The sequence below is a fragment of the Anomaloglossus baeobatrachus genome, chromosome 2 (assembly GCF_048569485.1).
Source record: "Anomaloglossus baeobatrachus isolate aAnoBae1 chromosome 2, aAnoBae1.hap1, whole genome shotgun sequence".
Classification (NCBI taxonomy): domain Eukaryota; kingdom Metazoa; phylum Chordata; class Amphibia; order Anura; family Aromobatidae; genus Anomaloglossus; species Anomaloglossus baeobatrachus.
The window spans coordinates 199898755-199970843 of NC_134354.1; positions in this window are offsets into that span (position 1 = coordinate 199898755).

Sequence of the window (72089 nt, forward strand, 5' to 3'; positions counted from 1 at the left end):
AGCACTCTCAAAAATACGTGTGCCTTTCCCATCCCCTGGCTGACACAGGGGAATAAAAGTCCTCTGAGAGCCATGACTTGTTCATCTTGGTTCTTTTAGAAACACAGCGCGGGGACTCCAACCACAGTCTCCCTCATTTCCACTAACTGGGCCACACACACCCCACTTGCCTGGCATCGGTTGAGCCCCCTTTTGAAAAAGAAAAAGATGCTTTGCATGAAGCACTCTCAAAAATACGCGTGCCTTTCCCATCCCCTGGCTGACCCAGGGGAAGAAAAGTCCTCTGAGAGCCATGACTTGTTCATCTTGGTTCTTTTAGAAACACAGCGAGGGGACTCCAACCACAGTCTCCCTCGTTTCCACTAACTGGGCCACACACACCCCACTTGCCTGGGATCGGTTGAGCCCCATTTTGAAAAAGAAAAAGATGCTTTGCATGAAGCACTCTCAAAAATACGCGTGCCTTTCCCGTCCCCTGGCTGACACAGGGGAAGAAAAGTCCTCTGAGAGCCATGACTTGTTCATCTTGGTTCTTTTAGAAACACAGCGCGGGGACTCCAACCACAGTCTCCCTCGTTTCCACTAACTGGGCCACACACACCCCACTTGCCTGGCATCGGTTGAGCCCCCTTTTGAAAAAGAAAAAGATGCTTTGCATGAAGCACTCTCAAAAATACGCGTGCCTTTCCCGTCCCCTGGCTGACACAGGGGAAGAAAAGTCCTCTGAGAGCCATGTCCACATTGTCAGTGGACAGACACGTGTGCTTATCTGCCAGCAGACCCCCAGCAGCACTGAAGACAGGTTCCGAGAGAACGCTGGCTGCAGGACACGACAAGATCCCCAAGGCGTACGTGGCGAGCTCAGGAAATTTATCAAGATTGGAAGCCTAAAATGAGCAGGGTTTAAGTTGCATAATAATGGAATCGATGTTTCCTTGCATATACTCATATATCTGTGTGTCCTCCTCTTTTTCCTTGTCCAGCTGTTTTGTTTTCGCATGAGTATATGTCCTTGTCACTTTCCCATGTGTTTGAGTTGTTTGTCACCTTTTGGACACCTTTGAGGGTGTTTTCTAGGTGTTTTTCTGTGTTTGTGATTGCCTGCCATTGTTTCCTATGCAGTTCGAGTTCGGTTCGTCGAACGTTCGACGAGCCGAACTCGAACGGGACCTCTGTTCGGCGAACCGACCTCGAGCCGAACCGGGACCGGTTCGCTCATCTCTAATGGAGAGAAGGTATGCACACCAATGACTATGCAAGGGGAATACATGTAATAGCAGAAACTGCTAAATAAGAGAAAACCGTGAAGAGGTTTGGGGGCTCTGTTGCGTTGATCAATTCAATAGCTAAATTTCTCTTTATTCATATTTCATGGCAGTAATGCAGATTCCACTCTCATTTTTTCATTTTTGCATATAGCTATTGTATTTTTCAGGCCAGTATTCACACATTAGTTTCTGCTATTACATGTATTCCCCTTGCATAGTCACTGGTGTGCATACCTTCTCTACATACAATGGACCAATTGGACCAAATATTAGAAACAACTTCAGGCTTGAGTAGTATCCTGGTCAATTCTTTATACCTTTTTAGTTTTTCATCATGTTAAGTTTAGCTAAAAATATTCAATTTAGAGAATTTTTTGAGTTTTACGTTTATCAACATCAAACTTCATATGTTGCCGCTTATTGAGCCAATTAGAAGAGTTAAGGTATTCTCTGAAAAAGTGTAAAATACCCAATTTTTTCATAATGTACAACCAGATTAAAGGGAATCTACCAGCAGGTTTTTGCTACCTCATTTGAGGACAGCATGATGAAGACAAAGAGACCCTGAATTCAACGTTTGAGTATACCACAAAAGTGAGTACACACTTCACTGTTTTTTAAATTTTTTATTATATCTTTTTATGGGACAACAGTGCAAATATAACACTTTGATACAACGCAAAGTAGTCAGTGTAAAGCTTGTATACCAGTGTAAATTTAGTATTCCCTCTAAATAACTCAATACACATGGAATAAAGTAAAAACTGCTCGCAACGAAAGTGAGTACACCGCTAAGTGAAAATGGCCAATTGTGCTAAATTATTAATTTTCCCTCCCCAATGTCATGTGATGCATTAGTATTACAAAGTCTCAGCTGTGAATGTGCAGCAGGTGTGTTAAATTTGGTGTTAGTGGTCACATAATGGTCACTGGAAGCTCAACATGACACCTAATGGCAAAAAATTCTCTGAGGATCTGAAAAAAAAATTGTTATTCTACATAAAGATAGCTGCCTAAGCTATAAGAAGATTGCAAACATGCTAAAAATGAGTTGTGAAGACAATACAGCAGTTTTAATAAGACAGGTTCCACTCACCACAGTTGACCAATGAAGTTGAGTGCACATGATTAGCTTCATATTCAGAAGTTAACTGTTCAAAATAGACATATATTAGTCCTCCCAGCATTGCCATAGAGGTTAAAGGGATGGGGGGGTCAGCCTGTCAGTGCTCAGATGATATGCCGCATACTGCATCAAATTTTTCTGCATAACTTATGTCCTGGAATTGAGCTTCTTCTAAAGGTGATGCACAAGAAAGTCTGCAAACAGTTTGCTGAAGACAAACAGACTAATCACATGGTTACTAGAACCATGTCCTGTGGTCTGATGAGACCAAGATAAACTTATTTGGTTATATTATTATTATTATTATTATTATTATTATTATTAATAATAATACTATTTATTTATAAAGCACCACATTGATTCCATGGTTCTGAACATGAGAAGGTGTTACATACAGAATACATATACAAGTTATAATAGAAAAACTGGTATAGAGGGAAGAGGACCCTGCCCTTGCGGCTTACATTCTATTGGATATTGGGGAGGAGACAGTAGGTGGGGTGTTGGTCAGGCGGCAGTTCTGGTACAGTGGCGAGGCGGCAGCTTGGGTGGTGGTGAGGCAGAAGCTCGGGTGGTGGTGAAGCGGCGGCTTGGGTGGTGGTAAGGTGGTGAGGTCATTGGAGATTATAGTCATTTCTGAACAAATGAGTTTTCAAGTTCCGTTTGAAGCTTGCAAGTGTGGTGAATAGTCTGACATGTTAAGGCAGTGAATTCCAGGAGACTGGGGATGCTCGGGAGAAGTCTTGGAGGCAGTCGCATGAGGAGCGAATGAATGAGGAGGAGAAGGAGGTCTTGGGAGGACCGGAGATTACGTGTTGGAGTGTAGCGGGAGATTAGTTTGGAGATATACGGAGGAGACAGATTATGGACAGCTTTGTAGGTCAGTGTTAGTAGTTTGAATTGGATACAGTGGAGGATTGGGAGCCTATGGAGGGATTTGCAGAGGGGAGAAGTGGGGTGGTGTTGAGGAGAGAGGTGGATAAGTCGGGCAGCAGAGTTAAGGATGGACTGGAGAGATGCGAGAATTTTGGCAGGGAGGCCACAGAGGAGGATGTTGCAGTAGTCGAGATGGGAGATTATGAGGGCATGCACTAGCATTTTTGTAGAATGAGAATTGAGGAAAGGACGGATTCTGGAAATATTTTTGAGCTGAAGATGGCAGGAGGTGGTGAGGGATTTGATGTGTGGTGTGAAGGACAAGGCAGAGTCGAATGTTACTCTGAGGCAATGAATTTTGGATACTGAGGAGAGCGTGATGTTATTTATTGTAATAGATAGATCAGGTAGAGAGTGTAGGTGAAATGGAGGAAATATGATTAGTTCAGTTTTGGCCACATTGAGTTTTAGGAAATGAGAGGAGAAGAAGGAGGATATGGCCAATAGACACTCTGGAATTCTGGACAGCAGAGATGTGACATCTGGGCCAGAGAGGTAGATCTGATTGTCATCTGGATTTACGTGGTACTGGAAGCCATGGGACTTTATGAGTTGCCCCAGGCCGAATGTATATATGGAAAAAAGTAAGGGTCCCAGGACAGAGCCTTGAGGGACTCCAACAGAGAGAGGGGTAGATGAAGAGGTCGTTTGGGAGTGGGAGACACTAAAGCGGGGCTTACACGCTGCGACATCGTTAGCATCGGCTAGCGATGTCAAGCGCGATAGCACCCGCCTCTGTCATATGTGTGATATTGTGTGATTGCTGCTGTAGCGAACATTATCGCTACGGCAGCATCACACGCACATACCTGGTCAGCGATGTTGCTCTGGCCGCAGATCCGCCTTCTTTCTAAGGGGGCGGGTCGTGCGGTGTCACAGCAACGTCACACGGCAGTCGTCCAATAGCAGAGGAGGGGCAGAGATGAGCGGCCGGAACATGCTGCCCACCTCCTTCCTTCCTCATTGCCGGTGGACGGAGGTAAGGAGATGTTCGTCGCTGCTGAAGTGTCACACACAGCGATGTGTGATGCCGCAGGAACGAGGAACAACATCGCTAATAAACAGGCAACGATATTTGGTTTTAGGGCGACCTCTCCAAAACCAACAATTTTTGCCTGTTTTGCGATCATTTAAGATCGCTCGTACGTGTCACATGCTGCGATGTCGCTAAGGATGACGGATGTGTGTCACTAACGACAAGTTTGGAATTCGTAACAGTACCAATTTCCCGGCCGGCCGGTTATGGGAGACTTTAGCATGTGCACACGTATCACAAGCAGACACAAACACGGCGACATTAGAGGACATGGAGGGCCACAAAAATAACCTAGCAATAGCTCTCTGGGTGGCTGAGATACCTGGATGACCACTAAACGTGGAGTCATGGAATTTTTGGAGAACTTGTAACCTAAATTTAGCAGGAACAAAGAGCTTAGTATCAGGCAATGAAGGAGGGGCAAGTGACTGGGCATCGTGAATCTTCGTCTCCAATTCGGAGGATAACCCAGCAACAATTATGAGATAAAGCATCAGCTTTAACATTCTTGGAACCGGGTCTAAAAGTGATGGAGAAATGGAAACGTGAAAAAAAAGTGACCACCTAGCCTGTCTGGGAGTTAAACATTTAGCGGACTCAATATAAGACAGGTTTTTATGGTCTGTAATCACCATAATCCGATGAACAGCCCCCTCCAAAAAGTGCCTTTATTCTTCAAAAGCCAATTTTATGGCCAACAACTCCCGATTTCCCACATCATAATTCCTCTCCGCCGAGAAAAACGTTTTGGAGAAAAATGTACATGGTCTCAGATTGGTTAGTAAAGCGGGTCCCTGAGACAGCACTGCACCCACTCCCACCTCTGAAGTGTCCACCTCTATAGTGAACAGTTACGAGAGATCAGGCTGAACAACAACAGGAGCGGTCATAAACATATTTTTAGCTTTCCAAATGCTTCAACTGCCAGAGACGACGATACTTAACATCAGCCCCCTTACGGGTGAGATCAGTGAGTGGCTTGACTACTTGAGAGAACCACTTAATACATTTTCTGTAATAATTGGTGAAGCCAAGAAAATGCTGGAGGCCCTTGAGGTCCCTGGGTTGTACCCAATTAACAATAGCTTGTACCTTTCCGAGATCCATTAGAAACCCGATAGAATAAATCCTAGAAAAGAAAGTTCTTGAACACAAAAGGTACATTCCTCGGGTTTCACAAACAGGGAATTGTCCCGTAACCTAGTCTTTGTCGGATGAAAAATGAGAATATCATCCAAATACACAACCGCAAAACGTCCAATGAAATCAGAAAATACGTCGTTCATGAAATTCTGAAATACAGCAGGACATGACTAAATTCTAAAACAAGCCCGCAGAGGTGAGAAATGCCATTTTCCACTCATCCCCCTCCTGGATGTGAACAAGGTTATAGGCTCCCCTGAGGTCCACCTTAGAGAACCCTTTTGCACCAGATAACTGATTATACAGATCTGGGATGGCTGGAAGTGAATAGGCATTTCTGACTGTAATTTTATTGATATTAAAATATGACGTATAGTCAGGGAATTTATATGAGTAGAATTCAAGAGAATTATTCCCAAAGTGCAAAATTTTTATTAAATATAAAAGGTGCTGAACACAGCAATAGACAACCCAAGGTGATCTCTTTAGATCTTCTAAATATGGGATAATCTCTCCATCTGCTCCTGGATACCAGGGGCAGACCGGAGGATCCTAGATACGATCCATAGCATATATAAATCACACAGGTAATGGTTTGATACAAACAATTCTATACATAGAACTCAATAATAAGCCAATACTCAAAGGTATTTCAATAGACAATCAGAGTCCTTTATCAGAGAACCATTCCACTTCTGTGGATACATGAAATTGCTGTTGGCAATGATATAGTAGTCCTCAGTTTGTTGTATACACCGTTGTATATGGATGGTAAGCCTGGTGATTTTACCTTGACACGTTTCCCCATAAACAATGGTTCTTCAGGAGGCTATGAATATAAATATAGTCCATCAGAAATCCCTCCATTGTAAAGCAAAAAAACATGAAACACAAAAGATACACAGTTTGTATATACTTGCCCAAAGTAAAAGATGAGAGATGAATAATCCAAATCAGAGATGCTGTTTCATGGTAAGCTGATCCTAGATAGTCCTGCCTTGGGCACAGTCAATGCTGTAGAGATTCCACCTTCAGCAGTCAGGGAGGCACCATGGAAGTGCATGGCCGAGTGGGCTTTAAATACCTACACCCAATTACACCTGTATCACGTTAGGCATCAATAAACAATCAAGCAGTAACGTGTGATGTCACAGTAATACCATTGTGCATGCGCGGGCCGCCTAGCAACAAAGGCATCATAATTGACCGCATAGTGATGTTTACATACGCCGCGCGCATGCGCGGACCGGTTACGGAGTGCCACAATGATCAAATAGTGGGCCGTTCAATACCAGGTCCCGCGCATGCGTACAGCAGGTACCATTAACGTTGCAGGTCACATGGCCAGATCAGGTCAGCGCCGGAACAATAACCATGCCCAGCGCCTGCCTCTCACGTCACATGATCGAAAGAAGCGTCCAATAAGTAACGGACACGTCACTGCTTATTCTAGGATAACATAGCTACTCTATCCGTATTCCACTGTAATGGAGTGCAAACCAGTGGAGGCAGGATAAACAGATGCACAGGTGGGTATATATATTTAGGTACCAACTAACATGGCAAATATACAAGTGTACATATCATACGGATAATCATTACAAATACAATTATAGTATGCACACTTAAGTACCAGCGAACATGACAGATACATAATATACATATCATACGGATTATCAACCCAAATACAATTATAATATAACCATATGGAATTCATTACAAAATAGGGCAGTATATTAGGATATTAAGATAAATATAGTCTGTCAAAACAGACAATCCCCAAATAGGGAATTTATTTCTCACTTGAGTATGGATTGCAGGATCACAAAATCAAATAAAAGACAATCAAGCAGCTATGAGGGGAGAAAGCACATAAATGACAGTTGTTCATTTAGTCCCTTTGGGGTCATTGACCCCATCCTAAAAATCCAAGCTGCCTCCTTTTGTAAAAGTACCCTATCAAAATTTCCTCCTCTCACATTTGGTTTGACCAGTTCCATCATTGCAAAACTAATATGTCCCAAATAACCCCCATGCACCGTGTTCATATGTCTCTCAATGGGGGTGTCTCTCCCATTGTGGATATCAGATAAGTGCTCCCCTATTCGCTTTTTAATTTCCCAGAATGTCTTCCCCACATAATCCAGAGGACAAGAACATGTGGCTCTATAAATAACCCCAGACATACTGCAGTTCCCAAAATCTCTTAGAAAAAATCTCCTACCATTAGCTGAGCTGTAGAAGGATTTGCATTGGTCAATAGATTTACAAATATTACAATTGCCACATCTAAAAAAACCTGCAAATACACCTATCAAGCCACGTACCTTCCGGACGCGGGCCCTGATACATACTATGAACCAAACTGTCACCTATAGTGCGTCCACGCCTTTAGGTGATTCTGGCCTATTGTCCCGGCACTGACCTGATCTGGCCATGTGACCTGCAACATTAATGGTACCTGCTATACGCATGCGCGGGACCTGGTATTGAACGGCCCACTATTTGATCATTGTGGCACTCCGTAGCCAGTCCGCGGCATGTACGCATGTGCGCGGCATTTGTAAACATCACTATGTGGTCGATTATGACGCCTTAGTTGCTAGGCGGCCCATGCATGCGTGATGGAATTGCTGTGATGTCACACGTCACTGCTTGATTGTTTATTGATGCCCAACGTGATACAGGTATAATTGGGTGTAGGTATTTAAACCGCACTCAGACATGTACTTCCATGGTGCCTCCCTGACTGCGGAAGGTGGAATCTCTACAGCATTGACTGTGCCCAAGGCAGGACTATCTAGGATCGGCTTACCATGGAACTGCATCTCTAATTTGTATTATTCATCTCTCCTCTTTTACTTTGGGCAAGTATATACAAACTGTGTATCTTTTGTGTTTCATGTATTTTGCTTTACAATGGAGGGATCTCTGATGGACTATATTTATATTCATAGTCTCCTGAAGAACCATTGTTTATGGGGAAATTCGTCGAGGCAAAATCACCAGGCTTACCATCCATATACAACGGTGTATACAACATACTGAGGACTGCTATATCATTGCCAACAGCAATTTCATCTATCCACAGAAGTGGAATGGTTCTCTGATAAAGGACCCTGATTGTCTATTGAAATACTGCTGAGTATTGGCTTATCATTGAGGTCTATGTATATATATATATATATATATATATAATTGTTTGTAATTTTATTGAGTTCCCAAAAATCGAGACATGGGTATAAGCCACCATCTTTTTTTAAGAAAAAAAGAACCCAGCAGCCACCGCAGGCGAGACAGAGGAACTGATGTGACCTTTATGTAAACTATCGGAAATATACTTTTCATGGCAGCGCGTTCCTACTCCAAAAATAGGCCCTAGTGATTTTGGGGGGGCAAAAACAATATGACAGTGTGTTATTTTTGGAAGCACAAGGTAGTAGCGGCACCATGGTGGTAGGGGCACTGGCATTTGCAGCTCAGTATTGTGAGTCAGGGCATATCTGGGAATGGGAATCACCTGCTTAAATGGGAAAACCTAGCTGGTCATCAATATTAGAAAAACTAAAGCTATCCTCCTACTACTAATCATCTTTATGATAATCAGGCTGAATTATCAAGTAGTGTCTGACCAATGTCATCACTATCATCTATTGCTTCCAATACTTTTCCTTTTCTTCCTCTATTGCACCATCATTGGCCAGAATCATGTGTCCAGTCATCTGTGTGGAAACTAGAAAAATTGTAAACAATAAACAAGTACTGGATAGTCCCTTTAAACTATTACATTTTCTGTTTAGTGTTTTGCCTCTGTTTTCTCTCTTATCAACAATTCATGCATAAATTTTATCTCAGAAACAGTCATCGAGTGATTAAGATGACCATAAAAATGATCATAAAAATTACAGATTATCTCTTCAACACTGAGATACATTATGATGAGTATTTTTTTTCAATGCGCTTAAAAATATAGCAATACTAACAAAGATTCAGAATATTATTCCTGAACTCTTCTTGCTTGACTGCAACAAGCAAAATTAAGCTTTTTGCACATAATGCATACCGCATGAGAAGTATTTTCTAATTTCTTTTTGTTTGCCCAAGCAATACAAGAAAAAAAAGTAAAATTATTAAATGATACTATAATAATATGTTATATTTTAATCATTACAATATTAATATAATATAACTTTAAATTTTGTTTGACAGATATATTTCTTTTACTAATAGATGATTGATCAAGGAATAATTGTATGTTAAAATTTAGGATGTAAATAAACACTAAGTTTTATTTTCTTACATGACATATTCTAATAAATATTTCAGAGGTTAAATAAGTAAATACCTAAAATATAGAGACCGGCAGGGAACCAGGCAGTGTCAATTTCGAAATAGCAGGGCATCTCTGAAGTAAGGATGGCTTGTTTAATTTTTCTAACCAATAAGAGTATTTAGGTAACCATTTCTAGAAATATTTAAAAATTATTCATCAACATTATTACTAACATTTAAAAAAAATATTCCAACTTTCTTAAGCATGTATAATTATTGTTTCTGATTTGATATATTTCAATATAAAGTATTACATTTTTAATCAGTTTATTATAATTGTTTTGCATTCATAGGATAGGTGATACCTTGCTAATCATTGATTCCAAGAAATACTGCAGTGCCCCATTAGAATGGAGCTGTGGCTATGCAAGTACCCAGCTATGTAGTCCTTTGAACAATGAGTAGAGCGGTGGTGAACATTCATAGTAGCTGAACTAAGTTGCTATGAAAATAGAAACAACCCTTTATGTCTTCTACTTAAATCTTAAAAATGAGACAAACACCCCAACTTGCCATATTGAAAATTTTCACTGGTATTCCCATAGTGATGAAAACCAACAGTATGGCAAAAAACTCCAAAGTACACAAAGAACAACGGGAGAAACAGCAGTATATTGTGCCAAATACAGAAATAATTTTATTTAAAGAGAACCTTTCACCACTTTTGGTGACTATAAGCTTAGGCCACCACCAGTGGGCTCTTATATACAACATTCTACCATGCTGTGTATAAGAGCCCAGGCCACTGTGTAGAACGAAAATATGACTTTATAATAAATACCTAAATGGTTAGTGCGGTGCAGACGGGTCAAATTAGTGGCTCTGTTCTCCGGGTGCAGCGCCTCTTCTTTCGACCATCTTTGTCCTCCTTCTTCTGAAGCTGGGGTGCATGACGCATCCTACGTCATGCACATGCGGTGGCATTGAGGTCCTGCGCAGGCGCACTTAGGATGTCTCAGTTTTTTTTGTGAACATTTGATTTGCAAAAATAAAAGAACATGCAAAAAAGTGTATTCATTTTAATAAGTCTGTGATCTAGTCTTCTATCCATAAATATAATGGATGGTACATGTATAAAAAATGTGTTAAAGGGCCCCTAGGCTGTCACTTTTGACTATTTTTTATACTTATTCACACAGCCTACTATTAGAATAAATTTGACATTAGCATCAAAACATAACAAATGGCACATGGCTTTCAATAATGGGTAAAGGAACAAAACATTCAGCAATGATTTTTCTAGCAGAAAATAATCTCACAATTATGTATCTTCTATTTGTGTCACTGATAAAATACAAAGGTCGTAGTTGGATTTTTCTGTCCATAAACAACATTTTGATATGGAGAACACAGTGCATAGTTGTCATTGTGACCTGTCATTGTGATCTCAAGAAACGTTTTTTTTTATAACTTTTAAAACTTTTTTTTAGATTTAGCCAAAACTGTAATACATGGTATTATAAAAAGTTAGACAATTTTCAATTTACTTTCCAAATTAAATCCTTACTATTTGAAATATCTTTGCTTGCAGTCATTTAGCTGGAACCCTCATCATTTTCTATCAGGAGATGAAAACATTTACTAATCATGTGATGATCACAGAGATACATATCTTGTTATCAGACACAACACTTTAATGGTGAGAACGTAGAAAACACTGATTCAATGTTTTAAAAATCTAACCCTGGTTTTACCTTAAAGGGTTTGTCCACTACTTGAACATTAATGACCTATCCTTAAAATAAGTCATCAATGTCTGATCTGCCAGAGCCAACAAATAGCACCCCCGCCAATCAGCTGTTGTCAGTGCCAGTGGTGGTACTAGGTGGCCGGAAATGCTCAGTTCCAAAGCTGTTCAATCTAGTTTTAGTGGCCATGACAGGCTACTGCACACCCTTCTCATATTGATTTGAATAAGAGGCGGATGTGCGGCCAATATCAGAAGATGGAGCAACTCTGGAACTGAATATTTCTGGCTACCTGCTACCTCCACCAGCATTGAGAACAGTTTATCGGCGGGGTGTCAGGTGTCTACCCCAAAGCCAATCAGACATTGATGACTTAGGCGGGCTTTGCACGTTGCGACATCGGTAACAATGTGTTACCGATGCTGCAGCGATAGTCCCGCCCCCGTCGCATGTGCGATATCTAGTGAAAGCTGCCGTAGCGATTATTATCGCTACAGCAGCTTCACACGCACATACCTGCCGTGCGACGTCCCTCTGGCCGGCGACCCGCCTCCTTCCTTAGGGGGGCGGGTCGTGCGGCGTCACAGCGACGTCACACGGCAAGCGGCCAATTGAAGCGAAGGGGCGGAGATGAGCAGGATGTAAACATCCCACCCACCTCCGTCCTTCTCATTGCAGCCGGCGGCAGGTAAGGTGATGTTCCTCGCTCCTGCGGCTTCACACACAGCGATGTGTGCTGCCGCTGGAGCGAGGAACAACATCGTACCAGTCGCACCATCGGCATTATGGAAATGTCGGAGGCTGCAGCGATGATACGATAACGACGCTTTTGCGCTCGTTCATCGTATCAAAAAGGTTTTACACGTTGCGATATCGACTGCAACGCTGGATGTGCGTCACTTTCGATTTGACCCCATCAACATCGCACGTGCAATGTCGCAACGTGCAAAGCCGCCCTTATCCTAAGGATAGGCCATCAATGTTTCAATAGTGGGTAACTTCTTTAACCCCTTCATGACTAAGGATGTACTGGTACATCCTTGGCCATATCTGACTCATTTTGCTGCCATGATGTTTTTTCTGTGAATGTCTGCAGAGCATCAGCACTCATAGTAACACAGCATTTCTTCTGATCAGAGCAATGATGAAGGATAGCACTGATCAGGAGAAGCGATTAGACAGTGTAGCCATAAAGTCCCCACTTGTAGACTGAATAAAAAAATGTTAAAAAATGTAAAAAAAAGTCTGAAAAAATAAATAAATAACAGTTTAAATCACCCAATTTTTTTCTAACTTGAAAATAAAAAAAATAATAATAAAAAATACACACAATTGGGATTGCCACTTTTAGAAGTGCCCAATCTGTCAAAATATAAAATCAATTAAAGTGATCAGGACATGGCGTAGCGAGAAAAAATGTTCAAACTCCAAAATTGTGGGTTTTTGGTTGCTGCAACATTGCATTAAAATGCAATAACAAGTAATCAAAGCCTCACACCAATGAAAAAATGGTATAATTAAAAATGTCAGCTCAACATGCAAAAAGTAACTCATCATTGAGTCCCAGATCCCGAAAAAAGAGAATTTTATGGATCTCGGAAAATGGAGACCAAAATACATTTCTTTTTTTAACAAACTTCTGAATTTTGTTCTACCACTTGGATAAAAGTAAAACTATAAATTTTTGGTATCTACAAAGTCATACTGATCTGGGTAATCATATTGCTAGGTCAGTTTTTCAAAGTAGTGAACAAGCTAACGAAATTTCCTTCCCCCCCAAAAAAATGAGCAATTGCACTTTTTTTCACAATTTCACCGCACTTGGAATATTTTTCCCATTTTCCTATGCAATATGGAGCAGAATGAAAGGTATCATTCAAACGTGCAACTCGTCCCGCAAAAAACAAGCTCTCATATGGCTATAGTAACGGAAAAAATAAAAGGTTATGGCTCTTGGAAGAAAAGGAGAAAATAACGAAAGCGAAAAATTGAAAATCACCTGGGGTGAAGGGGTTAAAGAAAATGTATATGTCTTTCATAGTAGGATTTTCCCTGGAATTTGTCTGAAAAAAATGCTAAAAAAAAACCTGAGAAGAATGAACATAGTTATAGGAATATAAAAATGACTTGCGGTTCATATGTTCTGTCGTTTACAGCTTCTTTCCTTTCAGGCTTCTAATGACGCAAAACAATTAAAGATGTGACTGGCCCATTGTTCTGGCAGCTTCTCTTTGGAAGCCACTTGGTATTAATGTAAGGAATTGTAAGTGCTGCCTATATCCCCTTTAAAGAAAATGTGATGTTATACATACACTCTCTGATAGAAGTTCTGTAGCTTATCCACGTTATGTAAATAAAAGCTTATAACCTGACTTTAAATTCATCCATTGGTTTTATAAATTACTCTTTTGAAAGCTGAAACCCTCCCAAATTTGATTTAGAATATGAAAATAAGGTTGCTGCAAAGCTGAAATATTGATCATTTAATGAACACAGACAGGTCAGATTTTGGCAAGACAAAAGTTTAAATTCTAATACAAAGATATGTTGCATAACATTGGTAAATGAAGTTGTGGTGCTATTAGAGTCACATTTAATATTTTGTGTGACTTCCATGATCTTGAAGGACTGCATCCATGCGGTTCAACAATGATTCATACCATTTATTGATGAAGTCATCAGGAATAGCAAAGAATGCAGTCTTACATGCCTCCCAGAGTTCATCTAGATTCTTTGGTTTTGTCTTCCAAGCTTCCTCTTTCATCCTACCCCAAATATGCTCAATGATGTTCATGTCTGGTGACTGCCTGGCCAGTCCTTGAGCACCTTGATCTTCTTTGCCAGGAGGAAGTTTGTTGTATAGATGGATGTATGAGATGGAGCACTATCCTGCTGCAGAATTTGACCCCTTTTATGATTGGGAATGTAGGAGGTAGCTAATACTTCTTGATATTTTAGGCTAGTGATATTGCCTTCCACCTTGCAAATGTTTTGCACACCCCCATACTGAATGTAACCCCAGACCATGATCTTTCCACCACCAAACTTAACTGCTTTCTGGATCCATACAGGCTCCAGTAGGTCTCCTGCAGTATTTGCGGTGGCTGTGCTGTAATTCAACTGAAGATTCAACAGAGAAATCCACCTTCTTCCACTGTTCCAGCGTCCATCGGTTTAGCAGGCTGTGGGACTTGGCAAATGCCACACGTTTTTTTAATTGCCTTTTGTTTAGTGCTGGCTTCTGGGCACTGATTCGACCATGGAGGCCATTTTGAGATAGAATCCTACAAACTGTTCTAGTTCACACAAGAACTTGAGGTGACCAGGCCTGTTGGATCTCTGCTTCAGTGGAAGAGGGGCTGGCTTTGGATTTTCTAACCAACAAACGTTCCTACTGAGCAGTTTTCTTGCGGGGTCTGCCGGACCTGGGCTTGTCAAAAACATCTCCAGTCTCTTCAAATCTTTTTTTAATTATTTTTATTTGATGCATTAAAGATGCCAGCCACCTCTGCAGTGGATCTGGTCTTCAGCCTCTTGATAATCAAGGCTTTGGTCGCAGGGTGAGTTTTTGGCATGTTGTCAGAGGAGAAGTTGCAGTTCAAGTGAAGGTCTGGGGTGCTTGGTTTCTTTTTATACACACCCACTAATTAACCTATCATTTAGTGAGCACAGGTGAGGATGTAAACTAGGATTGGGTGCATTATATGACAAGGCGACAAAACTTTTGTCTTGCCAAAATCTGACCTTTCTGTGTTCATTAAATGATCAATATTTCAGGAACTTTATTTTCATAACATAAACCAAATTTGGGAGGGTTTCAGCTTTCAAAAGAGTGATTTATGAAACCAATGGATGAATTTAAATTCAGGTTATAAGCTTTTATTTACAATAACATGGATAAGCAACAGAACTTCTGTCAGGGAGTGTATATATGCAGCGCACTGTTTTAAATGTGGTTATACAGTATGTGTATGGTAAATTACATGCACATGGTCGGGCACATTTTGGATTAACAGTAGAGATTAGCTCAGGAGGACAGGAGCTATGTGAAGATGAACAAGGGAGACTAAAGTTCAACAATAAACTTCTATTTACTACACAGTCCTTTGATATAACTACAGTATGTACATCAGATAATAGGTGCAATGCTTCACGTGAGTTCCACTTGCATTAAGCAGGCATGGGCACGTCTCTGTTACCTTTAATGACACTTCATTTTGTTTCTACTTCATACTCTTGAATCTCATGACAATAATTCATAAAATTATTTAAAGCAATATATATACCTGTCTTTAAAGTCACCACTAAAGATGTAAAAAAAGTTAGCAAAATAGACGCTTCCGGAAGAAGACTGCCAGCATTTTTTTTTGCAGGAAAACCTTAATCGGATAGGCTGGCATCTAAATACGTCATGTGCATATACCCTTTATGTGTCATAAAAAACCTTGGACAAATGCTGAGCATGCATAGGGAGCGGGCAGAGGTTAGGAGTTCGCTCACGTCTATGTATGCAAAATCGGTTTGATTTTTATCCAGAAAAGTTGGACGAATAATATCTGTTTAGTTCTCCATGTGTCCTAGAATCCATATACAATGCATTTTTGTGCTCTGAAACTATTATTGTATAATAAATTACAGGACCATTTACAGTGTTATATGCTACAGAATGGTAATACTGTATATCGATGTCATACAGATGGTCCGTGTGCCTTTTTTTTAATTGCAGTTATAGACTTGCATTGGCGAGTCTCGGCTATTTTACATGATCATACACAATGTGCAGTGATTTTTTTTCCTCAGGCCGAAAACAGCTGAGGTAAGAATTGCAGATTCTGCAGTGCCTTATTGTTTAATATTGGAACAAGTTCCAGTGTTACACTTACTGTTAGCAAAGCCTTACAAATGGTCCGCGTTCTTTCTGTAGGCTGGGTTCATTTGTTTGTCCATGTGTCAGTTTTGGAATACTTCTTGCAATTGTTTTTCTAGTATGAAAACAAAAATTCTTCGCTTTCATTACCGATTGAATATGGAGAGCACATCAATGACACCTGTGTACTTTTGTTTTATTTATCATAGAGCCATTGACAAGTTTAATCTACTGCAGAGATCAAACTAGGACATCTCTCCAATTTTTTGTGGACAATAGTACCCCAAAATTTTAGAACATTTGAAAAAGCACATTCATTGTAAAAATAAAGGATGGCAATTGTAGCAGAAAAAATCCAACTGATATGTGAAAGAGCCCTTAGGCTGAGACAAGACGGTGACTTTAGATGTGGAACAGGTCATGCGGCAAAAGATTGGTTTGTGCCTCTGCTAAACTGAATTGTCACCCCTAAACTATCATGACAAGGAAATCACAAAAACTTCCAACTGGACTTGACTTTTTGTGAAATCTTTGATGTGGTCGAGGTACTTTCAGCATCACAATTTGAACCCATTCACCTGCATTATGCGGTAATGTAGCAGTGGGACATAGCAATCTCTGGCCAAGCGACGTTTGATGCAGCCAAAGTTGCCATTAGCTCAAGTCTAAACTTGTGTGTACATCACATTTTAACACCTTAAAACAAAAAGTAGCAGCTTACAGTCAAAGATTGCACATATAGTTGCATAAAGTTCACAAGACCTTTATGTTAAATAAATATTAGAATATATAAGACATTGATTATTATAAAGTTTTTAGTGAAACTGTAAACTCATTTTAATATACTGTATAACATATCCAATGCGAAGAAGAGCCAAGTTGTTTCGAAAGATATTGGATTGGCCGTGCAGGTCTTCGTACTCAGGCATGACGTCACCTGCTTCCTTCCTGCATACTCTGTGTCCAGTACCTTGCCGTGTTGCTTGGGATGCCATCGGCCAAAGCGTTCTAGCAGCAGTATCGCACCTAGTAGATCAGGACTCTCACTGATAGACGCCTGACATCACGAACCCAAGGGCTTGATGCCAAGTGACATTACACATCTGGTATTAACCCCATATATTACCCCGTTTGCCACCGCACCAGGGCAACGGGATGAGCTGGGGCAAAGCACCAGGATTGGCGCATCTAATGGATGCCCCACTTCTGGGGCAGCTGCGGCCTGCTATTTTTAGGCTGGGGAGAGTCCAATAACCATGGACCTCCCTAGTCTGAAAATATCAGACCCCAGCTGTTCACTTTACCTTGGCTGGTGATCCAATTTTGGGGGGACACCCACGTTTTTTTTAATTATTTATTTAATTTAAAATGACAGCGTGGGGTGCCCTCAGTTTTGGATTACCAGCCAAGGTGAAGCTGCCAGCTGTGGTCTGCAGACTGCAGCTGTCTGCTTTACCCTAGCTGGCTATCAAAAATAGGGGGAACCCCACGTCTTTTTTTTTTTTTAAAATTTATTTATTTTTTTGGCTAAATACAAGGCTAAGCACCCCTTAGTGCCACATGAAAGGCACCAAAGCGTGCAAAATTACAAAATGCAGGAAAGTGGGACATTATGTGTCTTTCTGCCATTATAATGACAGAAAAGACTGTTATGAAGTGTAAAAGCACAAGAAAATCCCCAGAGCGCTCTACGCTGTGAAAAATACTAGAAAATGGCACTGGAGTGAACATGTGACCGCCTCATGTAGGTTGAAGCTATGGATCCTGGGTAAATTTATGAATTTTCCCTCCTTCAGTTTTTTTGCAGTACGCAAAAAAACGGAAGGCACACGGATGACAAACGGATGACATACGGACCGTATACGGAACAGAAACAGATGCCACATGGATGCATCCATGAAAAAAATGGAACTTTTTTTGCGGACCGCAAAAACGGATCGGTCGTGTGAATGTAGCCTTATTCTGATCTGCCGTTTATAAACAGCAGGCAGAAATAAGTGAATAGCGCCCCCAAGCGTCAGAAAATTTCCGGGGTTTCAGGGGGTAGCTGAGACCCTGGAGATCATGATTCAGGCCGTTTTTTTCCGGTCCCCGCTCACGTGATCACCAGTATACACCGTATACTGATGATCACGTTACAGTAAATGACAGCGCCGGTAAAACATTATTTATCTCTCATCTGGCATGAACAAACATGTCAGATGGGAGATAAATCTCTCCCCAGTCCCCCGGTGTCGCCAAAAATCCCCCCCCCTGACCACCTCCCGAAATCCAAGATGGCCGCGCACAGCAGCACACTGGCCTCATTCACCCTACTCCTCTGATTTCTGTCGCATGTGCCATGACACATGCGACAGAAAACTCCTCCCCAGGCCCTGCCAGGTCACCCCCTATAACACCAACGGTGTTCCCCGGTGTCCCACGGTACCTGTGCAGCGTTGATCCCCCGCTGCCCCCTCCTTCACAATAGATGCTGCCACATGCGCAGAGTGGCTGTCAGCTCAGCTTCCTGTGTTCAGACACAGTGAGTGGCGGTAACCATGCAGCTGTAAGCTACTGCAATGCCCTGCTCATGAGGTAAGGAACATAGTTGATCAGGAGAGCTATACTACATTTCCAAATGGAGGTATTTGATTTTATAGTTGCACTGCTGAACGACTCCCAAACATGAGAGTCCGTTATACGCCACAAGAAAACATGTCTAAATATCGAGCTCTGTTGTTTAGTATTCATTCAGCTGGATAACTGGACTTAAAGGGGTATCTTATCTCCAAGATCTTATCCCCAATATATAGTAGGTGGAACAGCAATAATATCAGTAAATACCAATATTTGGAAATGTAGAATAGTTCTCCTGATTAGGCATGCCCTTACCTCATGAGCAGGGCATTGCAGCTTTGATAGCAACAGTTACGACACGGCCTCTGCTGCTGTGGACCCTGGGAGAGTGGGTGCATATTCATTGTACCCACACTCCTCACATGGAGGGTCGGCACACATAGAAAATGGGGGATACATTCCCTGAGCATTTCACCCGATATTCTAGATGGTCCAGAGTCGTCGTGGGACCCCCTTATTTTTTTTTCCTTACAATATATTAGTGAAAGAGGGAATGTTTTGAGTGAGTGTTTTTTCAAATAATTTTTTTTTTGTCTATTTTTTTTGTTAGTACTGACAGTTTGTGATGTCGGGTATCTGCTAGATGCCATGACATCACAAACTGCTGGGCTTGATGTCAGGTGACCTTACAGCTAGTATCAACCCCATTTATTACCCAGTTTGCCACTGCACCAGGGCACGGGATGAGCTGGGGTAAAGCGCCAGGATTGGTGCATCTAGTGGATGCGCCACTTCTGGCATGCCTGCGGCCTTTTATTTTTAGGCTGTGAAGGGCCAATAACTGTGGACCTTCCCACCCTGAGAATACCAGACCACAGCTGTCCGCTTTACCTTTGCTGGTGATCCAATTTGGGGGGACCCTACTTTGTTTTGTAATTATTATTATTTATTAAATAATTATAAAAAAGAGCCTGGGGTGACCTCCACATTGGATCACCAACCACGGTAAAGCTGCCAGCTGTGGTTTTCAGGCTACAGCCGTCTGCTTTACCCTAGCTGGCTATCAAAAATGGGGGGGGGGCACGTCATTTTTTTTTAACTATTTTTTTTAAATAAAAAAAAGGAATGGGCTTCCCTGTATTTTGATTGCCAGCCAAGGTAACGCCAGACAGATGGGGGAGGCAATCCATAGCTGTCTGCTTTATCTGCGCTGAGAATCAAAAATACCGCGGAGCGCTACGTCATTTTTTTTAATGATTTATTTTTTTCAGTACTGTGACGTCATCGCTGACAGACGGGGTTACCATAGCAACGGTGCTCCGATCACATGATTCCAAGTGTCGCTATTTACCGGCTGTGACAGCTAGTCCTTGCATGTGGGCTGACTCAGTAAAGAGCGCCGACATGCATGGACGGGGAAGCCCATCATGTGCCAGAGCATCTCGCCTGTAAAAGGACATGCTCAAACGAGCATCGCTTACCGGAGAGATGCACTGACAGGACCTAGCCAATGATATAATAGACATGTGACTGGTCACATGGCTATTTTGACGTCACTTAAGGTCCTATCATCAGTGCTGGTTACCGGGAGGATGCAGCGATTATCGGAAGGAAAAGCAGCAGGAGACAGAGTGAAGGACGCGTCGCGGGGACCGGTAAGTGTAATGGCAATGTTTATTAACTGTATGTGTACATTTATAATGTGTTTTTATGTGTTTGTGATTGCCTCCCATTGTTTTCAATGGGGTTTGAGAGGTTCGTCAAATGGCTCTCCGAACCGAACTCGAACGCGGCCTCCGTTCGACGAACCGAACCGAACTCAAGCCTCTAGAGGCTTGCTCATCTCTAATCATAAGTGTACAAAATAATGGCTCAAGGGACAATTGAACACAGAGCACAAGGATTAATGTACAAAGGGAAACACACATTGAAACATTAAAAACATTTAAAACAAGTGCCCAAATAGGGTATAGTTACTGAACAAGCTAACCCCAACATGAATGTTAACACCGTTATGTGTCAAATAGCAGTTTTCTCATATATCATTGATAAGGCCCCACTGCGGATTTTGCATTCAATATCCTCTTTTAAAGCCCGCTTTACGCACTACAATATATCTTACGATGTGTCGGCGGGGTCACGTCGTAAGTGACGCACATCCGGCATCGTAAGGTACATTGTAGTGTGTAACAGCTACGTGCGATTGCGAATGAACGAAAATCCGTTCACCGCATACATGTCGTTCATTCCTCATGAATTGAACATGCGGTTGTGCAATGTTTCTGAGGCAGCGCACATCGCAGTGTGTGACACCCCGGGATCATTGAACGACAGCTTACCTCCGTCCGCGGCTCCCACCGACAATGCGTAAGGAAGGAGGTGGGCGGGATGTTTACGTCCCGCTCATTTCCGCCCCTCCGCTTCTATTGGCCGTCTGCCGCGTGACGTCGCTGTGACGCCGAACGTCCCTCCCACTCCAGGAAGTGGATGTTCACCGCCCACATCGAGGTTGTATGGACGGGTAAGTACGTGTGACGGGCGTTAATCGTTTGTGCGACACATTCAACAAATTGAACGTGCCACACATACGATGGGGGCGGGTACGATCGCATACGATATCGTATGCTAGATCGTAGGGTGTAAAGCAGGCTTTACATGCATTATCCTGTACTGGTCACTGTAAAGAAAAGCCATGGACCCCATAGGAGGGAGGGGCGACATGACCGGAGGGAAGGGGAAAGTGAGGGGATTAACAAAGTTAAAGTAAAGTGCATTATGGGCCATTATAGGGGATTGGTGCAAAAGGGTCCCTGTAGGGTGGGGGGGACTATATAAGCAGTAGGGGAGGGGTCTTACCTCCCTTGTGACTCTGGACGGCGAAGGATTCTGAGCGGACCCAGGACCAGGACCAGGACCGAGTAGCCAGCAGCGGAGAACATGGCGGACCTCCAAGAACTGGATCGTATTATCCGAGCGGTGGTGTCGGTGCACGGGGCCCATGCAGTGCAGTCCCACTTCAGGGCTGCCTGGGATTCCCCGTCGGCACCTGCCCCTTGCTCCCCCCTAGCCATGGGCGGCGTTCCAGGCCCCCCCGTCAGGTACTCTCCAGGTTCAGGGGGAACGAGGAGGCCCAGTGAGAGCCCCCCTCGGGACCCTCCTAGGCGGGGCGGGCAGCGGCAGCTCCCTGCATCCGCTCCGGCCACCGGGAGGAATCTTCGGCGAGGCCGCGGTGGACGAGAAAGGGGCGTGGCCAGCCCGGGGCCTTCTTCCGGCCTCGGGCCTCGGGCTGGAGTTTGGAGCCCAGCGGCGTCTCCCGGCCGGGAGCGAGCCCGGCGACGAACTGAGGCCAGCGGCGGCCTGGATGGAGGTGGGTCCAGCCTGGAGCCTTCTTCCGGTCCCAGGCCTCGGGCTCAATTTGGCAGGACAGTGGCAGCCCGGGATCCGGGGCATGCCCAGCAAGGAATGGAGGCACGGAGAGGGGGCGTGTCCAACTTGGGGCCTGCTCTGGATGCCGGGCCCCCAGCGGTGAGGCACGTCCCGGTGGCAGCTTCTGCACAGAAGCAGGCCCGGCTGTTGAAGGAGGCCAGCAGTACCCTCCGAGGACGGTGGGGGGGCCGGGTGCAGGCAGCAAGAAGGGGGACCGGTGTGGGCAGGTGCCGCCCAGATACCTATGAGGCTGCGGAGAGCAGGAGGGACGGCGGAAGCCCTGAGGTGACTGCCAGGTCCCTCAGGTCAGCAGCACTGCGCCCGGCGGCCACGGTCACCGTGGGAGGACCCAGCGGGAGGTCCCATTTGGAGGCCCTGGAGGGCAGGAAACAACTTTGGGGAGCCCCTGACCTCGGGGAGAGGCTCCTCCAGGAAGAGGACTCGGTCGGCGGCAGCCCAGGGGACAGGACGGTTTTGTGGGCTGTCGCCGCACAGAAAGCAGAGGACGCCGGCTGCCAGTGCCCACGCGGCGGCCCAGGAGGGCGTCCGTGGTGGAGGGGACGCATTGGCTGCGTCCTCTGGAGCTGGGACGGTGGAGGACGGCTACATTGAGGAAGAAGAGGGAGCCCTCAGGTTGGGGGACGAATCAGAGGAGCAGATGGCAGAGGACGTCGCAGTACCAATTTCCATCTCTGCGTCACGGTCGGGTGAGATAGGCGTGGATTTGGCATGGCTTACGGCGCGGGGTGCTGGTGTTGGGGAGGTGGCTGCGGGCACGGCAGCGCCAGAGGGGTCAGCTTTGCTTAGTCAGTTGCTGGAGCTTTTGCAGGGATTAGCGCGAGCGCCGGCGGCAGCGGCGGCCTGGACGGGGTCGGCGGCGGATGGCGCAGCGGCGGCCAACAGCAAGAAGGTGCCGGTGGGGGCGGGTGCAGTTAGCGGAGCAGTGGAGCCCGTGGGCGACAAAGCAGAAGAAAAGGAGAAGGAAAAGGAGGATGAGGTGGAGCGGCTGGATGACAGGGCTAAGAGCGAGGTGTATGTGTGCTTTGAGGGACCGCTAGGGGCGCACCTCAAAAAAGAGGTAAGGGAAAAAATTTGGAAAGGGAAGTATGTGGAGATATTTTCCCTACTACCCCTGGTAAAATTTAACATAGACAAGGTGAAGCCGAGCAACTCCAAGAAGGAAAAGGAGGAGGAAGAAAAACGCCGTTATAGGCTCATTCATCGTTCCTTTTCCAATTGGTTGCAGGCGTTCACGATTTTGGCTAGTGTGATAGGGGAAAAGGAGCCAGAGCACTGCTCGGCTCTTTTCGGCTATATGGATGCAATCGGGGAGGCGTATTGCACGTACGGGGGCTTGGCATGGCTGCGGTATGATGAGCAGTTTAGGCAGTGGAAGGCGTTGCGGCCCTGCATGCGGTGGGACCATAAGGACATTTTCTTATGGATGCGATTAATGGCGGCCCCAAGCCAGCCTTTTTGTGGCGGCGCCGGGGGAACGAGAGCCGGGCCCTCGGGGACCCAGAAAAAGGGACTGTGCTGGCAATTTAACAAAGGCCAGTGCAAATTTGTTGCAGCGTGTAGGTTCATGCATGAGTGCTCCGGCTGCGGGGGGGGGGGACTAGTTTGTCCAAATGTTTTAAGAAAGGGAGAGGCAAGGCCGGGGGCAGGTCTGGTAAAAGGGAGGATGCCAGTGAAAATAGAGGCGATGGCGCCATTTTTAAATAGGTATCCGGACGTCCGCAGCGGCGCCGCTTTTGCGGTTTGGTTTCTTGTACGGTTTTAAGATTCAGTAAGTGGTTGAGGCATTGCCTCCGGTTTGTCGTAATTTACGGTTGGCAAGGGACCACCCTTTGGTTGTGGGTGAGAAGTTGGGTAAAGAGGTTGAGCTGGGCAGGATGGAGGGCCCATTTGAGAGCCCGCCGTGCAGTAATCTGGTGGTGTCCCAGCTGGGGGTGGTGCCAAAGAAGGAGCTGAAAAAATTTCGGCTCAATCATCATCTCTCATTTCCGGAAGGGTCGTCCGTGAATGATGGCATTGCACCGGAATTGTCGGCGGTGTACTAAGTCTCGTTTGACAAAGCGCTGGACTTGGTACGGGCGGCGGGATGCAGTGCATTGATGGCAAAGGCGGATGTAGAATCGGTGTTTCGTTTGTTGCCCGTGCATCCGGAGAGTCAGCACCTTTTGGGTTGCTGGTGGGGTGGGAAGTTTAATTTGATCGTTGTTTGCCTATGGGTCGTTCAATTTCTTGTTCGTATTTTGAGGTGTTTAGTTCCTTTGTTGAGTGGGTGGTGCGAGACGTGTCCGGCTTGTCCTCCATTATCCATTATCTAGATGATTTTCTTTGTGTTCGTCCGGCGGGATCCATGGTTTGTGCTGGTTTGTTGTTCACCTTACAGAGAGTGGCGGATCGTTTTGGGATCCCTTTGGTGCGAGAGAAGATGGAGGGGCCGGCGCCGGTTATGCGGTTCCTGGGGATTGAAATCGACTCTTTGGCTATGGAATGCAGGTTGCCAGAGGAGAAGATTGCGGATTTGCGGAGCGCGGTAGCAGCAATGATAGCAGCAAAGAAAGTGCGGCTTAAGGTGGTACAGTCTTTGCTCAGGAAGTTGAATTTTGCGTGCAGGATTATGCCGATGGGGTGTGTGTTCGCCAGGAGGTTGGCTACAGCTACGGCAGGCGTACGGTCCCCGGCGCACTTTGTGCGGGTCACGCGGGAGATCAAGGAAGATTTGTTGGTTTGGGATGTCTTCTTGCGGCGTTTTAACGGCCGAGCTTTGTGGTTGAAGAAGGTGGTGCCCAATGGTGCGCTGGAACTGTATATGGATGCGGCCGGGTCGGCGGGTTTCGGCGACATTTTTCAGGGACATTGGTGCGTTGGTAGGTGGCCTGAGGAATGGCGGCAGGGTGGCCTGGTAAAAAATCCGGCCCTGCTGGAGTTGTTTCCAATCATGGTGGCGGTGGAGTTGTAGGGGTCGCAATTTTCGGGACGTAAAGTGTGCTTTCATTGCGATAATCAGGCGGTCGTGCATGCAATAAACAGCTTGTCAGCAAAGTCTTGACCGGTAGTGGTATATCTGCGGCATTTGGTGCTCATGTGTTTACTGTGGAATATTCATGTGGTTGCAAAACATGTGCCAGGGGTTGATAACGGGGTGGCTGACACTTTATCTCGTTTTCAGTTCCACAGGTTTCGGGAGTTAATGCCGGGGGCGGACGAGATCGGAGCGGTGTGTCCAGAGGACTTGTGGAGGCTGGTGAGGCAGTGATTGCGGGTTTGATTAGGAATTCGGTGACCAAGGTGACTTGGTGCCGTTATGCTAAAGTGTGGGTTGAGTGGCAGGCAGTGCTGGGAGCGATGTTTGGTAACGGACAAGTGGATTATTTGTTGGCGCTACTGGCATTGGTGAGTGAGGATTTTAGGGCTGGGAGGTCAGCATCGGCAGTGGCACTTAGGGTGGCAGCTGTGGCCTTTTGGTTGCAGGTTAGGGGTGAGCGAGATGTGTCGCGGGATTTTCGGGTGCGGCAGGCCTTGAAAGGTTTTCATAAAGGGGTGAAGGAACGGGACACTAGGCGGCCCATTTCTTTGGTTTTGTTACAGCGATTGGTGGATGGTTTGCAGGTAATTTGTGTCTCCGTTTATGAGAGGGTGCTTTTTCAAACGGCTTTTGTGTTAGCCTTTTTTGGGTCTTTTCGGATCGGGGAATTGGTGAGCTGTTCTAAGGTTAGGGGGGGTGGTTTGCTGTCCGAGGATGTGGCAGTTGTGGGACGGAGAGTGGAGTGTCGGCTTCGGCGGTCCAAAACGGACCAGATGGGTCAAAGCAGGTTGGGGGTGCTGTATGCGGTGTAAGGGGTTGAGTTGTGCCCGGTGCAGATGGTGAGTAAGTTTTGCGGCTTGCGGGGCGGTCTTCTGGGCCCGCTGTTACATCACAAGGATGGGACTTGGTTGTCTCGTTACCGGTTTGTAGCAGTGTTGAGGAGTTGTTTGCGCTGGGCGGGGGAGTGCCCGGAGGATTACGGGTCCCATTCCTTCAGGATTGTAGTTTGTTGGTTTTGCCGTTGGTTGTGGTTCCTTGCTGCAATTTGGAATTGGTGGTGTTTTGTTTATTAAAGTTGTTTCTTTTGTTGTAGGAATCTTCCTGATACGGATTCTGGGGCACTCCTTCGTGTTCTGGGGGCCCCGTCAGGCTGATGCTCGCCCGAATGGTTGGCAGTTGGGTGTGGACAGATCGCTGGCGTCGGTCAGTGTGCGGGGCATGGAATGGAGCAGGGTCATGCCGGAGTTTGAATATTATTGCAGGGTGGATAGACCTCCGAACGTGTTGGTTTTGCACGTGGGGGGAGTGACTTGGGCGCACGGGCATCACGTGATTTGATCAGGGACATCAAGATGGATCTATTGTGTTTATGGACCAGATATCCGGGTTTAATAGTGGTGTGGTCGGATATTGTGGCCAGATTGGTGTGGAGGAGGGCGCGGTCAGTTGAGAAGCTTAATCGCGCCCGGGCTCAAGTGAACTGGGTGGTTGCGCATTTCGTGCAGAGAAACGGTGGTATTGTGGTGCGGCACGTGGACCTGGAGTCGCCAAAGTGGCAGTTTAGGAGGAGTGATGGGGTTCACCTTAATGAGATTGGTTCCGATCTATGGGCCTTGGTTTTGTGTGATGGTGTGGAGCAAGCCTTGGGTGTGTGGCGGGTCCAGGCCATGTAAGGTGTCACGTGTCCTGTTCTGTGGCGGGGGTAGGCCTGGTCCAGAGGCGGTTGTAAGGGATTGGTGGCTGGACCGAGAGGCACTGTCTTGGTATGGTGTCTCCGGGTTCCGGTAAATTGCAGGCATGGGGTTCTGCAAAGTTTGGGGGGTATTAATCCGTGGGGTGATTAATACCTCATCTCTGGGTCAGAGTGTTGCGGCCAGGGATATTGGTGTAGGAAGTGTTTCTGGACCGGGCCTACATAGGGTTATATGTACAGTTATTATTTATGTGTTACCTATTATTATTTGTTTGGGGGTCGCCCGTTAGACGGTGCCTTGTGTTAGAATGTTAATAATAGGTAATAAAGGCTGCTGTGGCCAATTTGTTATTACCAAGTCGCATGCAGTCGGTGTGTTATTTATTAGGTTTAAGTTCGTATAGTAAACGATCACGACCGGAGAATCCATGCTCAGTGGTCAAGCCTGTATCAGGTCTGAACCTTATCTTTCATTGGCTTGCCAGTTAATCAACAGTCCAGAACGGGTACATATAAGTCAGCATAGATTTAGTGAGGCATCTCGACGGATAACAAATTAGATCTTAAGAATCGTTACCTATTGGGTCCAGATCATCAGCCCAGGTAGACAGTGATATACACAAGGGGAGGGAAGGGATAAGATAGTACAATTTCCCACATCAGAGTCTCCAATGATCCTGACACAGTCACCAATGGATTAAACACAGAGAAACCTCACAGACTCATGACACTGTAGTCACTTTAACCCTGAGTAAACTGATTAGCCTATTAGTGATACAGGGAGGGAACAACCATGCCAGCAAACATTCATCACAGCTCAAAGGAAAATAGCATGTTATACTAGTGTGGCGCCCTGGACAAGCCAGGACGTCACAGGTACTACAACAACACACCCCACACCCCGGTTAGGAACATCAGAGTCACACACAAATCCTTGTTGCCTCCCTCCAGGGGCTGATGTCCACCCCAGGTGGGGTGGAGCCAGGCGGTTGGCCCCACCCACCAAGGAGTTCACAGTCCTGGATGCGGGAAAAGAGAGCAGAACAGTTTAAAGAGTTGAGGAAGTGGTTGTGGAGCAGACTGGCCGTGTCCGGGTATGTGGCCCGGGCACAGAAACAGCAAGGTTGGCAGACCGTGGTGACCGTCTGCAGGCGAGGCCGATTGACGCACAACCGTAAGGACCGGGGATGGGCGGTGGCCTGCCGGTACCGGACCGGGGAGCGAAGAGAAGCCAGCACCATTCGGCAGGGCCTACGGACCCCGACCAGGCTTGGAGTCGCCGTTAAACCAGTCAAATCCATCAGCGACGGGAACCTCCGGGGTTTCCCAGCAGCAAAGACCCGACTGAAGGCAACCACTCAACCGTAAAGGGAAATACAGCTACCGCCACAGCTAGAGTTCCCAGGGCCAGAGCCTGCGGGCAAAAGGGGCTCCTCTGGCAACTACACCGCTGGGGACTGGGTCACCGGTGGGAAGCCATCGGGGCCAAAAACACATCAAAGGTGCAGGGAGAGACAGTCACCGCCAACCTACCGGGAGTGACCACCGCAGCCGTCTGTGGGACCCGTCCATACAGCCGTTTGTTTTACCGGCGGAGATATAGCGGAGGCACATGTGACCGTGCCTGGTCCTGTACTGACTCCGGCTGCCCGTCTCGTGCAGGAGGAGGCAGAGGTCAAGAGGGAGAGGACCCCTGTACGCGTCCCCCACGCCTCGGCTGAGGCTGCGCCGGGTCGTCGCTGTGAGGCAGCACCCCAGGCCATGACACCGCGGGACCTTCCACCCAGGATGCCAGTAATGGGCAGCGTAAAGGAGGTCTCGCGGGGCCCGACCCGTGCGCAGGGGCTTGCAGCAGCCCCTTACTGAGACAGGGAGCCGACCCCGCTGGGCCAGGAGATTGCGGAGAGGGAGAAGAGGAAGGCGGAGCTGGTAGCCCGCACTATTAGAGAAAAGGAGAGCCTCCGCAAAGCCACCTTCCGAGTACGGGGCCCGAGATATGAGGGACAAGTGAGGCGGTTCGATGTCCGTAGGGGATACAACTTTATCTTTGAACCGGGCCTGAAGGCCGAAGTTTTTGTGGCCCGAAGGGACGTGAATGACCACCTGCCAGAGGACCACCCGGGCCGCAATCTGCTCCCCGGTGACCTCGTCACCTATAGCCGGCACTGCGGGGAGAGGGGCTGGTTTACCCTGGACGCTCGGCTGTGAGAAGGCTAGGAACCCCAAGCACTAGCCCAGCCCCCTCCCCCGGTTGGTGGGGTGGACCTGAAGTGATGTCAGTGGTCCTCCACTACGAGTTGTCCCCGTTGGGACCACCAGTACCGTTGAATGAATGAATTAGCCGAACTGTTATCTGATTTTCACCGTGATTTAACCGGCCGTTGCCGGCAACTAGTCCCCGTTGGGACTTTCTGCACTGTTTGCGTAAGAAACTGCTTACGGACAAGCCCGAGAACTTGCAGGGCAACCACAAACTAGTCGCATGTAAATAAAAATGTTGGCTTATACCGTTACCGCCTCCGAAGAGGCTGGTTTGAAGGATGGGCCTGGAGGAAATGGATGGCCCAGGTCCGCCACTACCATAAGCGGTGGCGATCCTCCAGGGGTCCCCCATGGACGTGGGTCCCCTGAAAGAGACCGTACCCGCTCGGGCAATTTGGTTCTGGACTGGGGCAAGGGGTGCTGCTCACTTCTTAGGGGCAGCATCAGGGCCGGGTTGTTTGGGCGGGGGGAGAGCGGAAGCCGTTTGTTTAATAAAATTGACTGCCGTTTAGTAACGTTTAAGAACCGTGCCTCCCGTTAAGGGAAGATATATAAAAATATGCTTATGTTTACATGTTGTTTTACTTTTTCAGTTGTGAAAATAAAACCGGTGATGGACGGGCAGCCCGCGGACGGTCTGCGTTTAACCAAGGGGGAATGTGGCGCCCTGGACAAGCCAGGACGTCACAGGTACTACAACAACACACCCCACACCCTGGTTAGGAACATCAGAGTCACACACAAATCCTTGTTGCCTCCCTCCAGGGGCTGATGTCCACACCAGGTGGGGTTGAGCCAGGCAGTTGGCCCCACCCACCGAGGGGTTCACAGTCCTGGAGGCGGGAAAAGAGAGCAGAACAGTTTGGAGAGTTGAGGAGGTGGTTGTGGAGCAGACTGGCCGTGTCCGGGTACGTGGCCCGGGCACAGAAACAGCAAGGTTGGCAGACGGTGGTGACCGTCTGCAGGCGAGGCCAATTGACGCACAACCGTAAGGACTGGGGACGGGCAGTGGCCTGCCGGTACCGGACCGGGGAGCGAAGAGAAGCCAGCACCATTCGGCAGGGCCTACGGACCCCGACCAGGCTTGGAGTCGCCGTTAAACCGGTTAAATCCGTCAGCGACGGGAACCTCCGGGGTTTTCCAGCAGCAAAGACCCGACTGAAGGCAACCGCTCAACCTTGAAGGGAAATACAGCTACCGCCACAGCTAGAGTTCCCAGGGCCAGAGCCTGCGGGCAAAAGGGGCTCCTCTGGCAACTACACCGCTGGGGAGCGGGTTACCGGTGGGAAGCCATCGGGGCCGAAAACACATCAAAGGTGCAGGGAGAGACAGTCATCGCCAACCTACCAGGAGTGACCACCGCAGCCGTCTGTGGGACCCGTCCATCCAGCCGTTTGTTTTACCAGAGACTCCGTGTACGTTACTGGCTGAGTGAGTACCACCGTGAGGTCTGGCACCGCGCTGCCCCGTGACCCTGCACCTTCCCAACTCCTGCCATCCACCCCTCCAGTCGCTATCACCGGGCCCGGGACCATCAAACCCCCCTACCCACGGAGGGGAGATAACATCCCAGCTGCTCCCTGTCATCACTCCCGGGATTCCCGTCCAGAGCAGCGGTGGTGTCCCAACCTCACCACAACCGTGGGTGGCGTCACGGACTGACTTCCCAAACCCAGAAATCATCCCCTTTAACTCACGGGCGAGGAGCGCCGCTCGAGTCCCCGGATCCGGCCCACCACTCGAGCCACCGAGCAGCAGCGCAGGACCTGAGCGTGGTGAGCGCAGCGCCCTCCCCGCCCGCGACACTAGCAGTATAGTTATCAGATGTACCTCAGCAGCAAGACCAAAATAGGTACTGGCAAGAAGACAGGGTCCCTATTCTAATGCAGGGGGTAAGATAACAAACAGGTTAAAGGGGTTAGCGTGGTGAACCCCATGCGTATCGCAACTAGGGGGTGTGGCTTTGTCAGGGGAAGTGCATTACACCCTTGTACAAGCCCTTTAAGCTCGTTTTGATTGTATAATTGCTTACCTCCGTGCAGTAAGAGGATTAGTATTATCTATAATGAGACCAGTGGGCACCGCCATCTTGACTGTGCATCACAGTCACATGATTTGAATCGCATTACACCAACTAATTGTACTGCTCATGCCCAAAGGATTATAATGTTAAGCAAGTTGTGTAAGTCCTTCCAAGAATAGCAGGACTTACTCATTTTATGTAGTGTGCCCAAGCAATGAGTTTAAATAGACCCACAGAGAGTTCTAGCAAGCTTCTAGGAATAAGAGGAATTTGCTCACTTTGTGTGGCCACCCCAGGCAATGAGTTTAAAGGTCCAGTCACACTAAGCAACTTACCAGCGATCCCAACAACGATAGGGATCGCTGGTAAGTTGCTAGGAGGTTGCTGGTGAGATGTCACACTGCGACGCTCCAGCGATCCCACCAGCAACCTGACCTGGCAGGGATCGCTGGAGCGTCGCTACACAAGTTGCTGGTGAGCTCACCAGCATCCAGTGACAAGCCCCCAGCGCAGCGTGGAAGATGCTGCGCTTGGTAACTAAGGTAAATATCGGGTAACCAACCCGATATTTACCTTGGTTACCACCGCACGGAGCTACATGTGCAGAGAGCAGGGAGCAGCGCACACTTTGCGCTGGCTCCTTGCTCTCCTAGTTACAGCACACATCGGGTTAATTACCCGATGTATGCTGCAGCTAAATGTGCACAGAGCAGGGAGCAGCGCACAATGCTTAGCGCTGGCTCCTTGCTCTCCTAGTTACAGCACACATGGGGTTAATTAACCCGATGTGTGCTGCAGCTACATGTGCACAGAGCAGGGAGCAGCGCACAATGCTTAGCGCTGCCTCCTTGCTCTCCTAGTTACAGCACACATCGGGTTAATTAACCCGATGTGTGCTGCAGCTACATGTGCACAGAGCAGGAGCCGGCACTGACAGTGAGAGTGGAGGAGGCTGGTATCGAAGGTAAATATCGGGTAACCAAGGACAGGGCTTCTTGGTTACCCGATGTTTACATTGGTTACCAGCCTCCGCAGAAGCCGGCTCCTGCTGCCTGCACATTTAGTTGTTGCTGTCTCGCTGTCACACACAGCGATCTGTGCTTCACAGCGGGACAGCAAAAACTAAAAAATGGCCCAGGACATTCAGCAACAACCAACGACCTCACAGCAGGGGCCAGGTTGTTGCTGGATGTCACACACAGCAACATCGCTAGCAACGTCACAAAAGTTGTTCGTTAGCAGCGATGTTGCTAGCGATGTTGCTTAGTGTGACGGGGCCTTAAGGCAGGAACTGCAACACTCAGCAAGCCAAACAAAACAAATCCTTCCAAAGATAGGAGGATTTATTGACTTTTTGTAATAACCCCAGGCAATCAATTTAAGCGGACATAGAAGGAACTATAATGTTCTGTAAGCCGTGCAGGCTCCTCCAAAAATAGGAGGACCCTTTCCCTCCATGTGGCAACCTCAGGCAGCAAATTTGAACAGACACGAAAAAAAATTGTAGTTCTCAACAAACATAGGAGGATTTGTACACTTTGGTGTAGCAAACTCGGGCAGTAAGTTTAGGCAGGTATATAGGGAAATGATAATGCTCAGCGCGCCATGCAAATACCTCCAATAATAAAAAAAAAAGTATAATTGGAGTATTTACTCACTTTACACAGCGATCTCAGACAGTAGGTTTAGACAGGCATATAAGAAATTATAGTGCTATGCAAGTTCCTCAAAAAATATGAAGGTTCACTCACTTTATGTAGTACCCCCAGATAATAATTTTAGAGACACAGGACATCTTTGATGCTTACCAAGCTGTACAAGTTCCTTCAAAAATAGGGGGATTTGCTTACTTTGTGTGGCAATATTAACAATGACTTTAGGCAGGGACTACAGTACTCAGCAAGCTATGCAAATCCTTCTGAGAACAAGAAAGTTTATTTGCTTTCTGTAACTACAGTACCTCAGGCAGTTAAGATAGGCATACAGGAACTTTTAACGCTCAGCAAGACGTGCAAGTTCCTCCAAGAATCGGGAGTTTTACTCATTCTGTGTAGCAACCTCGGGCAATAGATTTGGACAAATATGAATAGAATTATAGCGCTCAGTAAGTTGTGCAAGTTCTTATACATATAGAGGGTTTTGTCCACTTTATGTAACAAGCAATAAGTTTAGGTAGGTATACAAGAAAATAAATTTCCCAACAAACTGTGCAATTTTCTCCAAAAACAGGAGGAATTTCTCATTTTACATGGCAATCTCAAACAATAAAGGGGGTGTTACACGCAGCGATATCGCTAGCGATTTCGCTGGTGAAAGCACCCGCCCCCGTCATTTGTGCGTCACGGGCAAATCTCTGATCGTGGCGCACAAAATCGTTAGGAGCTGTCACATGCACTTACCTGCCTAGCAACGTCGCTATTGCTGGCAAACCGCCTCCTTTCTAAGGGGGCGGTTCGTGCGGCGTCACAGCGACGTCACTGAGCGGCCGCCCAATAGAAGTGGAGGGGCTGAGATGAGCGGGACGTAACATCCCGCCCACCTCCTTCCTTCCACATTGCCGGCGGCCACAGGTAAGCTGCAGTTCGTCATTCCCGAGGTGTCACACGTAGCGATGTTTGCTGCCTCGGGAACGACGAACAACCTGCGTGCTCAACAATCACCGATTTTTTAAAAAGGAATGACGTGTCAACGATGGACGATAAGGTGAGTATTTTCCATCGTTAACGCTTGTTCCTTGCTGTCACACGCAACGACGTCGCTAATGATGCCGGATGTGAATCACAGAATCCGTGACCCCGGCAATATATTGTTAGATCCATCGTTGCGTGTAACGGGGCCTTTAGTTCAAACAGGCATATAGGGAATCACTGCGCTCCACTTACTGCCCAAAGGACTACATATAGATACAGTTGTTCCCCCCATGGACAAGCGGTCCTGTACGGCATGCATAGTAGTAAAATGGGGGGCGGACAAAGGTACATCAGAAAAGAAGCTTCGCACATTGTTAGACCCCTATGTTTGAATGCCAAAGTCCTATGGACCATCTGTATAGCAGCATTCATATTGTATACAGTATTTATAAGTGACACAATGACAGGAGTGGTCAGTTTCTGCTATCTGCATTTCTTTGTCTATACTAGGGTATAGTCTACTAATTGGGGCACACATATTGCCATTTTTAACTTTGATCCATTTCAATATACAACACAAGTGTCTTCTACATGTAATTGTATATGAAAAAGAAAACTATAGTTATGATATGGTGCAAATATATATATACATGACTCTCAATATATGAGATCCGCTGCTGGCAGCTTCTATTGCAATTGTTGACCAAAGATGTGCTTGATGGGAAAAAAATATGGAGACACTGCTGTAGGCCAAGGAAGCATGTTTAAGCCACGCAGGCTACAATACATCATAATGCCTAGAGTAGGACCAGTGTGATGTTCCTTCATAAATTCTTCTTCATCATACCTCACATCACTACTCTCAAAGGCTATCATAGTGAAGAACAAGATGGCAATGTAGACTGGAATTGAGGTCTATTTTCTTTAGTGATCAATCTTGATTTTGTCTTGGATGCAGTGTTAGCCGAAATTATTTGGACAATGCCATAAAAGAGCTTCATGAAGAATCATCATGCCAGTCCTACTGGGATTGTGGTGTTGCAATTAAATCGGTGATGTTTGACAATGCAAAATAGGATTTTATCAGTTAATTTTGATTTGCAATGTTTTTATGATGCATTTACTTTTCGAATTACAGTTAAAAATAGGTATGAATAGTTGTTAGAAACTAAACCCTGAGCTGTTCCTGTGTTGTAGAACAGGCTGCATCGTTGCTTTTGGTCTATGTTTAAAATCAGTAAATTAGACAAGATGTCTTAAATCCTTTCCTGCCAAGATCATACAGGGTGGCAACTTAAGAAAAAAAACAAAGAGAAAAATTGTATGAAAGATACCCTGAATAATAATGAATAAAATGCAAGTGCTTAATAACAGGGTACTTAGTATATACATTTTTGCAAAAAGGTAATAAGCCATCCCACCTCGTCACGGTGTACCCATCTGGGATGGTCCCTAACCAACTAACGTTAAAAACATTTTATGTACCTGACTTGTGTCTATTAAAACTTCAATGTGAATGGTAACAAGTGGTCAGCTGGGTCCCAGATTAAATACACAGCAAAGTGGGAAGCAATTGGTTTTTCAACCTCAGTATAAGGAGGGCTGCGCCCCTAACTTGCAACAAAGCAAGATAGCAGACAAAAAAAACCAAAAAACTGAGCTGTAACAAAAAAAACAGTAAACGTACAATGTTCCAAGCATGTAAATGGCAGCCTCTAGACAAGAAAAAAAACAAAGAGAAAAATTGTATGAAAAATACCCTAAATAATAATGAATAAATGCAAGTGCTGAGGGTGGCAACTCAGTAGCTAAAGATGTCTGAGGTACATCCTGGCTTCTAATAGCCATATTTCAGCTTATATCGCAATTATGTAGCACCCAGGGATATGGGGTACTCTGTTCCGGGCAGTGTCTCTATTGGCAATGTCACCATGGTGGCCGTTACCCAGTTCCGTGCCCTGGGCCCTGGGCCCTATACAGCTAGCCCTAACCCCATTATTACCCAGCGAGCCACCCGGCATCAGGGCAGCTGAAAGAGTTGGATACAGCGCCAGAAGATGGCGCTTCTATGAAAGCGCCATTTTCTGGGGTGGCTGCGGGACTGCAATTCACAGCGGGGGTGCCCAGAAAGCATGGGCACCCTGCACTGTGGATTACAATCCCCAGCTGCCTAGTTGTACCCGGCTGGACTCAAAAATTGGGCGAAGCTCACGTCATTTTTTTTTTAAAAATTATTTCATGAAATTCATGAAATAATTAAAAAAAAAAGGGCTTCCCTATATTTTTGGTTCCCAGCCGGGTACAAATAGGCAGCTGGGGGTTGGGGGCAGCCCGTACCTGCCTGCTGTACCCGGCTAGCATACAAAAATATGGCGAAGCCCACGTCATTTTTTTTGTTTGGGGGGGGCAAAGAAATCCTGCATAGAGTCCTGGAAGGAGGATGCTGAGCCTTGTAGTTCGACAGCTGCTGTCTGCTCTCCTGCATACACTATTGGATGGAGGATGCTGAGCCTTGTAGTTCGACAGCTGCTGTCTGCTCTCCTGCATACACTATTGGATGGAGGATGCTGGGCCTTGTAGGTCTGCTCCCCCTGACTCTCCCTCAAGCATACAGTCCTGGATGGAGCATGCTGAGCCTTGTAGTTCTGCAGCTGCTGTCTGCTCTCCTGCATACACTATTGGATGGAGTATGCTGAGCAAAAACGCAGCAAAACGCAGCAAAAAAACGCGGGTGCGTTTTTGTGCAGTTTTTGCCGCAAAAAACGCACAAAAGCGCAGCATCAAAAAAACGCAGTGTGTGAACCTAGCCTAAAAACGCAACTATAAACGCAAGGGGTGGGTAGTAAAGTGACATGTACAGGAAGAGGATTCCTTCTGTCAGTAAACACAGAAGCGTGAATCCTCCCGGTACCGCCACCGCTGCTTCAATCATCCATCCGGTGCCATGTCAGCTCCCGTGCAGCGCCATGGCTTGGTGGAAGGTGGAAGCAGCTGCGAAAACAAAAGTGAACAGTAGAAAAAAAAATGTCATGCTCACCTGTCTGCAAACTCCCAGTGCCATGTCCGCTCCCAGCACCTCTCCCGGTACCGCCGCTTCGGCTGTTTGCAGTCTCCCCGGTCACGTCCGATGGCTGCAAGATCTGGTGGTGGATCACCTGATGCGTCACCTGACGCATCAGCTGATCGTAAGTCTCGCGGTGACGCCGGCACCTGGCCGGTTTCACCTATCAGCTGATCCTGCCGTCAGGAGACTTCATCAGCTGATTATCGGCAGCTCCTGCAGCGATCAGAATGGATCATAATCCCGTCCGATCGCTCCAGGAGCTTCCGGTAATCAGCACGTAAGTGAGGTTTTTTTTGTTTTTTTTTGCACCAATGCATCAGCTGATTGTATAAACGGCTTTTATACAATCAGCTCATGTGTGATGTGATTCACGTCCTTGAACCTGACACATCATCTGATCGCTTTGCCTTGCAGCAAACCGATCAGATGATATTGGATCCAGATTGGACGGCGCGGAACCCTTGACCCAGGATTACTGCGGAGGGGGGAATCTTTATTTCAGTAAAGATGGAGTCACTAATTGTGTTGTGTTTTAATATTATAATATTGGCGTGACACCATGAATTTCGGGCTTAGGGCCAGCTGATAATATACAGCTAGCCCTAACCCCATTATTACCCAGCGAGCCACGCATCACCAGGGCAGCTGGAAGAGTTGGACACAGCGCCAGATGATGGTGCTTCTATGGAAGCGCCATTTTCTGGGGTGGCTGCGAACTGCAATTCGCAGTGGGGGTGCCCAGAAAGCATGGGCACCCTGCACTGCGGATTCCAATTCACAGCTGCCTAGTTGTACCTGGCTGGACTCAAAAATTGGGCGAAGCTCACGTCATTTTTTTTTAAATTATTTCATGAAATTCATGAAATAATTTAAAAAAAAGGTCTTCCCTATATTTTTGGTTCCCAGCTGGGTACAAATAGGCACCTGGGGGTTGGGGGCAGCCCATACCTGCCTGCTGTACCTGGCTAGCATACAAAAATATGGCGAAGCCCTCGTCATTTTTTTGGGGGGCAAAAAACTCCTGCATACAGTCCTGGATGCAGGGGGCTGGCTGGCACATTTTAGCCTGGGGGGCACTCATAAGGCAGTGGCCCTCAAGTTGCGGCAGCCCACCTTTGGTCTGTTTATCTCTGGCCACTGCATTAAAGCAGCAGTAACAGACTTTATGAACAGGCTGGTACATATATATGGGAGCAGAACCAAGCTTACTACAGAGATATCAGAACAGAACTGACCTCACTACAGAGATATGAGAGCAGAACCGAGCTTACTGCAGAGATATGGGAGCAGAAACGAGCTTAGTACAGAGATATAAGAGCAGAACCAAGCTTACTACAGAGATATGGGAGCAGAACTGAGCTTACTACAGAGATATGGGTGCAGAACCGAGCCTACTGCAGAGATATGGGAGAAGAACTAAGCTTACTACAGAGATATGGGTACAGAACCGAGCTTACTACAGAGATATGGGTACAGAACCGAGCTTACTACAGAGATATGGGTACAGAACCGAGCTTACTACAGGGATACAGGAGCAGAACTGAGCTTACTATAGAGATATGGGAGCAGAACCGACCTTACTACAGAGATATAGGAGCAGAACTGAGCTTAGTACAGAGATATGGGAGCAGAACCAAGCTTACTACAGAGATATGGGAGCAGAACTGAGCTTACTACAGAGATATGAGAGCAGAACCAAGCTTACTACAGAGATATGGGAGCAGAACTGAGCTTACTACAGAGATATGGGTGCAGAACCGAGCTTACTACAGAGATATAGGTGCAGAATCGAGCTTACTACAGAGATATGGGAGCAGAACCAAGCTTACTACAGAGATATGAGAGCAGAAACAAGCTTACTGCTCTGTGCCAGTCATTGCACTGGCTGCCCATATATCACAGGATCCAATTCAAACTGCTTGTTCTCACCCACAAAGCTCTCCACAGTGCGGCACCCCCCTACATCTCCACCCTCCTCTCTATCATCCCACCTGTTCTCTACGCTCTGCAAATGACTTTCGACTAACATCCACGATAATTCGAACCTCCCACTCCCGAATCCAAGACTTCTTCCGAGCTGCACCAAACCTCTGGAACGCTCTACCCCAAGAAGTTAGGACGAATCACAACTTACTCAGCTTCAGACGCACCCTAAAAACGCATCTTTTAAGGGTGGCCTATCACAATCCCTAGCCAAACTAATTTCACCTAATCCTTCCAACTTCTCAGAAACTTACCCCACGTCAAACTCCATGGCACCCAAATGCATCTTAAGGCTCTGGCCAATTGATCCAGGAAGCCATTATCTATCCCCCATTTTCTTGAGATGTCTGGATTGTCATTGTAAATAAGCACTTGTACCTTGTCCCCCCCATCTCATTGTAGATTGTAAGCTCTCACGAGTAGGGTTGTCTTTTTTCCCTTTAAATATTGTATTTTCTATAACTGTTACTTGTTTGTATATGATCCTCCTGAATTGTAAAGCGCTGCGGAATATGTTGGCGCTATAGAAATAAATATTATTATTATTATTATTATAGAGATATGGGAGCAGAACTGAGCTTACTACAGAGATATGGGAGCAGAACCGAGCTTACTACAGAGATATGGGAGTAGAACTGAGCTTGCTACAGAGGTATGGGGACAGAACTGAGCTTATTACAGAGATATGGGTGCAGAACCAAGCTTACTACAGAGATATGAAAGCAGAACCGAGCTTACTATAGAGATATGGGAGCAGAACCAAGCTTACTGTACTACAGAGATAAGGAAGCAGAACCGTGCTTACGGCAGAGATAAGGGAGCAGAATCAAGCTTACTACAGAGATAAGGGAGCAGAACCGAGCTTACTACAGAGATAAGGGAATCAATGCCAAGCTTACTACAGAGATTTAAGAGCAGAACCGAGCTTACTACAGAGATACAGGAGCAGAACCGAGCCTACTACAGAGATATGGGAGCAGAACCGAGCTTACTATACCCATACAGGAACAAAATTGTACTTACTTAGTCTACTACATAGAGACAGCAACAGGACACCAAGCAAGGACAACAAGTTTACTGCATAGACATAGTACCATAACTAAGCTTACTGCTTAAATATGGTACCATAACTGAGCTTACTGTATTTATATTGGAGCAAAACTACATAGATACAGTACCATAACCCAGCTAACTACATATACAGCAATTACAAAGCTTATCCTATATTTTCAATGTAAAACTCGTACAGAACACGGCTGACACACGGACTATACACTTATGCCATCTGTGTGCTGTGTGTGGTTTTCACGGCCCCATAGACTTCTATTGGCCTTTGTCATCTGCGCTGCCGGAAAAAAAACCAGATGTCTCCGGAGGGATAACACACGGTCTGTGTAAAAACACAGACATGTGAGCAGCACCATAGATTATAATGGGTACTCGTTGTAACCGTGAAAAAAAAGGACACAACACATACCACATACACAGACACGTGAAGGAGGCCATAAGGTGGTGGCATAGCTACCTCACAGTGCAGGGGTTAATTTCACTTCTTTTCATAAACATGGAAAGACAAATGACATTCCCTAACACATATGTGAATAAGCCCTTAGTGCTGCATGCCCACGATCAGTGTCGGCAGCGTCTTGGACGCAGAGTGTTTTTCACTGAGTCAAAAATGCTGCATTGTACAGCACAGGCACAGTGGATGGATTTATAGAAATCTCCGGCCCCTGGGCTTCTTTTAGACGCTCCATAAACTGACTTCTGGTGCTGCTTTCCTATCCTCAGCAAATCAACTTATTCTAACAGCGATGCTAGTACTCTGAGAGGGAGAATATAGTGAATATCCACTGACAGTTACTCTGATGGTGTGCACGGACAGCGCGTTCTCCCGCCCCAGAGACTAGCGTCTCCAGCAGAGAAAGCACGCTGCGTCTCCAGACCGTGAGGACGCCTGATGGTGGGCACTCACCTGTATAGATTTAGTGTTGTGTCCTACAGATACAAATGTTTTACACATACACAATACACTATAAGTCTATGAGCCCACGGTCTAGACATGATGTGTCCTGGACGCTGCATGTCCTCTCCTGCAGGGCCACGACTGCTCTCCGCAGGGACCACAGCAGCCTGTGCCCACAGTTAGGATTCGGGCCGCTGTAGTCTCTCTTCTGTTCTCTCTGTGGAGACACTTGTGGCTACACAGCAATAAATTGACATTCCAGGGCTCGAGAAGCAGCACCACAAGTCAGATTTCGCTGTGGGCTGTACACGCACAGTGGGCACAGGATTTGTGAAAATCCCATCCACTGTGCTTGTATTGTACAATGCAGTGAAAACACTCTGAATCCAAAACACTGGGAACCCTGATGGTGGGCACGCAGCCTCACATACAGGCATCTTACACACATACACAACCCCAGAAACACGTACTGTAAACATACAGTACAGAGATGTGTACACATATATAGACATATACACTGACACGGTATACACCTACACACACACACCTGCGTGCAGCCGTATACACATACACACACCTCTGCATACAGCTGTATACACATACACACACCACTGAGTACAGCCGTATACACATACACACACACCCCTGCGTACAGCCGTATACACGTACACACACACCCCTGAGTACAGCCATATACACATACACACACCTCTGCATACAGCCGTATACACATACACACACCCCTGAGTACAGCCGTATACACATACGCACACACCCCTGCATACAGCCATATACACACAAACCAAACCCCTGCGTAAAGCCGTATACACATATACACAAACCCCTGCGTACAGCCACATACACCCAAACCCATGCGTACAGCCGTATACATACACACAAACCCCTGCGTACAGCCGTATACACATACAAACCCCTGCGTACAGCCGTATACACATACACACAAACCCCTGCGTATAGCCGTATACACATACACACAAACCCCTGCGTATAGCCATATACACATACACACAAATCCCTGCGTACAGCCGTATACACACACCCCTGAGTACAGCCATATACATATACACACACACCCCTGCGTACAGCCGTATACACACACCCCTGCCTTCAGCCATATACACATACACATAAACACCCCTGTGTACCGCCGTATACACATAGACACACACCTGCGTACAGCCGTATACACACACCCCTGCATACATCAGTGTACACATACACACACACCCCTGCGTACAGCCGTATACGTGCACTCCTGAGTACAGCCATATACACATACACACCACTGCGTACAGAAGTATACACACACCACTGAGTACAGCCATATACACATATACACTCCTGCGTACAGCTGTATACACACCACTGAGTACAGCCATATATACATAAACACCCCTGCGTACCGCCGTATACACATAGACACACATCTGTGTACAGCCGTATACACACACACACCCCTGCGTACAGCCGTATACGTGCACCCCTGAGTACAGCCATATACACATACACACCACTGCGTACAAAAGTATACACACACCACTGAGTACAGCCATATACACATATACACTCCTGTGTACAGCTGTATACACACCACTGAGTACAGCCATATACACATAAACACCCCTACGTACCGCCGTATACACATAGACACACATCTGTGTACAGCCGTATACACACACACCCCTGCGTACAGCAGTGTACACATACACACACCCCTGCATACAGCCATATACACATACACACACACACACCCCTGCGTAAAGCCGTATACACACACCACTGAGTACAGCCATATACACATAAACACCCCTGCATCCTGCCGTATACACATAGACACACACCTGCGTACAGCCGTATACACACACACATCCACGTATAGCCGTATACACATAGACACACACACTTGCGTACAGCCGTATACACACACAGACACCTGCGTACAGCCGTATACATACACACACATCCGCATATAGCCGTATACACATACACACACACACCTGCGAACAGCCGTATACACACAAACAGACATACCCCTGCGTACAGCTGTATACACATACACATAAACCAAACCCCTGCGTAAAGCCGTATACACATACACACAAACCCCTGCATATAGCCGTATACACATACACACACCCCTGCGTACAGCAGTGTACACATACACACACCCCTGCATACAGCCGTATACACATACGCACAAACCCCTGCGTACAGCCTTATACACACACCCCTGAGTACAGCCATATACACATACACACACACCCCTGCGTACAGCTGTATACACACACCCCTGCCTACAGCCATATACACATACACATAAACACCCCTGTGTACCGCCGTATACACATAGACACACTCACCTGCGTACAGCCATATACACACACACACCTGCATACAGCAGTGTACACATACACACACCCCTGCGTACAGCCATATACACGCACCCCTGAGAACAGCCATATACACATACACACCACTGCGTACAGCCATATACACACAAACCAAACCCCTGCGTAAAGCCATATACACATATACACAAACCCCTGCGTACAGCCACATACACCCAAACCCATGCGTACAGCCGTATACATACACACAAACCCCTGCGTACAGCCGTATACACATACAAACCCCTGTGTACAGCCGTATACACATACACACAAACCCCTGCGTATAGCCGTATACACATACACACAAACCCCTGCGTATAGCCATATACACATACACACAAATCCCTGCGTACAGCTGTATACACACACCCCTGAGTACAGCCATATACACACACACACCCCTGCGTACAGCCGTATACACACACCCCTACCTTCAGCCATATACACATACACATAAACACCCCTGTGTACCGCCGTATACACATAGACACACACCTGCGTACAGCCGTATACACACACCCCTGCATACAGCAGTGTACACATACACACACACCCCTGCGTACAGCCGTATACGTGCACCCCTGAGTACAGCCATATACACATACACACCACTGCGTACAGAAGTATACACACACCACTGAGTACAGCCATATACACATATACACTCCTGCGTACAGCTGTATACACACCACTGAGTACAGCCATATATACATAAACACCCCTGCGTACCGCCGTATACACATAGACACACATCTGTGTACAGCCGTATACACACACACACCCTTGCGTACAGCCGTATACGTGCACCCCTGAGTACAGCCATATACACATACACACCACTGCGTACAGAAGTATACACACACCACTGAGTACAGCCATATACACATATACACTCCTGTGTACAGCTGTATACACACCACTGAGTACAGCCATATACACATAAACACCCCTGCGTACCGCCGTATGCACATAGACACACATCTGTGTACAGCCGTATACACACACACCCCTGCGTACAGCAGTGTACACATACACACACCCCTGGATACAGCCATATACACATACACACACACACACCCCTGCGTAAAGCCGTATACACACACCACTGAGTACAGCCATATACACATAAACACCCCTGCATCCTGCCGTATACACATAGACACACACCTGCGTACAGCCGTATACACACACACACACATCCGCGTATAGCCGTATACACATAGACACACACACTTACGTACAGCCGTATACACACACAGACACCTGCGTACAGCCGTATACACACACACACATCCGCATATAGCCGTATACACATACACACACACACCTGCGAACAGCCGTATACACACAAACAGACATACCCCTGCGTACAGCTGTATACACATACACATAAACCAAACCCCTGCGTAAAGCCGTATACACATACACACAAACCCCTGCATATAGCCGTATACACATACACACACCCCTGCGTACAGCCGTATACACATACGCACAAACCCCTGCGTACAGCCTTATACACACACCCCTGAGTACAGCCATATACACATACACACACACCCCTGCGTACAGCTGTATACACACACCCCTGCCTACAGCCATATACACATACACATAAACACCCCTGTGTACCGCCGTATACACATAGACACACTCACCTGCGTACAGCCATATACACACACACCCCTGCATACAGCAGTGTACACATACACACACACCCCTGCGTACAGCCTTATACATGCACCCCTGAGAACAGCCATATACGCATACACACCACTGCGTACAGAAGTAAAGACACACCACTGAGTACAGCCATATACACATAAACACCCCTGCGTACCGCCATATACACATAGACACACACCTGCGTACAGCCGTATACACACACACACACACCCCTGCGTACAGCAGTGTAGACATACACACACCCCTGCATACAGCTATATACACATACACACACACACACCCCTGCATACAGCCGTATACACACACCACTGATTACAGCCATATACACATAAACACCCCTGCATCCTGCCGTATACACATAGACACACACACCTGCGTACAGCCGTATACACATACAGACACCTGCATACAGCCGTATACACACACATCCGCGTACAGCCGTATACACATAGGCACACACACCTGCGTACAGCCATATACACACACACAGGCATACCCCTGCGTACAGCCGTATACACACACACACATCCGCGTACAGCTGTATACACTGTTATGATCCATAACCATGGAAGACCACCACAAATCATTGGTAAAAAGTGACAAGAGCATTGGCAACTAATCTGGCCGCCATCCCCTTACTAACCATCAACACTAGAAGTAGCCGAGGGGTGAACTAACATCCTGTGCACCGCAAACCCAGCCGGAGAACTAACTATCCTAAAGGAAGGAAAGATGAATAACTCTCTGCCTCAGAAGATAGACAAGAATAGCAAGCCCCCCACATTCAAAGACTGCGGTGATAGAGGAAAAACACAATACACAGATGGATGACAGGATTAGCAAAAGGTGGGGCCCCCACTGACTAACATAGGAAAGAACAGGAAAGGGACTGATGGTGGCCAGAAAAAACTCCTGCAAAATTCCAAATTCCTGATAGTACAAAAAGGCCCTCAGATCGCACGATCTGAACTCCGTCCTATACCAGGTGCTCTTGTCATACCAATGAACAGAAAACAAGAATCATAACAAATTCAGAAAGCCACAAACACATGGACTTAAAGGAGCTATACTCCAAACAGAACTGCAGGGAGTTCCCCAGCCAAGCAACTGAGGGGGAAAATCCCTGCATGCAAATAAACTGAAAACAACCACAGCAAATGACAAACTCAGATAAGAGTAAAAAATATAATAATAAATAATAATTTATTTATAATATAACAATAAATAAAGAGCAAAGCACTTATCTGGGGTAGATGTGGTGTGGAGCAGAATGAAGCAGGCTGGTGATACAAAGAACAACTGACATCCGGCATAGCCTGCTATCAGACCAGGATTTAAATAAGCAGAGAATTAGCAACGAAACGCCCATTGCACAACACACCTGGTCCAAGTCCAAACCATTCCTGGTCACCAGAGGGAGCCTCCCAGCAGCCAAAACATAACTAACATTCACAACAATACACACACACATCCGCGTACAGCCGTATACACATACACATACACATACCTGCGTACAGCCGTATACACACACATATACACAGACACATACACAGATATAGTCACAAGGAGTGTATACATATTTCAAAACATTCACATGCAAAAATTCATACACAGACACAATCCTATACACTCAGACACATACTGGGGGGCTTTTTACTTTTGATGATTAGGGGATACTTCTCTCTTCTTCCCTCCCGTACAGCCACAGACTTCTTTGATGGTAAAATCAAATCACGGGCTAAAAAACCTGTGGTGACGTCATGCTCATGTGATCATAAGGGGCGGGGCCTCAGCAATACAGCTGAAAACAGAAAGAAACTCCAGGTGTCCTGGAGTTCTTTATAATAGAAGCGGGGGTCTGAGGTAAGACCTCCAGATGGGAGGTTCAGGGGGGCGCGGAGGGGGGGGCACAGCCTGCATGATTATAGTGGACGGGCGGAAACATGGCCACGCCCACTAACAAAGCCGGTCAAGCCCACTACCCAGGCAGCTCCTAGAAACTAGGATGTAGCTGCAACCCTTGTCTGATGCTCCACGGCTGGATGGAGGCACCGCGCGCTGCATGCGTCATTATAGCACACGTGGCCGTGCACTGTGCACTGCGAGTGGCCGGGTATCCTGAACTATACGGCCGGTCATGTGCCTGTAGAAGTGTCAGTGTGCCCGACCACAGTACAGTAGACACGGCCGCGCGCAATTCACTATGCACGGCCATGTGTGTTATAATGACATTATGCAGCAGGCGGATGGCCCTCTACAATACCTGGGAGAGCAGCCCAGGGGGCAATTGCCCCCCTGCGCCTCGGCCCAGGCCACCCCTGCCTGGATGGAGGATGCTGAGCCTTGTAGTTCTGCAGCTGTCTGCTCTCCTGCATACAATATTGGATGTAGGATGCTGAGCCTTGTAGTTCTGCAGCTGCTGTCTGCTCTCCTGCATACACTATTGGATGTAGGATGCTGAGCCTTGTAGTTCTGCAGCTGCTGTCTGCTCTCCTGCATACACTATTGGATGGAAAGAAGAGGGGAGCCAGCATTGCTCATGAATGGCATGCAACAATGAAAAGATAAAAAGATTTGCCGTGACGGGGCAGGGGGGCTCAAATCATTGATCAATAATTTGCAAAAAATCTCATTGAATTGTTACAGTGGGAATGAATTTGTGAATTTTACACTTTTTATTTTTTCATTGTTGCATGCCATTCATGAGCAGTGCTGGCTCCTCTCTTCTTTGCGTTTACTGGTCGGTGGTTGACCGCCATCTTGCCGTGCACGCCCAGTGTGGTTTGCAAATTCCTTCTGTTGCCATCAAAATTCATGTTGGTGCCTGTTCACACACAGCCACCGCCCCCTGGTCCATAGGCATCATTATTTAAGCACCACCTGCCTGAGGCTGTTCCGCCCTTCATCCATGCTTGCTGGTCTGGCACTGTGAGGGCCAGTTCTGACATTATGCTGGTGTGTGTGGTTCTGTCACACACACTGGAACCTGGGCTGCCTTTATTCGCAGTTGTCAGTCCTTGCAGCATGGGAGCGGTTCTGACATTCCCCGGGTAAGTGGTGTTCTTATATGGTCCTGTTCAAGTCATTCTATGAGACCTTATGGTACGATATTAATTTATAACATAGTGTAGGGACCCCCCTATAGAGATTTGCCGTGATGGGGCAGGGGGGCTCAAATCATTGATCAATAATTTGCAAAAATCTCATTGAATTGTTACAGTAGGAATGAATTTGTGAATTTTACACTTTTTATTTTTTCATTGTTGCATGCCATTCATGAGCAGTGCTGGCTCCCCTCTTCTTTACTATTGGATGGAGTATGCTGAGCCTTGTAGTTCTGCCCCCCTGCCTCTCCCTCCAGCATACAGTCCTGTATGGAGCATGCTGAGCCTTGTAGTTCTGCAGCTGTCTGCTCTCCTGCATACACTAGTGGAGAATGAAGAACATATTGAAGAAGGAAATGACATCAGACCTTTTTTTTTTTTGTTTTTTTTTCAACAATCTTTAATAGCATTGTTCACTGATAAAAAACACATAAAAACACAGTGAGCAAAAACGCAGCAAAACGCAGCAAAAAACGCATCAAATCGCGGTAAAAACGCTTGCGTTTTTGCCGCGTTTTTTTGCCGCGGGTGCATTTTTGTGCAGTTTTTGAGGCAAAAAACGCACAAAAACGCAGCATCAAAAAGACGCAGTGTGTGAGCTTAGCCTAATTGCTTCTATGACATCCAGCCCTATGGGGCATCATAGAAGACAGTCATTTTTATTAACTACAGCAATACTGTGATACTGCTGTATATAATATCGCAAGTCCAAGTTTTCCAAGAAGAAACAAATAAATAAGCTAAAAAGAAATCTAATTAAAATTTCTAAAAAAAATACACGTTTGTTATCAGCGTATTAAAAAAGTCAAATCTATATGCAATAAGAAACAATCAAAGCCTCGCATATACTCAAAAATAGTATCCATAAGAATATCAGATGCCCACGCAAAAAATTAGCTCTCACAGAGCTCTATCAACGAAAAAAATAAAGATGTTCCAGGTTTTGAAACGTCCTGTATCAAATATATATTTTTTTAATTAATTTTTGATTTATTTTTTCACTGTTTAAATAAAAATAGAATACGAAAGTTTGGTTTTGTCATAATTGCACTGACCTCGAGTCGAGAGTCATATATCCAGGTCATTTTTACTGCAGAATGAACACCGAGAAAATAAAACCCCAAAATCAATTGTGAAATTGTGTTTTTTTTCCTCAATTTCACATAACTTGGAATCATTTGCCTAATTTCAGTAAACTGGATGGTGTCAAAAGTACAATTAGTCTTAATAAAAATAAGCTTTCACATGGCTTTGTCAGTGAGAAAATATAAGAGTAACGGCTCTTGAAAAAAGGGAAGGAAGAATTGAAAGATCAAAAACAAAAAAATTGTTCAGCCCTATAGCTGTTAATATTCCCACCTCAAATTCCCCTTGCATAAAAAAGTAGAATTGAAGCTCTGAGAGAGCTGACATGCCCCAGGGACAAGTGATAGATATGCGTTCTTCATGTGTCCACCTGTAACACCACATTTTATGAGTTAAACTTGTAAAAGTTAAAAAAAAGTATAATAAAAAATTATTGTAAAAAATAAATAAGCTTTCTTTTCTTTTAAGTTCTTAATTATTAATAATAATAATAATAATAATAAAATGACCAAAATATAAAACTATCATGGCATTTAGAAAAATAGCGAAGGACTCCCATATATTCAATAAAACTATTCTTCAATAGAAAATATTTCAAAAAGTCGTAGCCCATTGCATGTCCCTTAGTTATCGTGGTAAACTGTAAAAAAAACTGAATTGCCATTGTTTGATTCCTTTGCCCCAAAAAATTTGATTGAAAAGCAATCAATAGGTCCCAAACTCAAAAATTATACAAACTAAAATTACAGTTCATTCTGCTTAAAAATAAGCCTTATTGTATCTCTCTTAGAATATGATGTCACAAATCATTTGTATAGGATTTTTTTGTGTAAGTAATAAAGTATAAATTAATTATACATATTTAGTATCACCATGTCCATAACAATCCAAGCTATAAAAATAACATGCTACTTATTTCAGACGAGAAAAAAATAAATAATGAATTAAATTTTTAGAATAATTTAACTTATAAAAATGAATAAAATGCTATCAAGAAATCTCAAGTACTCCAATTGATCACACACAAAAAAGAAAAATTAATAAGCCCTTACACATTTCTGTCAAAGAAGGAATAGAAAGTTATAACTCTTAAAATATGGTGGTGCACAAAAACATACTGTATATTTTTTAATTGATTTTATTTAAAAAAAAGTACTAAAATATATACAAGCTATACATATTTGATATCACCATGTTCATAGTACCTCTTAGTATAAAATGACCATGCTATTTATGCCACCTAGTGAAGACCATCAAAATGATTCCAGAATTGCTCTTTGAAAGGACCACTGCAGAGTTAGGGGCACTTTGCACACTACGACATCGCAGGTGCGATGTCGGTGGGGTCAAATCGAAAGTGACGCACATCCGGCGTCACTGTCGACATCGTAGTGTGTAAAGAATTTTTGATACGATTAACGAGCACAAAAGCATTGTAATCGTAACATTGGAGTAGCGTCGGACATTCCCATAATTTGTGAAAAACCGATGTTACGATGTTGTTCCTCTTTCCTGCGGCAGCACACATCGCTGTGTGTGAAGCCGCAGGAGCGAGGAAGATCTCCTACCTGCGTCCCAGCCAGCTATGCGGAAGGAAGGAGGTGGGCGGGATGTTTTTGTCCCGCTCATCTCCGCCCCTCCGCTTCTATTAGCCGCCTGCCGTGTGACATCGCTATGACGCCGCACGACCCGCCCCCTTAGGAAGGAGGCGGTTCGCTGGCCAGAGCGACGTCGCAGGGCAGGTGAGTGCATGTGAAGCTGCCGTAGCGATAATGTTCGCTACGGTAGCTATCACCATGATATCGCAGCTGTGACGGGGGCGGGGACTATCACACTCGGCATCGCAGCATCGGCTTGCGATGTCGTAGTGTGCAAAGGGCCCCTTAGGATTTAGCTAGTTCTTACCAGTTTGGTGGAAGCAATTATTAACCCCTTCAGCCCCCAGCCTGTTTTCATCTTAAACACCAGGCCATTTTTTGCAATTTTGACAAGAGTCAATTTATGAGATTATAACTCTGGAACGCTTCGATGGATCCTGGCGATTCTGACATTGTTTTTTTGTGACATATTGTACTTTTTGTCAGTGGTAAATTTAGGATGATATGTTTTGCGTTTATTTGTGAAAATTTCGGAAATTCGGCAAAAATTTTGAAAATTTTGCAATTTTCAAAATTTGAAATTGTATGCCCATAAATCTGAGAGATATGTCACACAAAATAGTTATTAAATAACATTTACCACATCTCTACTTTACACCAGTGCAATTTTCGAAACAATTTATTTTTGTTAGGAAGTTAGAAGGGGTCAAAGTTCATCAGCAATTTTTCATTTTTCCAACACAATTAACAAAAAAAAAATGTTTATGTACCACATCACATTTGGAGTGATTTGAGAAACCTAGGAGACAGAAAATACCCAAAAGTGACCCCATTCTAAAATATGCACCCCTCACTCTGCTCAAAACCATATCCAAGAAGTTTATTAACCCTTTAAGAGCTTTACTGCAACCAAAGCAATGTGGAAGGAAAAAATGAAAATTTTACTTTTTTACACAAAAATGTTACTTTAGCCATCAATTTAGCATTTTCACAAGGGTTTCAGGAAAAAATGCATCATAAAATTAATTGTGCAATTTCTCCTGAGTACACCGATATTTCACATGTGGCACAGCAGGGCTCGGAAGGGAAGGAGCATCATTTGAATTTTTGAAAGCCAAATTGTCTGAAATCATTAGCGGATGCGATGTTGCGTTTGGAGACCCCCTGAAGTGCTTAAACAATGGAGCTCCCCCACAAGTGACCCCATTTTGGAAACTAGACTCCCCATGGCATAAATATACATGGGTAATGAGCACTTTGAACTCTCAAGTGCTTCATACATTGAGCCAAAAAACAAAAAAGTACTTTTTTTTTCCACAAAAATGTAATTTTAGGCTAAATGTTTTAATTTTTACAGGGCTAACAGGATAAAATGGACCGCAAAATTTGTTGGGCAATTTGTTCTGAGTACGCTGATACCTCACATGTGGCAGAAAACCACTGTTTGGGCGCATGGCAGAGCTCCAGAGGGAAGGAGCATCATTTGACTTTTTAAATGGAAAATTAGCTGCAATCATTAGCCGCACCATGTTGCGTTTGGAGAGCCCCTGATGTGCCAAAACAGTGGAGCTTCCCCACATGTGACCCCATTATGGAAACTAGATCCCCCCATACAAAAAATATTAGTTTGGCGAAATAAAAAATACGGACGTCAGTAAAATAAAATATGAGCGCCTGCAACTGACACTAAGGCAAGTGCCACACGTGAGAGCGATGCACGAATCTTGCATTGCATCATCCAGCACAGCCACACACTCCTGTCTGGAAGAGAGCGACCATGCCTGTTGATGCGATGTGAGACTTGTGCATCGCTCATGTGTGGCACTGGGCTGACCCTTACAATATTCAGTAAAAAATATTGTATTTGACGATTACTACAGTATAATTTTGTTGGCCCTAAACTAAGTTTATTTGTATTTCTTTCTTAGTTTACAGAAAAAAAATCAGGACGCACGCACAGATGTGCTGCAAAATGGGGGGGAACTGTGTGGGATGGAAAAAAAAGATGGCTGGAGGATGGGAGAGGGTGCGGCGGATGGAAGAGCGGCGGAAGATGGGAGAGTGCGCGGTGGATGGGCGAGCGGCGGAGGATGGAAGAGGGCGCAATGGATGCAGGAGCAGCAGATGATGGGTGAGGGCATGGCGGATGGAGGAGCGGCGGAGGATGGGTGAGGGCGTAACGGATGCAGGAGCGGCGCAGGATGGGGGGAGGGTGGAAGGGGAGTGGGAGGTGAGATTGGGGATAGCTACCTTACAGGATGGATTTAGGCAGCAGGATCGCAGCAGATGGAGATGGCAGCAGATCCGGGAAGAGGAGAGTTGGGAGAGGGGACAGAGGATTAAGGGGAGGTGAGAGAGCGGGCAGCAGATCGAGGAGGGGGCAATGGCTGATGGGGAGTGCGGTGGCAGATGCAGGGGCACAGCGGCTGATGGGGGAATGCGGTGGCTGATGGGGGGAGTGCGGTGGCTGATGGGAGAGTGGGGTGGCTGATGGGGATAGTGCGATGGCTGATGGGGAGAGTGCGGTGGCAGATGGGGAGAGTGGGGTGGCGGATGGGGATAGTGCGATGGCTGATGGGAAGAGTGTGGTGGCTGATGGGGAGAGTGGGGTGGCTGATGAGGATAGTGCGATGGTTGATGGGAAGAGTGCGGTGGCAGATGGGGGGAGTGCGGTGGCAGATGGGGGGAGTGCGGTGCCAGATGGGGGGAGTGCGGTGGAAGATGGGGGGAGTGCGGTGGCTGATGGGGAGAGTGCGGTGGCAGATGGGGGGAGTGCGGTGGCAGATGGGGGGAGTGCGGTGCCAGATGGGGAAGTGCGGTGGAAGATGGGGGGAGTGCGGTGGCTGATGGGGAGAGTGCGGTGGCTGATGGGGGGAGTGCAGTGGCTGATGGGGAGAGTGCGGTGGCTGATGGGGGGAGTGCAGTGGCTGATGGGGGGAGTGCGGTGGCTGATGGGGAGAGTGGGGTGGATGATGGGGATAGTGCGATGGCTGATGGGAAGAGTGCGGTGGCAGATGGGGGGAGTGCGGTGGCAGATGGGGGAGGGCGGTGCCAGATAGGGGGAGTGCGGTGGCTGATGGGGAGAGTGCCGTGGCTGATGGAGAGAGTGTGGTGGCTGATGGGGGGAGTGCGGTGTCAGATGGAGGGAGTGCAGTGGCAGATGGGGGAGTGCGGTGGCAGATGGGGGAGTGTGGTGGCAGATGGGGGGGTGCGGTGGCTGATGGGGGGAGTGCGGTGGCCGATGGGGGCAGTGTGGTGGCTGATGCAGGGGCACAGCAGCTGATGGAGTGTGGTGGCAGATGCAGTGGTGCAGCGGCTGATGGCGGAGTGCAGTGGCAGATGCAGGGGCGCAGTGGCTAATGGAGTGTGGTGGCAGATGCAGGGGCGCAGCGGCTGATGGTGGAGTGCAGTGGCAGATGCAGGGGCACAGTGGCTAATGGAGTGTGGTGGCAGATGCAGGGGTGCTGCGGCAGATAGGGAGAGTGCGGTGGCTGATGGGGAGAGTGTGGTGGCTGATGGGGAGAGTGCGGTGGATGATGGGGAGAGTGCGGTGGCAGATGGGGGAGTGCGGTGGCAGATGCGGGGAGTGCGGTGGCTGATGGGGGAGTGTGGTGGCTAATGCAGGGGCACAGCAGCTGATGGAGTGTGGTGGCTGATGGGGGAGGGTGGTGGTTGATGGGGAGAGTGCGGTGGCTGATGGGGAGAGTGTGCTAGCTGATGGGGAGAGTGCGGTGGCTGATGGGGAGAGTGCGGTGACAGATGGGGAGAGTGCGGTGGCAGATGAGGAGAGTGAGGTGGCTGATGGGGAGAGTGCGGTGGCAGATGGGGACAGTGAGGTGGCAGATGGGGAGTAGAGCGGCAGATGCAGGGGCGGCACAGCGGCGTCAGATGCAGGGGCGGCACAGTGGCATATACAAGGGGTAAATAGCAAGGTGAATGGTAAGAAAAAATGCCTAAAATATACCTTTTAATGTGTTTAGAATAAAAAGGTCAAGCCATGACCTATAATAAAATGGACAAGGACAATATACATAGAGACGGTCCTGAAGCCAATAACTCGCTCATAAAGATCCTATAAAACGGATCTACTGACTTTCACCCAAAAAAAAAATGGCTCCAGAATGGCGTGATATAAGCAAAAAATGCCGACTGCATCCAATCACAGGCTCCAGGACAGTCAGTGGGTGGGGAAAGAAGTGTTATGCCTGCTTTACACGGGGCGACCGATCGTGCGATTTCACGATCAATCGTACCCGCCCCCGTCATTTGTGCGTCACGGGCAAATCACTGCCTGTGTTGCACAAACTCGTTTAATCCCCGTCACACACTTACCTTCCATACGACCTCGCTGTGGGCGACGAACGTCCACTTCCTGGAGTGGGAGGGACGTTCGGCGTCACAGCGACGTCACACGGCAGCCGGCCAATAGAAGCGGAGGGGCGGAGATGAGCGGGATGTAAACATCCCACCCACCTCCTTCCTTCCACATAGCTGGCGGGAGCTGCGGGACGCAGGAGGTAAGCTGCTGTTCATCGTTCCCGTGGAAAGATTCTTCAGCCTCCGGGGTCCATTTCTTTGGGTTCTCCCCTTTGCGAGTGAGAGAGGATATGGGGCGCACCAAGAGCCGAGAAGTGTGGAATGAATTACCGATAATAGTTGGCAAATCCCAGGAATCGCTGGATAGCCTTCAACCCTTCCCAACGGGGCCAATTCTGTACGGCTGACAACTTATCTGGATTCATCTTCAGACCGGTGTCAGAGACTGTGTAGCCAAAGAAGGGCAGCGAGGTCTGCTCAAACAGGCATTTCTCAAGCTTGGCATAAAGACGATTCTCCCTCAACCTCTGCAGGACAAGACGGACATGTCTTTGATGGGTATGCAGATCTGGAGAGAAGATAAGGATGTCGTCTAAATACACAACCACACAGGTGTAAAGAAGATTACGGAAGACGTCGTTCACAAACTCCTGGAAGACCGCCGGAGCGTTACTAAGCCCGAAGGGCATCACTCGATATTCATAAGTGCCCATCACAAGTGTTGAATGCAGTCTTCCATTCTTCCCCCAACCGAATGCGGGCCAGATTGTACGCACCCCGGAGATCTAACTTGGAGAAGATCTTGGCACCTTGAAAGCGATCAAACAGTTCTGGTATAAGGGGTAGCGGGTATTTGTTCTTCACCATGATCTTATTCAAGCCGCGGTAGTCAATGCAAGGCCGTAGACCCCTGTCCTTTTTCCCAACAAAGAAGAAGCCCGCTCCGGCAGGAGAGGAGGACTTTTGGATGAAGCCTCGCACTAAATTCTCCTTTATATAGTCGGATATGGCTTGGGTCTCTTCCTGCGACAGAGGGTAGATGCGCCCACGAGGAGGAATTGTCCCGGGGAGTAGGTCAATGGGACAATAGTAGGGTCTGTGTGGCAGCAACGTCTCAGCTTCATTCTTGTCAAAGACATCGGCATAGGACCAATAGGTGGAGGGTAACCTGGGAAGATTGGCCGGTTTCACTGGTAGGTGCGGAGGATGCACTGGTTTCAGGCACTTATTGTGGCAAGACGCTTCCCATTGGAGGATGTCTCCTGAATCCTAGTCCAATACTGGTTTGTGTGACCGAAGCCAGGGTATTCCCAGTAGCAGAGCATGGGCCATGCCAGGGAGCACGTGGAAGGCTATTGTCTCAGAGTGCAGTAACCCCACTTGCATTTCACAGCTCTCCGTGATGTACCAGATGGGTTCAGAAAGCGGTTTTCCATCCACGGAAGAAATACTGATGGGAGTAGCCACACATCGGACAGGAATCTAGTGTAGATCCACCACAGACTGCTGGATAAAGTTTCCGGCAGAGCCCGAATCTAAGAACGCATGCTCTGAAAACCAGATGGAACCGCAGGACAGGGATACGGGTACATGGATAAAAGAAGAGGATTTGGCGTGACCTAGGGTGGCCTCTCCAACGGACCCTAGGCTCAGTAGTTTCCCGGCTTTACTGGACAGTTCAGAATCAGATGCTTGTCACTTCCGCAATAGAAGCACTTTCCTGCTGCCCTCCGATTCCTCTGCCGCATTTTGGACTCTGTGACATGATCGACCTCCATGGGCTCATGCGGAGCAGTATGCCTAGTGGGAGGAGGCAATATTCGTCGCTGGAAGGTGGGTGCAAGACGCGAGGTTCTCCTCTCCCGGGTGACTTCTCTGGCATGCTCTTGGAAGTGGAGATCAATACGGGTAGCCAGAGAGATCAGATCTTCCAAGGTGGTAGGTACATCCCGGCCGGCCAGTTCATCCTTGATTTTTCCAGATAATCCTTCCCATAAGGCAGCTACCAAAGCGTCATTGTTCCACTTGAGTTCGGAGGACAGGGTGCGAAACTCAATTGCATACTTCCCACGGTGAGATTCCCCTGGCGGATTCTCATGAGCAAAGGGGCAGTAGACAAGAGATGGCCTGGCTCATCAAACACCTTGCGGAAGGTATTCAAAAAGACGGACAGGTCTTGAATAGTCGGGTCGTTCTTCTCCCAGAGCGGATTCATCCAAGCCAGAGCCCGACCAGTCAGATGAGACATGATGAATGCTATCTTAGAGCGGTCAGTCGCTCGCTGCAGAGGCGACAGCTCAAAGTACAGGGAGCACTGGTTCAAAAATCCGCGGCACAAACTGGGATCACCTCCATACATGGGTGGAGAGGCCAGGCGGGAATGAGATATGTATGTCGACAATCCCACAGATTCAGAGGTAGTTGAGGAGGCCGGATTCTGCAGGGTGTACAGATGGGAATCCACGGACGCCATGTATTCGGCCATGCTGGCAGGATAGTTCCCTCTGTAGATCAACAAGTTGGGGGCCGTCAGAGGATCTGGAGGTTTGCATGGACGCCAGACGGGATTCTACAGACTTCATGCGAGCCACTAACTTTGCTTGGGTCTCTCGTTGGCGAGAGAGCACCTGTTGCATGTCAGTCAGGCGGTTAGCCTTGGTCCCGGTGGAGTCCATAGTCCGAGCAAACTGTTACGCTCTCTGAGGGGCAGCGAGCGTCCGGGGGTGGACCCACTGGACCGTGCACTGGACTCCCTTGAGAAAGCGACCAGCAGCGAACCCCTATACAGGGACTGTGTGGTACCTCCCCAAAGGGCCTAAATGCACGGTAGCCAGGAACCGGTAGCAGTAGTCTCTTTAAGGCCAGGTATAGCACAGGTTTGACGTCCACAGCAGGTAGATCACGGGTATGGCACAGGTGATGTCCACAGCAGGTATGGCACAGGTGACGCCTACAGCAGGTATGGCACAGGTGACGTCCACAGCAGGTATGGCACAGGTGACTTCCACAGCAGGTTTGGCACAGGTGTATGTTTTCACAATTTTTTCCTTGGTTTCTCTTTGTCTCATGGCCAGTGTGAACATGGTCTCATAAGTTCCATGTATACCATCTCATACTCCGGCTCACTTTTTTGTTTTTATGTAGTTTTTTTGTATTCAGTACAAACAGGGAGTGGCCCCCTTCTAAGCGAGCTGGACATTTCATTCTGTGAATCCCCCTGACTGTGTGTGTCCTGTTGGGACCCGGTCGCTCTCAGCCCTTAGCCACATTGAGGCCTATTTTAGACCCATGGTAAAGTTTTAATATTAGAGAGTGTAGGTACTATCCCAACTGGATACACCTTGACGTTTGGTGGGATAGCTTTATGCTTTTTTTGATCAAAAACAGTGTTTACTAAGTACCCTATGTTTATATGCACTATGCTTTTATTTAGTTACAGCAGGGTATGTTTTCACAATTTTTTCCTTGGTTTCTCTTTGGCACAGGTGACACCCACAGCAGGTATGGCACAGGTGATGTCCACAGCAGGTATGGCACAGGTGGCACTATGGTGAGACAAAGGGTTAGGAACAAGTAGCTGGTGCACATATACAAGCAATTGTATACAAGGGGCCTGGATACTAGCAATGCACTATTAGGAGCATTGCTCGGGCGCCTTCTGTCGGGGAAGGCGAACTTAAATACCCTTTTGGTAACAGGTGACCTCTGAGGTCACTTCCAGGTAATGGGATGCTACCACTTTAAGAAAGGGGGCATGGCCTCACGCGCAGCCTAAGATCACTTACTGCAGATCTGTTTGTGTCTAGGAGGCAGGAAGAGGCTGCAGTAGCCTTTGGAGCAGAGCGTATGACCCGGGAGTGAGTAGGAAGCACAGCAGGACCTGAATCAGGAGCAGAGTCTGCAGAGCCATGGGAGAGGTAAGAGGAAGGACGTCGCTGCCGGAGGCTGGGACCGGGAGTGCACGTGGGAGCCATGCTGGGGCTGGGCAGGTGAGAGGAAAAGCGCCCCCCTCAGAATCTGGTGGGACCGAACGCTACACAGAGCTGATTCGCCGTGGATCTCATGTGGATTACTTCAGACCTGCAGGGGTGTTTGGAGGGTTACTAAAGTGGTGGGTTTTTGTATTTTATTCAAAATAAAAGATTTTTTCTGTGTTTGAGTTTATTTACTTTCACTTACAGATTAGTGATTGGGGGTCATAGATTCTTCCAATTACTAAACTAGGGTTTAGTATCAGCTGTGGGCTGCTAATAACCCCTCATTACCCTTGTTGCCACTGCACAAGGGCAGTTGGGAAGAGCCAGTTAAGTGCCGGGCTTGTCGAATCTAATGGGTGTGTCAATTCTGGACAGCCGGAGGCTGATATTTTTAGGCTGGTTCTCCCCAGCCTGAGAATAGCAGCTCCCAGCTGGCTTTATCTTGCCTGGGTATCAAAATTAGGGTGAACTGCACACCGTTTTTTTAATTTATTTAAGTTAAAAAAAAAGACAAATATGGTTCCTCTTCTTTTGATATACAGCCAAGATAATAGCAGGGTTTGGGCTGTAGCCTTGGGTTTTATTTGTGGTGGGTATCAGAATATGGGGGAGACACTGCACCAATTGTTTTAATTTATTTTTTTATACCACAATACTAATGGTAGATTCTAGAGTGTATGGGCTCCTTCCAAGAAGCTGTTATTTCCAAACGCACCCTATCACATGATAGGGGCATGTTCAAAATGCCGTCTGATTTTTCCAGCCAGAATAAACATTCTTTTTCTAATGCCACGTGGGCATGAAGTTGTTTATAATAGAAGCAGAGTGTGAGGGTGAGACCCCCAGATAGGGGGAGTGCAGGGGAGGGTGATGCCCCCTTGCATCATTATGGTGGACGAGAAGAAACATCACCACGCCCACTAGCCAAGCCTGTCAAGCTCACTAACCTGGACTGAGCCCATACATTCTAGGCTCACGGTATATGCTAGAGTGTATGGGCTCCTTCAGCTACACTGCTTTCCATGCCCACCAGCTGCCTTGGCACCTGTGATTGGATGTAGTCAGCTGATGTGCTGACACTCAGGGTGGGGGTGCGTCTGACTGAAATTAGCGGCCCAGGAAGGGAATAAGAGTCCTTGAAGCAGCGTACAGCCATGCCGGAGCCTTGATAAAGTCCACCGCATGCATTCCCATTCCTCTATCCTTTCTACCACCATTTTTAATCTCCACATTTTGATCCCCATAGACTTATATAAAGGCGGATTTTGGACCCACCAGTCCCGTTTTTTTGCGAGTTCGCCCAGCATTACCACAGATTTCTGGGAGTTTAAATATAAAGGAGCATTATCCATGCCTCAAAACAGAAAGCTAATTACACTAATAACCAGACCTCTGCTGCAAAATTGAGTTGAACTGGAGGAAAGACTGGAAAGGGTGCTTTACACGCTGCGACATCGCTAACAATATATCGTCGGGGTCACGGTGTTTGTCATGCACATTCGGCGTTGTTAGCAAAATCTCAGCACGTGACACCAAGGAGCGACAATTAACGAGCGCAAAAAACGTGAAAAATCGTTGATCGTTGACACGTCGCTCCTTTTCATAATATCGTTGGTGGTGCATGCCGCTGGTTGTTCGTCATTCCTTCGGCAGCACACATCGCTGTGTGTGACACCGCAGGAACGACGAACATCTCCTTACCTGCGTCCACCAGCAATGAAGAAGGAAGGAGGTGGGCGGGATATTCCACCTGATCATCTCCGCCCCTCCGGCCACAGCGACGTCGCAGGAAAGGTAAGTCCGTGTGATGGGTGTAAGCGATGTTTTGCGCCATGGGCAGCGATTTGCCCGAGACGCACAACCGACGAGGGCGGGTACACTTGCTAGCGATATCGATAGTGATATTGCAGCGTGTAAAGTGCCCTTAAGTTCCAGCTTATCCATGAGTCAAACTGAAACAAGCTGTTCTTACCTAGAAGCATCAGCAGCATCAGCAAAGGGCAGCTTTGTGGTAAATTCAGAGATAATAGGAGCATGTCCAGACACAGATGTTACACTATTTTTATGTCATCTTGTCTCACAAAAGATATACTAAAAGCTAAATAAAAAATATATACAGTATATCTCAAAAAGGCACTCATAAAAACTGACATCCTTCAAAACATAAGCCCTCAGACAGCTCAGTGAACAGGAAAAGTAAAAAGTTCTATCTCCTAAAATATGTCAAAACAAAAATATATTAGTTTTTTACAAAGTATTGCTAATATGCAAACATAGGTAAACATAAAACTATAATAAGCTATGTGCACACTTTGCGTCGAGGTAGTTGCAGTTATAAACGCATCCTCTGGCAGAAATGTTTTTTGCCAAAGTTGGTTTTGACCACAAAAATGCAATAAATACGCGTGCGTATTTACAGTGTTTTAGCTGCCGTGTTTTAGTGCAATTTACATGCTTTTCCATTGCTTAAAGTCAGATGCGTTTATCTATCAAAAAATTGCTTTTTTCAATTAAAATGATAAGTTTCTGATAATTATGCATAAAATTACATTTATTTATGGATTTTCTTAAAATAAATTGTCGGACTATGTGTGTGTAAAGGGACATATCATAATATTTTGCCAAAAACGCATGCAATTAATTGGTCCAAAATGCATGTTTTCAGCATCAAAAAAGCATGTAAAACGCAAGAATTTTGATGTTGCTTGCGTTTTGCAACTTCTCATTGACTTCAATGTTAGCAAAACACTGCCCAAATGGCAAAAACAATTCATAGTTTCATAGTTTTTAAGGTTGAAGGGAGACTCTAAGTCCATCTAGTTCAACCCGTAGCCTAACATGTTGATCCAGAGGAAGGCAAAAAACCCCAATGTGTCAAATAAGCTCCAATGGGGAAAAAAATTCCTTCCTGACTCCACATACGGCAATCAGACTAGTTCCCTGGATCAACACCCTGTCATAAAATCTAATATACATAACTGGTAATATTATATTTTTCAATTAATGCGATCAGGCTCTGCTTAAATTTTACTTGTGAATCCCTCAATACAACATCATACGGCAGAGAGCTCCATAGTCTCACTGCTTGTACAGTAAAGAATCCTCATCTGTGATTATGATTAAACATTCTTTCCTCAAGACGTAGCGGATGCCCCCGTGTTCCAGTCGCAGGCCTAAGTGCAAAGAGATCTTTGGAAAGGTCTCTGTACTGTCCCCTCATATACAGTTAGGTCCAGAAATATTTGGACAGTGACACAAGTTTTGTTATTTTAGCTGTTTACAAAAACATGTTCAGAAATACAATTATATATATAATATGGGCTGAAAGTGCACACTCCCAGCTGCAATATGAGAGTTTTCACATCCAAATCGGAGAAAGGGTTTAGGAATCATAGCTCTGTAATGCATAGCCTCCTCTTTTTCAAGGGACCAAAAGTAATTGGACAAGGGACTCTAAGGGCTGCAATTAACTCTGAAGGCGTCTCCCTCGTTAACCTGTAATCAATGAAGTAGTTAAAAGGTCTGGGGTTGATTACAGGTGTGTGGTTTTGCATTTGGAAGCTGTTGCTGTGACCAGACAACATGCGGTCTAAGGAACTCTCAATTGAGGTGAAGCAGAACATCCTGAGGCTGAAAAAAAAGAAAAAGTCCATCAGAGAGATAGCAGACATGCTTGGAGTAGCAAAATCAACAGTCGGGTACATTCTGAGAAAAAAGGAATTGACTGGTGAGCTTGGGAACTCAAAAAGGCCTGGGCGTCCACGGATGACAACAGTGGTGGATGATCGCCGCATACTTTCTTTGGTGAAGAAGAACCCGTTCACAACATCAACTGAAGTCCAGAACACTCTCAGTGAAGTAGGTGTATCTGTCTCTAAGTTAACAGTAAAGAGAAGACTCCATGAAAGTAAATACAAAGGGTTCACATCTAGATGCAAACCATTCATCAATTCCAAAAATAGACAGGCCAGAGTTAAATTTGCTGAAAAACACCTCATGAAGCCAGCTCAGTTCTGGAAAAGTATTCTATGGACAGATGAGACAAAGATCAACCTGTACCAGAATGATGGGAAGAAAAAAGTTTGGAAAAGAAAGGGAACGGCACATGATCCAAGGCACACCACATCCTCTGTAAAACATGGTGGAGGCAACGTGATGGCATGGGCATGCATGGCTTTCAATGGCACTGGGTCACTTGTGTTTATTGATGACATAACAGCAGACAAGAGTAGCCGGATGAATTCTGAAGTGTACCGGGATATACTTTCAGCCCAGATTCAGCCAAATGCCGCAAAGTTGATCGGACGGCGCTTCATAGTACAGATGGACAATGACCCCAAGCATACAGCCAAAGCTACCCAGGAGTTCATGAGTGCAAAAAAGTGGAACATTCTGCAATGGCCAAGTCAATCACCAGATCTTAACCCAATTGAGCATGCATTTCACTTGCTCAAATCCAGACTTAAGACAGAAAGACCCACAAACAAGCAAGACCTGAAGGCTGCGGCTGTAAAGGCCTGGCAAAGCATTAAGAAGGAGGAAACCCAGCGTTTGGTGATGTCCATGGGTTCCAGACTTAAGGCAGTGATTGCCTCCAAAGGATTCGCAACAAAATATTGAAAATAAAAATATTTTGTTTGGGTTTGGTTTATTTGTCCAATTACTTTTGACCTCCTAAAATGTGGAGTGTTTGTAAAGAAATGTGTACAATTCCTACAATTTCTATCAGATATTTTTGTTCAAACCTTCAAATTAAACATTACAATCTGCACTTGAATTCTGTTGTAGAGGTTTCATTTCAAATCCAATGTGGTGGCATGCAGGGCCCAACTCGCGAAAATTGTGTCACTGTCCAAATATTTCTGGACCTAACTGTATTTATACATTGTGATTAGATCCCCCTAAGCCTTTGTTTTTCCTAACTAACTAACCCCAAGTTTAATAACCTGTCTTGGTATTGCAGCCCACCCATTCCTCTAATAATCTTGGTCGCTCTTCTATCTACCTGTAAGATTATGCTATTTATAACCTTCTATACTTTTGCTAACAAGAAATGCATCCATTCCTCTCTTAAATTCATTCAGTGAGTTGGCCATCACCACTTCCTCAGGAAGAGAGTTCCAGAGCCTCACTGCTCTTACCGTGAAGAACCCTCTTCTATGCTGATGTAGGAATTTTCTTTCCTCCAATCGAAAAGAATGCCCCCTTGTTCTTGTCATAGTCCTTGGTACAAACAGATCATGGGAGAGATCTCTATATGGCCCTCTGATATATTTGTACATATTTATTAGGTCTCCCCTAAGTCTTCTCTTTTCTAGAGTAAATAGACCTAATTTTGATAACCTTTCCGTGTATTGTAATGCACCCATTCCATTTATTATTTTAGTAGCCCGCCTCTGAACCCTTTCAAGTTCAGTAATGTCTTTCTTCAGCACCGGCGCCCAAAATTGCACACAATACTCCAAGTGTGGTCTGACTAGTGATTTGTACAGAGGGAGAATGATGTTTTCATCTCGTGCCCCCAGACCTCTTCTAATGCATCCCATCACCCTATTTGCTTTGGTGGCTGCTGCCTGACACTGGGCACTCCAATTTAGATTCTTATTCACTAAGATGCCTAAGTCTTTTTCCATGTCTGATTTCCCCAGCAGTTTCCCATTTAGTAAGTAATCGTAGCATCTGTTTCTCCTTCCCATGTGCATAACCTTACACTTATCTGTGTTAAACCTCATTTGCCATTTTTCAGCCCAATTCTCCAATTTACTCAAATCCATCTGTAGTTGCAAACTGTCCTCCTTTGTGTTAACTACCTTACATAGTTTTGTATCATCTGCAAATACTGATATTTTACTCTGTAAACCATCCACCAGATCATTAATAAATATATTAAATAGTAGGGGGCCCAATACAGACCCCTGTGGCACCCCACTAGTAACCCTGGCCCAATCTGAGTATGCACCATTAATAACCACTCTTTGTTTTCTACCACTAAGCCAGCTACCTACACATCTACACACATTTTCCCCGAGCCCAAGCTTTCTCATTTTACTTAGCAGTCTTTTATGTGGGACAGTGTCAAATGCTTTACCGAAGTCGAGATAAATGACATCCAATGATTCTCCTCGGTCCATGTGAGAGCTTACATCCTCATAGAAGCTGATCAGGTTAGTTTGACAGGAGCGATCCTTCATAAATCCATGTTGATATGGAGTTAAACAGTTATTAACATTGAGACATTCCATAATAGTATCCCTTAAAAACCCTTCAAACATTTTACCCACAACAGATGTTAAGCTTACCGGCCTATAGTTTCCAGGTTCCCTTTTGCACCCTTTTTTGAATATTGGTACCACATTTGCTAGCCGCCAATCCAGTGGAACAGACCCAGTTTCTATAGAGTCTTTAAATAAAAGGAATAGAGGCCTGTCTATCACATTACTTAACTCCCTTAATACCCGAGGGTGAATGCCATCAGGGCCTGGTGATTTGTCAATTTTAATGTTACTAAGTCGGTTCTGCACTTCTTCCTGGGTTAGGCAGGTCATACTTAATGGGGCATTTACATGATCACTCTGCATTTCCCCTGGCATATGCTTTTCCTGTGTGAACACAGTTGAGAAAAAAGTATTTAAAACATTTGCTTTTCCCACATCGCTTTCTATGATTTTACCCTCATTATTCTTTAAAGGGCCAACACCATCAATTTTAATCTTTTTTCTGTTTATATAATTAAAGAATAGTTTGGGATTTGTTTTGCTTTCCTTAGCAATGAGTATCTCAGTTTCTACTTTTGACATGTTGCTTCTTTAAACGCTGAGTTTTTGCCCAAAAGTATGCAAATTAAACACTGCGTTTTTAACAGCAAACTGCGCACAAGAAATCCCCATTTCCCATAGACTTGAAAATCAAAATGCATGCCTTTTGACATTAAAATGCTGCAGTTCAAAATGCTGCGGAAACGCAGGTAAAAATGCAAAGTGCGCACACAGCCTTAATTTGGTTAATTTTACTGACCAACAAAATAAAGTTAATATATAACTCATACCATATAGTCAACATAAAAAAAAAATTAATCCTGCTAGAAAAAAAAAATATTTTTGCTATGTGCTTCACATTAATTTTTTCAAAGACACTTTTCGGTCAAAATATTCATTACGTTCTTGATAAATGTCTTAAGATTTATAATTTCCAAAAATCAGGTCCTTTTTTGAGAGTTTCTTCTGTGCTAATTTTTCAGGAGCTCTGCAATGCAGTATGGTATAATGAAAATATTCCAACTAAATTTGATCTCCAAATGCCTCTCCTTCCCTTCTGATCCAATATGTGTGCACACACAGCCGTACATGGCCACATGTAGGGTATTTTCATACTTAAACTATGTAAGAAATTATAGTATTTTTTTTTTTTCTCCTACTATGGCCATCCATACATTGAATAATCTGGTCAAAAAAATTCATTGTAATGGAAATTTTTTAATTTAATAATTATTTTTTTTTAATTATATCATGTGAAGCAACTGATGAGTTAACAAACTTATTAAATATGATATTGATTGATTCAAGGTGTGGATTTACTATTGTATATTTACTATCAACGTAATATACAAAGTGTCATGAGAAAATGTTCTCACAACCATGAGGAAATGTAAAAGCACTCCAATGTTATTGAAACAAAAAATGAATTTTTGAATTTCCACTGAATAATTAGAATTTTCCACTGCAAACCAACTTTTACATCTGTCCAGTTCTGTTATTTTTATAAGATATTTAACATATAGACATTGGTTATATGTATGAGCTCCGCACAGGTTACACTATTTGTAGTACCATGTTTTTCCAAAAATAAGCCCTCCCCCAAAAATAAGCCCTAGCAGGGATTTTCAGCATTTTTGGAGCAAGGCTTAAATATAAGCCATTGCCCGAAAATAAGCCATAGTCCCAGATCAATAATGAAGTGTCCATGCAGCTAAAAAAGGTTACAAATACTGCAGGACACTTCATTATAGACAGCAGCACCCGGCAATTACACTCACCCGATGCTGAGCGGCAGGACCTGCAGTGATCACACACCTGCACTCATCAGATCTCTCTCACACACACACACAATCAGATCTCACTCACACACCAGATCTCAAACACAAACATCGGATCGCACACATAATCAGATCGCACATACAAACATCGGATCACACGCAAACATCAAATCACACACAAACATCGGATCGAATACACACTCACCTCATCCAGCGACACTGATGTCTTCTCGCCGGCAGAATCCTGAGAGGCTGTGCAGTGGAGCGCAACAAACAGGAGCTGCGGCTGGACACGTGACTTGCTCTCATCATTCCCTGCGGCCGTAAGCGCTGGATGTAATGTGATGTTTGCGATCGGCTGTGTGTGTCTGTGATCTGCTGTGTGTGTCTGGGATAAGCTGTGTGTGTGTGCCTGCGATCGGCTGTGTGTATCTGTGATTGGCTGTGTGTGCCTGCAATCGGCTGTGTGTGTCTGCTATCTGCTGTGTGTGTGTGATCTGCTGTGTGTGTCTGCAATCGGCTGTGTGTATCTGTGATCGGCTGTGTGTGCCTGCGATTGGCTGTGTGTATCTATGATCGGCTGTGTGTGTCTGCTATCTGCTGTGTGTGATCTGCTGTGTGTCTGCAATCGGCTGTGTGTATCTGTGATCGGCTGTGTGTATCTGTGATCGGCTGTGTGTGTCTGCTATCTGCTGTGTGTGTGTGATCTGCTGTGTGTGTGTGATCTGTTGTGTGTGTGATTTTCTGTGTGTGTGATTTGCTGTGTGTGTGATCTGCTTTGTGTGTGATCTGCTGTGTGTGATTTGCTGTGTGTGTGTGTGTGTGTGTGATCTGCTGTGTGTGTGATTTGCTGTGTGTGTCTACAATCGGCTGTGTGTGTCAGTATGTCAGCTAACAGCAGGGGAGAACCGGAGATCACAGGAGGACCTGGGAACCACGCAGACGTCCGGGTCTGGTGACTATGAGATTCCTGGGAAGTGGGGGGGGGGTCGATTTTTGGGGGGGGTAAACTTACCCCCAACCGTGTTTCTCCAAGAATAAGACCTCCTCCAAAAATAAGCCCTAGTGCTTTTTTGGGGGGCAAAAACAATTTAAGACAGTGTCTTATTTTTGGAAAAACACGGTATTGTGTTAATGTTCTGTGTGGGTCACACTTTTAGCCAATATTATTCATTTTAATACGTTTACTAAAAAAAAATCATTTTGTTGCGAAATTGCATGAAGGTGCCTGTTTGTATAGAAAGCTGAGGGCTATTTTGTCAATGTGCCTACTTTCAGAAAATACATAGCTATTGGGAGTTATTTTCAATTTTTTATTTAGTAATTTAGGTTTTATTTCTTTACATCAAAGTACAAAAATTATCTTGTCTACAGGCAGTGCAAAATGTCACATAACCAAAATGTCGAAAAAAAACCTTGCAGCACAGATAATAATAATAGTAATAAAAAAAATGCTATATTAACTAGAAATAAGCAATATACTATTATACACTAAAGGACATCAATTAAAGTGCTAACAGTCACATTGAAATTTTAGAACTTACCAATAAAACTAAACACAGTCTTAAAAATCTAGAGATGTAACACAAATGATCATTCTAATTAACTAAAATTAAAAAAAAGTGATTAAAAAATCCTAACGACCCTATAAGCGACAAGAATAGTAACTAAAATAAAAAATACTAGCTATGTTTAAACAAAATACTATATAACTTCTGTAAAATCAAGCATTTAGTTAGGCAGACAACACTTCTATGTGCACAGAAAGTTATTTCCAATTATTCGCGTTCCTAAATGTCCCATTAGTCCTTAATTGAGTGACAGCAAAAAGTACAGTATTAGAAATTCATACCTGAAAAGTTTTTTTTCCACAATCACAACTTATCACCTATCCAGAGTAAAAATAAGGGTCTGATTGCTGAAGGATCCCCATCAATCACACGAACAGAGGTCTCGTATCCATCCCATTCTCTGGTATGCATGTTGACTCCACATTCATTGTCGGTCATGCTCTATTCATAGGCAGTTGACATGCTTGATAACCACTTCATTTAAAAAGAAGACTACAGAAATAAGACACTTATCTGAGATAGGCTATAAGTTGTGATCGTGCGGTTACTTCTTTGAAGCTTGCAGAATATAAAAATAATCTCACTGCAGTCTTGATGTGATTCATAGCTGTATGACCCAAGTCCTGGGGATTTGTTAAGTAGCTGGACCAGTTCACTATCCCTCTTAGTCCATGCTGATAAATGGTTCTTACCTTAATAACCTAAAATGACTCTTGTTTTACAATGGTAGTCCCATTTTGCCGTAATGTTAGCTTATCTCACAGACGTACCTATAGTATACTTGGTTAATTTTGTCCTTTATCATGGACTTGTCAAGGGATAAGAACTTAAGATGAAATTAGCTCCAGCTAATTAGAAATGTTGGTCAAGTTTTACTCTGCAGCCAAAATGTTGGACAACACCTTGGTGTCTCTTCTGGATCAGCTGTGTAGTGAGCTCACATGGGTCTCATAGTAGTGGTACAAGCAGAAACATACTCTTTTTTTCCTATATCTAAAATTTGTGAATTACAATTAAGAGAATGACCTGGATGATGAGAATGCACAACTCTTCACAGACTTTAGAAGTTAATTATTATGTCATTATGCTACTACCGTTCTCTAGCAAAACAATAAAAACCTAATAAATACTTACCTGAATTAGCATTATAAAATTCAAAGTGCTGTTCCTTCTCTTTGATATACAGGTACATCTCAATAAATTAGTGATCTATTTCAAGGGTTTTTACTTCTGTTAATGTTGATGATTATGGCTTACAGCCAATGAAAACCCAAAAGTCATTATCTCAGAAAATTAGAATAATTACCACAAAACACCTGCAAAGGCTTCCTAAGTGCTTAAAATGGTCCCTTAAGGTACCGTCACACTAAACAACTTACCAGCGATCCCAACAACGATACAACCTGATAGGGATCGCTGGTAAGTTGCTAGAAGGTTGCTAGTGAGAGGTCACACAGTCAGACGCTCCAGCGATCCCACCAGCAGCCTGACCTGGCAGGGATCGCTGGAGCATCGCTACACGGGTTGCTGGTGAGCTGTCACCAGCAACCAGTGACCAGCCCCCAGCCAGCAGCGACGCACTGAAGCGATGCTGCACTTGGTAACTAAGGTAAATATCGGGTAACCAACTCGATATTTACCTTGGCTACCAGTGCACGCAGCTACACGTGCAGAGAGTAGGGAGCAGCTCACACCGCTTAGCGCTGGCTCCCTGCTCTCCTAGTTGCAGCACACATCGGGTTAATTACCCGATGTGTGCTGTAGCTATATGTGCACAGAGCAGGGAGCAGCGCACAATGCTTAGCGCTGGCTCCCTGCTCTCCTACCTACAGTACACATCGGGTTAATTACCCGATGTGTACTCTGCTACACGTGCAAGAAGCAGGAGCCGGTACTGACAGTGAGAGCAGCGGAGGCTGGTAACAAAGGTAAATATCGGGTAAGGACAGGGCTTCTTGGTTACACGATGTTTACCGTGGTTACCAGTGTCCGCAGAAGCCGGCTCCTGCTGCCTGTACATTGAGTTGTTGTTGTCTCGCTGTCCCACACAGCGATCTGTGCTGCACAGCGGGAGAGCAACAACTAAAAAATGGTCCAGGCCATTCAGCAACAACCAACGACCTCACAGCAGGGGCCAGGTTGTTGCTGGATGTCACACACAGCGACATCACTAGCAACATCGCTGCTACGTCACAAAAGTTGTCCATCAGCAGCGATGTTGCTAGCAATGTTGCTTAGTGTGACAGGGCCTTTAGTCTGGTTGAGTAGGCTACGCAATCATGGGGAAGACTGCTGACTTGACAGATGTCCAAAAGGCAGTCATTGACACACTCCATAAGGAGGAAAAGCTACAAGTCATTATTAAAGAAGCTGGCTGTTCACCAAGTTCTGTATTCAAGGATATTAATGGAAAGATGAGTTGAAGGAAAAAGTGTGGTAGAGAATAGTGCACAAGCAACTGGGATAACCGCAGGATAAGAAAATCCAAATATGAGAATGAAGCGGCAACTCACCCAGGTAAGTGGCAAACTTTTTAATCTGTGATTACAGACGGAAACATAAACGGGGATAGAGGGGGGTGCGGGGGCGGCAGAGGGACGACAGCCATTTCGCGCTGTGGCTAGCGCTTTTACGAGTCCTAGTCTGAAATGTCAGCTGACTTCCTTTTAGTGAGTCATAGCTGCTGACGTAGTGAGGTTAAAAAACAATGTTACTATGTAACAAGTTACCTGTGCAAGATTACAACAAAGGTATGTAAAAGTGGATGCAGCATTATTATCATAACAAAGGCAAAACAAGATATTTAAGTAAAGATTTACCCAGTATCATTAATCTGTTTAGAGTATTTTTTAAAGGCAGACAGTAGCACTAGACAGTAAATCAGAAAATCAGAAAACAGCAGAGACTGCTGTCATCTTCCTTTTCTTTTCTCTCCCTTCCAAACCTAGATCGGTCAAATAGAAGTGACCTTTTTGTGTACATATATTATTATAAATATTATGCCAAAAGATCATGAGGGATAAGACTTATTGAAGAGTTTTTTTAGTTATAAAAAATCCCTTTTATGAAATCTATATTTCTTTTTATTTAATCGGGTTATCGACCTGTATTTCTTTCTGCATAAATATCTTTAAAATAAGTCGTTATTTTTCATGATATAGTTTATTTAGTTTCATGATCATCTTGAACTTGACCATGCTGCCAGCAGAGCACCACCTGGAGCGGCCACAGAAAAGTCCTGGAACAGCTGATCGCTTGATTCCGTGAG